Genomic DNA, 72,089 nt, shown 5'->3' with positions numbered 1-72,089 from the left:
GCATTACTAATGAGATCAGGCTGATACAAAAATCTAAATTAGCTACATTCGCACTCAATTTCTCTTCATTTGGTGATATAACAGAGCATATGACGACATGAAAATATGTTGTTTTTATTCAAACACAATGAAACAGTTCTGGCAGTTGTCATTTTACGTGATGATAAAACACCACTAATGTAATACCAAACAAAACATACGTACACGCCTTCTGTACATGCAAATTAACTCTTCAACCAGATTTTACAATGGGTAAATGTTCTAGTCAAATATATGTAATGTGGATATATGTACATTATGTACTCAATAACAAAGCAACTGGTAGATATATCAATTAGGAGAATTGACTTGCCTCCAATTCAGTACTGTTATAAATATGTATTTTTCAAAAAATATAAATAATAAGTTTTTTACTATTACTATAGTGCTTAACATCACCTGTCACCATAGTCTACCTGACTTTACTTGACTAACCGTCTATCATCGAGAATGCTCGGAGGGAGGAAAATGTTGTGTTTAGGAAATTCTTCGACCTTACCAGAAAACCAACATTGCATCGCTAACGAGTCCTGAATGGGCGAATTATATATTCAGTAAAATCAAAAATTTGGCCACGGTTAAACTAATTCTAAATATGACGACTACATGTCGCAGCTGACATGATATATGGCGGTAACTTCGTAACACACAAACTTGCAATACTAATTTTCGAGAGATGACATTTTACGGTCATCATAAGTCTTTCATTGAAAAATTGTAAATACACCAACTAGGAGAATTGGCTTGCCTCTAATTCATTACTGCTGCCATTTTAATAATGGTTGTAACAGTTCAGTTATTCGCAGATGGTATCTCTAGCAGTAAACAATAAAAACACTTCACATTAGTAAATAACATACCTCGCATAATATTTATTGAATCATACATATTCTGACATTAAACAAGAATGTGTGTGATAATAAATTAATATGTATTTTATTGAAGTATGCATATAAGTTTTTTTTAACTATTATTATAGTACTTAACACCATCTGTCACCATAGTCTGTTTGACTCTACAGTACTAATAACCCATTCATGGAGAATGCCCGGTTAGATGAACATATCAATCTGAAAAAAGACAACATTGCATCGCTAACGAGTCCTGGATGGAGGAGATATTATTAAGTCTAATTTATGTTTTGGCCATTATTAATTAAATTCTAAATATGGAGATTACATGTCGCAGTTAACTCGAGACAAGTCGGCAACTTCATAACAAACAAACTTGCAATACTAATTTTCAAGAGATACAGGATGATGCAGATTATACTGACATTTTACGGTTGTCGTCATGATTTTTATGAAGAACGTTTTATTTCTCTGTGTGATATGAAGCTGTACGTAATTGATGCTCGTTAGTATGCCTGATGCCTCTGTTGTTGCTTATCCTGTCACCATGTGACATCACTTACTTGGTTAACCAAGATTTACATTGCGGGGTTCAGTATTGAAGCAGAAAACGCTTACTCTTCCAGAACATTTAATCGCATTCTCCTTGAACTTTTACAGGGGTCCTCTTTCGTTGGTATTTTCCACTAGTTACGTCGAATTTGTGTTGGGATTAAGATCATGTTATCATGTCGGTTTTTCTCTGTTATCCCTTTGTTAATCTTTGTTTTTGTGAACTACATTAGAATATAAGGGATAGCCTCTGTTGGTGGGCTTTAGTCTTCAAGGTTTGATATAAGCTGCATGTAGTGTTTCGACTCGTTTGAATAGCGGCAAGTTGCAGAATATATCCATATAGCTAAGATTATTATTGTTTAAATCATCCTTCATAGCAAATGACAGATTTCCTTGCATTATAGGTTAGTTGTTCAGTCTTTAGCATCATAATCGGGGACTGAAATGTGGTAAGAAATAATAGCATAGCAAGTTTAAAGGCTCTGATCAAAATTACATAATCCCTGTTAACTACATTCACTTTCAGATAGGCGATAGAGGAACGAACCTAAGTGGTGGTCAGAAACAGCGCGTGAGTCTGGCACGTGCAGTCTATAGCAACAGCGACATCTATCTTTTAGATGACCCCCTGTCTGCCGTTGACGGTCATGTTGGGCAGCACCTATTCCATAATTGCATTCATACAGTCTTGAAAGATAAAACCGTTGTATTGGTCACTCACCAACTCCAGGTAAAGAAACCGTACAAGCTTATACAAAAATCCTCATCGAACTCCCGCAAAGTATACGTCACACAAAAGTGAAATAGTTTTGTTAGTTGATACAATTCCGCGTTCAAGGGTTAAAAATATTGGACCTCATACCTTATATCTCTTAAAAGAAAAGTTCCAGGAAGACTTTCATAAATTCCTCAATAAATCTAGAATGTATTTATACCAAAAGTGTCCGATGACTTTATACATGCTGCTTTGTTGGCTGTCTAACTAATGCTTTGGCATAGGTAACTACATAATGAGTTGTAACTTCTATTTTATATTGAATTTACACAAAACGAAGTTCATAAGAAAATACTAAATAAACTCTTCATGTGAATAGACGGAGAATCCATGAAAATAATTTGTAAAGTTAGGATTAGCAATACAATTCCATTGTTATTTTTCACATTATGCAGTACTTAAAGGAATGTGAAGAGATATATGTCATGGCTGGTGGCGAAATAGCCGAGCACGGATCGAGTCAGTCGTTGTTAACAAAGAACGGACACTACGCAAAATTGGTTCAACAACTTGATTCCGACATGGAAAATATGTGCGATGAAAGTAATGGAATCTTTTCTCTTTTGCTTCGTAACGTGCGACTGCTAAAGGTTTATATACGAAAGATCAGGATTTTCCTGATAACCAAAATATCTTCGGAACAAAAGTAGTTTATATTAAGAACAAGTAATGACTGACAACTAGTTATACATCATTTGATTTTAAAAATAAATGCCTAAACTATTAAATTCCATAAGTTTGTAACTAGAAATCGATTATAATATCGGTCGTGTTGAACATCAAAGACATAACATAACGCAAGGCACTTGCAAAATTGGTGTTTTCTAATTCCAGACAATATGACGTTATTAGAAGATGACATAGATCAAGGATCCACTGATATTAACACAACTAAGCAACAGAGATATTCCGTACCGTCTTCCAGCTGTAATGGTAAAGGTATATATAACGAAATCTGTGTTAATTGTCTCCTTCTTTTAAAGATATCCATTGTTATGTCTTATGATGTGTAAACGTTTAAACGTTAACTTCATAATATGGATTAAAAGAACTTATTTTAGAGGATTACGAAGGGCACTTTAAAGGTATTACGATGATGGCGTTTTAAATACGTTCTTTTTGGCCCTGTTCAGGTGTTCTTACAGACAGAGAGACCTCAAAGATTGGCGAAATCAGCATGGAAACATATATGAGCTATGTGCGTGCAGCAGGAGGCAAAATTGTCGCCGTTTTTGTGCTTCTACTGTATGTATGTTCTATTTCTTCTGTCGCATTTACTGACTGGTGGCTTGGAATTTGGATTAAGCAGGCAGTAAGTATTGCTCACTATAACTTAATATTACAGACAATTGATTTGAATGTTGTACTTCCTGTAAACGTACATATTTTGGAGGTAATATATTTTAGTGTCTTTCGTGCAGATGACATTACGTTAACATGTGGTTGCGCAAAAAGCGCTTCTTAAGTAATTGCAATACGTGAAAATGCGATAAAATTTTATTGTGCTCGCAGTATCAACACACAAATTCATTTATTTTTTGCATACGGAAACGGGGAAATAATAACGATTACCAATAAAACATTTCAGAATGCTAAAGCGCCTGAAACACTTTCTTTCATTCCCAATGGTACAAGTACAAATGTATCATCCGATGGGAATGCAACAGACCAGAAAGCAAATGTAACTTCCTTCTTGCAATTGGATGATAACTCAGACGGAACAAACTGGTATCTTACTGTGTATGTTTTTTCGACTGTTGGAATACTTGGACTAGCGACATTGAAAGGAGTAGTAGCGGGGCTGGTAAGATACATGCGTGTAGCAAACTTCCACTTCACCATAAAATTGATGTCCTTTGGTATTACGTTATCTATACACAATACGAAATTAGAAATGATCTGAAAAGGTATATGGTAGAATTTAGAAAATTGCCTTCAAAAATGGGGAAAGAACGCTTGTGTCTTCTCGTAAACTATCTGTCTGTGCAAATATTTCATGATAGGGGAAAACACACCATAAATATATTCAAACGCGTCCATGTTATTTCTGTAATCTTATCTGATGCAACGAATGATTGATATATGTAAAATTCCCTCAAATTCAGTCATTTATAAAATATGAATCGGTCAATACGAGGGAATTTATTTCACACCACATAATTTGCTTTCACTGAAATATGGTATCCGTTACGAATAATATGTGATAATATGTAATATTACAATATCAGAGATGATGGTCATATGTGACAGACTGCTTTTATCTTAAACTACACAACCATGTGAATATCATGGAAGACATAAAGTTCCCAATATTTATTACTCTGCTCTTAGGTTATGCCGAAGTTTCTTTTATGATTCCCAATTTTCCAACAATTGTTTTTGTGGCAATGAGAAATAACTTCTAGAATCTCCTTTCAATAGAAATCCATGATGCATTGGCATAAAATGAATTAAGTAATTGCAATGTAACGTCTGTTCCTTTTTCGTTTACTTTGAAGACTTTTGCAAAGTAATGAAGAAAGAGCTTTGTGTTATGCAGGTGACAATAAAAGCTAGTGTAAGTTTACATAACAATGCAGTGTGCAGAATAATGAGTACGCCAATGCGGTATTTCGACGCAAATCCATCGGGTAGACTACTGAATCGATTCTCAAGAGATGTAGAAGACGGTTGGTATCGATATTTAATATGTCCGTGTATTATATAGTTAATGTCAATGTTAATGATTGTGAGCCCCATCACGATACAAATTACTTCGTTTCTCAAACAGAGAAATGTCGCATGGAAATGAGAAATACTATTAACATTGTTGAATTAAAGTATTGCATAATCTATCATCTAAACTATATTAATCTAACCTAATTGTCCTACTTCGTCTTTCGGTTTAAGCTGAAGAATGACGTTTGGATTGGTCTTGTTGAAGTTATCTGGCAGTTATAGTTACGTTCCTTCTTTTGTTACAGCTGATACATTTATCCCCCATATGATGGACATGCTTATCCAAGGCATAATTATGGGAATTATCTCCCTTGTCACCACTGCTTACAATTATCCATTGTTCCTCATCGCAGTAGCTGCCATTGGATTTTACTTCTATATCATTAAAATCATAGGGACCGTTCCAATAAGAAATTTCAAGCGCCTTGAAAATGTCGTAAGGTCACCACTGCTTAGTCACGTGACCACATCATGCAATGGACTAAGCACCATCGTTTGTTACTCACAGGAAAACAACTTCATGAAAGGGTGAGTTGCTGAGTCGAATATTTCAGGTCATATTCAACTGCTTTGAAATCTACATCCTTACCGAGTCTCTATTGTCATTAAATGCGGAATATCTAAACTGTTAAAACATTGAGTGAATTTTATGTATTTAATGAAGAATAGCGTAAGCTTGCTAATAAGTAAAATAGCATCCTTGAAATCCACTGAAGACATAAAATAGTACATAATAATATATATATAATGTCAATACATAAAATATAATATTACTACATTGAATGGTTTGAAAAAAACTCAGATATGACGTCTGTGTGTGACATTAATTTATAATATCTCCATTGTAGCTGTAAAAAGCTGTCATATATGACATCTGTGTGTTACATTAGTTTTAAATATCTCAATTGTAGCTGTAAACAGTTATCAGACATGACATCTGTGTGTTACATTAGTTTATGATATATCCATTGTAGCTGTAAACAGAGATCAGATATGACACTGGTTTATACTATCTCCATTGTAGCTGTTAACAGTTATCAGATATGTCATTAGTTTATGATATATCCATTGTAGCTGTAAACAGAGATCAGATATGACACTGGTTTATACTATCTCCATTGTAGCTGTTAACAGTTATCAGATATGACATTAGTTTATACTATCTCCATTGTAGCTGTAAACAGTTATCAGATATGACATTAGTTTATGATATCTCCATTGTAGCTGTAAACAGTTATCAGATATGACATTAGTTTATACTATCTCCATTGTAGCTGTAAACAGTTATCAGATATGTCATTAGTTTATGATATCTCCATTGTAGCTGTAAACAGTTATCAGATATGTCATTAGTTTATACTATCTCCATTGTAGCTGTAAACAGTTATCAGATATGTCATTAGTTTATACTATCTCCATTGTAGCTGTAAACAGTTATCAGATATGACATTAGTTTATACTATCTCCATTGTAGCTGTAAACAGTTATCAGATATGTCATTAGTTTATGATATCTCCATTGTAGCTGTAAACAGCTATCAGATATGACCTCTGCGGTAATGTTCCTGATGGACTTAAGCATGAGGTGGATGAATCTTCGATTAGACATTGGGGGCAGTGTGGTGACAATTATAACAACTATCATCGTGGTGTTCACCAAAGGCTCTATATCTCCTGCATTGGCAGCGCTGTCATTGACTATGTGTACAAACGTATGTATACCTGATAATATATACAGATCTACATGATATTATTTTGGCAGTCTTCACTTTTCCGATTCTCATTCATTATGATATAATACTCATATACATAATTCTTTTAGAAAATGTTCCTTAAACACGCTTTGTTAAGTCAAGTGAGTGTTTTCTGATTGCAGGTGGCATCACTTATCCCGTTCTTCGGCCGTTCAATAAATGAAGTGGAAAGCAGGTTTACATCCATCGAACGAATTCATGAGTATGAGGTACACAAATTTGTGTATACTGATGAGAATTGTCGGATAGAATATACAAGCAATGACTGGTTTTCGTAGTTTTGTTTTCTCGTATGTTTGATATAGTCTTTAATCCCCAACCTTTACTGGAACCCCGCACCCCCCCCTCCCCCCCCCCTTTTTTTACTTTTACTTGGTTTCCTTTACCGCTGTGTGTGATGGCATGGTGCTTGCCAATTACTTTTCAGAATCTCGAGATAGAAGACGAGACTGGGATTGTTCAGGTTGATAAAAAATGGCCAAGCGAAGGAGGTATAAGGTTTTCAAATGTGGAAATGAAATACCGCGATGGTATGGCCCCTGTACTGAAGAACATCAACCTCGATATCCCTCCGAAACAAAAGGTTGGCATTGTCGGCCGAACGGGAGCTGGTAAGATACGTTTTGATTTTCAATTGTTGCAGTGTGAAAACAGTGTTTAATTGTATTTTCTTATTTAAAACGATTTTCTTATATATTCATTAACTTAATTAGTCAAAAGCTTTTTTGCTGACCTCCTAATATCTATATAACTATATTAATGAAGATTCCGTATTATCTGAAAATTGCATTGGCTAATAAAGATATTCGTAACGTGAACGTTAATTTGCTCAATCTTAATAAGAGCAGGTTTTTTTAATTGAGCTTTTCCGTGATATTAGAATTATTTGTTACTCGTACAGGGAAATCGTCGTTAGTTGCTGCCCTGTTCAGGTTGGCCGATCTATCTGACGGCAACCTGTTCATAGACGACGTCGAAATTAGAACAATACCGCGAAAACTTCTGCGTTCAAGTTTGGCGTCGATTCCACAAGATCCTGTTCTGTTCGCTGGTACCTTAAGGCAAGGATTTTATTGTACATGTGAATCTTTATCGCTGAGTGGTATACAAACGTTCACAATAACACAACATATATCTTTGTTCCTAATATGGCGTCATAGCTTACGATATGTTTCCCTCTGTTGTAAAATTAATAAAGACTTTCCTATTACAATATCCTAGCTAATTTCTGGCTCGTGTGATATATCACTGCGCTTAATTACGGAAAATGATTAAATCTTTGGCGTTATTTTACAAGTATATCATTGTCATTTTCCATATGAAATGAATATAATCATCATAAATGGGACATAACATATATCATTAAATATGAGTGTCTTATCATCGATATACGTTTTTAATTAACATATGGAATACGATAAAATATATATACCTAAGGCAGGTAATAGCGGTTAAGTGTTTTACTTTTTCTTATATAGAACAGCTATGTAGTAATATACTATATGCATTATGCAACGACATCCTACAGAGATTAATGTTTTCATTATCACTGGGACAAAATTAAACATATAGCAGAATTTTTTAAAATTTACTATGAAAGCATGTAAAAACCCATTTTGTACTTAAAGCGATATTCTATCAGCAAATTACAACATTTATGACAAACAAGCTTCAACAAATCACTTTCATAATTCGTTGTCTTCTACATCGTATGACAGATTTATTGACAATGCTAAAGTGTTTCACTTTCACAGGTACAACCTGGATCCATTTCAAAAGTATACGGACGAACAGGTCTGGGCAGCACTGGACCAGGCCAATATGAAGGAAAAAGTATATTAGTTGAAATACAGTATATAACAAAATAGATGATGCTTTAATATCTATGAACTATTAATCAATTCATATATATATTTTTTTAATGTGATAGATTGAAGAGTTATGTAATAACATTAAAGAAGAAGTATTAAACCTCTTTTATTTAACGATTGAAATGAACGATCTAGTGGATAACTGTAGATCTATCGTTGTCCTGCTCACAATCATGCTACATTGTAACATCTCACCATGTTTGCTTTGGTTTAAATTTGTTCTTATAGTGTCAATGTTGTGAGTAAAACGCATGCATGCTTATTATGGTTCTTGTAGTGTCAATGTTGTGAGTAAAACGCATGCATGCTTATTATGGTTCTTGTAGTGTCAATGTTGTGAGTAAAACGCCTGCATGCTTATTATGATTTAGATGAACCGTCTTGGTCTGACTCTTGACTTATCTATCGAGGAAAACGGAGAAAACTTCTCGGTGGGAGAACGACAACTAATATGTCTGGCACGTGCTATTTTGCGTCAAAACAAGGTAAGAAGGTGCAGAATTGAAAGAACAATATTGCAAAAATATTTAATTCTAAAAAAAAAAAAAAAATAGGAAACAAATGAAAAATCCTTCACAATATTGAAATCCTCAATCACTGCAGGTCATTTTAGCTGAAAAACACATTTATAAAGTGCTCGGTTGAGTCGTTTCCCTATGTTTTTCCTTAGTCGCATATTTCATAATGCATCTAATGATACATGTCTTCAAGGTACATATCATTACCGATAATGCTATAAAGTATGAAACACTGTATGTTGGAAAACTACAAACAATATATGGTTTCTGCATAGAAGTTTGATGAGATGATGCAGGTGTAACAAACTTGTACACTGTATTTTAGATCTGAAATACACTTTATCCGGCGAAATGAACACAAAACATAGCATACTTATCTTAGGTATCAATGTTTGTGATTAGAATTGAGGGATTAGAAACTCATTTCAATTTTACAACTGCAATTGGATTATATAGCATTTAGTCACACTAACATTTAAATATCCTGGTATCGCCTTCTTGAAAATATTACATTTTCCCTTATTTTGCTCTACAATATCGGTGCATTTCAAAGCCATTAAATCCTTCAGATTCTGGTAATGGACGAAGCCACAGCGTCCACCGATACATTCACAGATGCCTTGATCCAAGATACTGTCCGTGACAGTTTCTCCGACTGTACCGTTCTGACGATCAGCCACAGACTTAACACCGTACTGCATTGTGACGTCGTACTTGTCATGGATGCCGGACAGGTGATAGAGATTGGTAACCCACAGGCCTTGTTACAGAATCCGTCTTCACATTTCAACAGTATGATTCGTGTTCAAAACCGACCATCTATAATCAGATGATGTTTTCGGAAACAATCATATCGACACCGTTAAAGAAAAGTCCCGCATGACAATCATGACAGACTGCATTTCTAGCTGGGGATATCTCAGTCACTGGCTGATCCATAAATGCTAGAATTCATTAAAAAAAAAAAGAAAAAAAAGTTCTTTAGTTCTCATTCATTCAGCCACATAAGAACGGCCTGAAGCTATAGAGGGGCATCATGTCATTCATGAATATAAAGCGCGCCGCCCCCCCCCCCCCTTTTTTTTTAAAGATTTGAATCAGCGACTGCAGGTTGCCTTTTTCAGTCAGTCTCAAGACTTAACATGGATAAGAAAGTAGCAATGAAAACCTAGTCTATAATTTTTGTTGGATCATTTGTCTATATGAAAGACACATATGTATTCTTTTGTAGACCTTATGTTCCGATTGTACCCAAAACTGAACATCAAACATTAGATACCAAAGGAAAATGATACATACCCATACGAAACCTTTTTAAAGTTCGTTCCATTTCTCCCAAGAAATAGCGGTAAAAAATCAATTTCAGTCAAAATTCCAAGAAGCGATTTTTATCTTATCGATGAAAATTGAATCTACACATGAAGAGGATGATCTCTAGAGCTCTTCACAAGAAATAATGATAAGAGAGTGAAGGATATCCCAGACGAGTAGCAATCTTCACACAAATACACCGCTGCATACATATCATTTTCATTAAACAAATTATTTCCATCCTCATTTATGAAAATAAGATGGATATTGATATCAAATATTAATATCCCGTTGATGTATGGGAAGTTTCTTACCTTTAATTGTAATGTGGCGATTAGTCAATTAAGAAGATGGCCTGGTTATAGAATTCAACTAAGTGATAAAGTTAACTTGATATGGAGTAAATCTTAGCTGATTGGTACAATTTCATGTAATAAAACTAAAGTGATTGGTCAAATTTTGCAAAATATAAAATATATCTCTGCTGATTGGACAGATCTCGTTTACGTCACTAAGCTATGTACGAGATTTCGATAAAGTTACTGGGATAACTATTGTTATACTGTCTGCCGATCTGGGGAAGGGTTGTCATTATTGGATGTGCCGATCTATCTATTGTGAACGTTATATATGAATTCTGTAATAAAATTATTATATTCAAGTAAACACGGATGTTTTCTTTTTGAACTATGGTTGTTTATTATCCATGAGCAATTACGTGTCCAGTGATAAAGAGGATGTTTAATAGTGTGATGAGAAGTGGAATCTCTGACGACGGTTTTGGAAAATTAAGGAACTCTAGCATTGTTCTCGCGTTCTAACTGGTATGCGTTTGACTGAGGTTAGGTAAAATCTATCTAAGGTAGTTTGGCTGAACATATAAACAGTCTTTCCAATAACAAAACAGTGTCGTTGTACGAGCTTCAGTCAAATGAAAATATCTCGGTATACACATTTGTCGTGCTCTGGTCTTATTCTTGTACTTTTTCACGATTTTCCGTGTAAATCCGTTTTTGTTTATATTTTGTCCTAGTTTTATTGATACTGAGTTTGAATAATGATTGTGTTGACAGGTTGGTATTTTCATGTTGTTTCTTGAGAAAAATCTATTACCTGGTTATGAGAAGTTAGAAACTAAACGTCGGACAAAAACTAGTCTGTTACATACTGTTCCTACATCCACACCGACGTGTCCATGGTGATGATTGCTTAACCACCAATTCAATGGAATTAAATTATGTGTTTGCTCTAGCTGATTATCATAACCTTGAGCCAAATATTATAACATTGGTAGACGTCCGAGAATAACGACCAGGTGGTTACAAATGTATGTCTGTTCTACACACGTGTCGGGGCAAGTTGGTTTTTTGGATAAAAGAACATTATAACGACATTTTTATGATATAATCTTCATGGAAAAAAAAGAGTGGTGAAAAAATAAAAACTTTTAATCAAAGAGCGTGTATTATTCAAATCGACTTTCCCATTAAAACCACGTAGAAAAGTAAGCAGTTGTGTGATATTCGTTTTGCTGTGGCTTGATATGACTTTGCTGTGATCATGGTGCGGCTTTGTTGTGTCTTGATAGTGATGACTTTGCTGTGATCACGATGCGGCTTTGATGTGGCTTGGATAGTGATGACTTTGCTGTGGTTACGGTGCGGCTTTGCTGTGGCTTGGTAGTGATGACTTTGCTGTGATCACGGTGCGGCTTTGCTGTGTCTTGATAGTGATGACTTTGCTGTGATCACGATGCGGCTTTGATGTGGCTTGGATAGTGATGACTTTGCTGTGGTTACGGTGCGGCTTTGCTGTGGCTTGGTAGTGATGACTTTGCTGTGATCACGGTGCGGCTTTGCTGTGGCTTGATAAGTAATGAATTTGCTGTGATAATGCGCGGTTTTATGTGGCTTGGTAGTGATGACTTTGCTGTGATCACGGTGCGGCTTTGCTGTGGCTTGATAGTGATGACTTTGCTGTCATCACGGTGCGGTTTTATGTGGTTTGGTAGTGATGACTTTGCTGTGGTTACGGTGCGGCTTTGCTGTGGCTTGGTAGTGATGACTTTGCTGTGGTTACGGTGCGGCTTTGCTGTGTCTTGATAGTGATGACTTTGCTGTGGTTACGGTGCGGCTTTACTGTGGCTTGGTAGAGATGACTTTGCTGTGATCATGATGCGGCTTTGCTGTGGCTTGGTAGTGATGACTTTGCTGTGGTTACGGTGCGGCTTTGCTGTGGCTTAGTAGTGATGACTTTGCTGTGATCACGGTGCGGCTTTGCTGTGGCTTGATAGTGATGTCTTTGCTGTGATCACGGTGCGGCTTTGCTGTGGCTTGATAGTGATGACTTTGCTGTGATCACGGTGCGGCTTTGCTGTGATCATGGTGCGGCTTTGCTGTGGCTTGATAGTGATGACTTTGTTGTGACCACGGTGCGGCTTTGCTGTGACTTGGCAGTGATGACTTTGCTGTGATCACGGTGCGGCTTAGCTGTGATCATGGTGCGGCTTTGCTGTGGCTTGATAGTGATGACTTTGCTGTGATCACGGTGCGGCTTTGCTGTGATCATGGTGCGGCTTTGCTGTGGCTTGATAGTGATGACTTTGCTGTGATCACGGTGCGGCTTTGCTGTGGCTCGATAGTGATGACTTTGCTGTGATTACGGTGCGGCTTTGCTGTGGCTTGATAGTGATGACTTTGCTGCGATCACGGTGCGGCTTTGCTGTGGCTTGATAGTGATGACTTTGCTGTGATCACGGTGCGGCTTTGCTGTGACTTGATAGTGATGACTTTGCTGTGATCACGGTGCGACTTTGCTGTGACTTGGCAGTGATGTCTTTGCTGTGATAACGGTGCGGCTTAGCTGTGATCATGGTGCGGCTTTGCTGTGGCTTGATAGTGATGACTTTGCTGTGATCACGGTGCGGCTTTACTGTGGCTTGATAGTGATGACTTTGCTGTGATCACGGTGCGGCTTTGCTGTGGCTTGATAGTGATGACTTTGCTGTGATCACGGTGCGACTTTGGTGTGGCTTGATAGTGATGTCTTTGCTGTGATCACGGTGCGGCTTTGCTGTGGCTTGATAGTGATGACTTTGCTGTGATCACGGTGCGGCTTTGCTGTGGCTTGATAGTGATGACTTTGCTGTGATCACGGTGCGGCTTTACTGTGACTTGATAGTGATGACTTTGCTGTGATCACGGTGCGGCTTTGCTGTGTCTTGATAGTGATGACTTTGCTGTGATCATGGTGCGGCTTTGCTGTGACTTGGCAGTGATGACTTTGCTGTGATCATGGTGCGGCTTTGCTGTGGCTTGATAAAAGATGATTTTGTTGTGATCACGGTGCGGCTTTGCTGTGACTTGGCAGTGATGACTTTGCTGTGATCACGGTGCGGCTTTGCTGTGGCTTGATAGTGATGACTTTGCTGTGATCACGGTGCGCCTTTGCTGTGACTTGGCAGTGATGACTTTGCTGTGATCACGGTGCGCCTTTGCTGTGACTTGGCAGTGATGACTTTGCTGTGATCACGGTGCGGCTTTGCTGTGGCTTGATAGTGATGACTTTGCTGTGATCACGGTGCGCCTTTGCTGTGACTTGGCAGTGATGACTTTGCTGTGACTTGGCAGTGATGACTTTGCTGTGATCACGGTGCGGCTTTGCTGTGATCACGGTGCGGCTTTACTGTGGCTTGATAGTGATGACTTTGCTGTGATCACGGTGCGCCTTTGCTGTGACTTGGCAGTGATGACTTTGCTGTGATCACGGTGCGGCTTTGCTGTGGCTTGATAGTGATGACTTTGCTGTGATAACGGTGCGCCTTTGCTGTGACTTGGCAGTGATGACTTTGCTGTGATCACGGTGCGGCTTTGCTGTGGCTTGATAGTGATGACTTTGCTGTGATCATGGTGCGGCTTTGCTGTGGCTTGATAGTGATGACTTTGTTGTGATCACGGTGCGGCTTTGCTGTGACTTGATAGTGATGACTTTGCTGTGATCATGGTGCGGCTTTGCTGTGATCAATGTGCGGCCTTGATGTGGCTTGATGACTGCTGTAATAATATGCGACTTTGCCTTGACGAGATAAGATTTCACCTGATACTTTGGGTTTGATATTCATTTTGCTGTAATGGTATACAAGGCTTTGCAACATCTTGATATAATGTAACCGGGTTGCACAAGGGTCTACGAAAATAACGACTAGGACAACCGGGTCGGGTTCGTTCCTTTATTGATATTCACCAACCGCAATCCATATAATGCAAGTAGTAGCGGTACAAGTCGTATAAAGATTGAACCCTAACTATGGGTTGAGGATCATACGCCTTAACCCGATCATTTATGAAGCTGGCTCTTACAAAATTCTGGATAAATCATATGTACTGAGAGGTGAGAAACACATCTATCTCTAGCCAAAGCTATTTTCCTTCTGCCCAAAACAATTTGGACAAAGAACTTTCCCTCCAAAAATATAGCCAATAAAATAAAAGGTCAATTTAAAAGTTCATGTCAAAGGTCGGGTTAGTTATGAACATTACTCACAAATATCATGCAGAAAAGACATGGACAGTACATGTAACACTGGACAATATATATAGACGGGTAGGTAACATGACCATACCTATATATCAAACATATATACACAGGTACTCTCTACAGGTAAGTGGGTAGCAGTTTCCACCTGTATACTAACACCAGTACATGTACATATATACCACCTGACCTACATGTACAAATATATAAAATACGTCAAATAATTACAAAGAACATAATTATTTCATGTTATACAAATACGGTAAATTAACTGAAAATAAAATACATTATTAAATTAGGTGAAATAGTTCACCTGGCCACAATAAGTAAATAGAAAAAAACCAGATAACTGAAACCTGACGTCACTCTTTTAAGATACTAATTCAAACTCCTAATCATCGATCTGCGCGACCCCTTCTTGGAACACAGAAATATTTTCTTTTCACTATGTCGACCCCGCCTTAGAGCGGAGTAACAACGATTTTCGTTTTGCCGTGCAATTGAATTCTTTTTGTGATACTTAGAAATAATGATAATCATCGTTTTGTCGAAACATCGATAATCTCTGCTTTGTCTCCCTGTGAATTTACCAAGATCGTCGCTATTTTGTCTATTGGAATAAAAAAAAAACGCTTTTCTTTCAATCGGCTTCAAAATATTTTTTGGTTAACATTTGCGGTTCTCTCGGTGTGAAAAAAAATTAGTGGGGCGAAACAAAAGTAAGAATATATCACCCAAGGAAATACAGTCTTCTGCACATCTGTCCTTTAAAATCAATGCTTTGATTAAATATGGTAATTATCTTTTGTGATATAGAACATGTCATTGTACAGGCGCACTCCTCTGTTGACACTGTAATTTTCATGGTATATTCCGGATGACAATCCTTTCCGTCTTTATTATTTTACACCGTACTTTCGGTTTGTTCTTAAATGCGGTAAATAGTATTGTATCCACATCAGGTGTTGTATCATGTTCTGAAATCATGTTTACACGGTGTGGTGTAAACAAACCTGTTTATCCCAACTATTTCCTGCTTTTTGATATTCTTCCTTTAGATATTAGAATGAAGAAATTCGTGTACATAATATCAAACATCGAACTTCCGGTATCAGCACGTATCTGATTGGTCAAATTAATAAACACACGAACTCACTTGAGAAAAAATCGCCGGTTTCGGTAAGTGAAAATATATACAGTTGTCAATGTAAGGTTTTGTAGCCAATACATCGCTTTTAAATACAGGTTATATTATATATAATAAAATAACGGTTTACGATTAAGAAAACGCGTTTAAGATAGTTATCAGGCAGTAAATTGTAATGTTCACGAGGCAGTTTGCGAAATTGAAGTTATGTAAGATATTTCTTGCTGTGTCTTTTGATATGTACGTCATTTATGCATATATTTGACTAAGACTTTGAATATCTTATATTTTGTATGAAAGGAATGAATAGGAAATATATACTCGTACTTTCTTCATCATCGAGTAAAGTACCTGTACTTGACTGCCATCACAGGTGATCGACACCCTGTCTATAATAATATTTGATAATCACTATGAAACTATACTGTTGTATTAGAAGGGGGTAATGAAAAACGCCCAGCTACCATTGGAGTTCAAACTAGCGACTCATCAGTCTCAAGGCAAACACTCTACTGCTCGACTAAGGAAAATATTCTTTAGTATACTACCAAGGGACTTGGCAAAACTACCCCACACATTGTCTATAGTGACAATTTATATAATATAAATATACATGGATTGTGGCTTGGTAAGTTGTGCCAAGTGCCCAAGTCCATGTTGTATGTGGGCAATTTTATGTTTATTGATTCTTACTGACAGAACATCAGACTCATGCAGCAAAAGATTTACTGTCATGACTATTTTTAAGGCATCAAAGTACAGTTCATCAAGGTCAGTTAGTCATTTCTTTTTATTCTTAAAAATTACCTGACTTTTTAAAATTTAAGGTAGTTTTATAAAGCTATATAAATATGCTTGAAAGGGCATCATACCTCAGACTGGTTTGTTTATGAAAGCCACTCAAAATCATTATTATTTGTATCAGATTTATCAAACATATATTATTAGTACAATGTATATGTTAAACATATTCCAGTCTGAAGTTTGCGAATTAGTCATATTCTATAAATGTACATATAAATATGATGGATTTGAATTTTACAAAATAGGATGAGTGATAAAGGCTAAAGTTTATGTTCATCCGTCCTGTGTTACCAGCCTGCAAGGTAACACAATGAAGTGGGGTGTATGTGTGGGTGTGGCTGCAACTATCCTTGGAATCTATTTTTGTCACTTCCTGGTGACTGTCACATGGGGCTCTGTCCTGGCAAAGTTATGGGCAGGTAATTCAGTTGTACACATTATTTATATCTTAAACATAAAGTATTCTGCCATTCTGTTTATTACAGTTCTGAACCAAAAAAAAGGTATTTATGAAATTAACTCAACTGTTGTTGGCATCAGTGTTGTTTAAAGTGTTACAAGCTATCACTCTTTCTGTCATTTTGCTAAGGAAAGCATGTGCTTGAAATATTGAGCATGTGCAGAAAATGGCAATTTAGATAAATGTTTTAGCAGTAACAAGGTATTTGTCATAATTTAGAATAATGATACTGTTGATATATGTATATTACATGCTGTAATATTCATCATGTATAATATCCAAATGACACACACCATTAATTGTCAACAAAGTTTTGCAACAAGCTTGTATTCATAATGAAATATTAAAAGGTAATGCTTTTGGGGGCATGCATGCTACTTTCATTTGTGATATCAAGACATAACAGCAGATGCTGCATGAGGTCTTTACCTAGTAAAGTCTTTACATCACAATTAATACAATACAACTGAACCTACAATTAATCACTAGCTATCATTTAGTCCATTTATAGTCTTCTTTTCTGTTAGTTCCTTAACCCAACTGCCACTCTGTCTGTGTATGCTTGTTAGTAAATCAAAAGTTTGTCAGCACTCTAATAGCTCCAGTCGGTATAGAATTTTTATGAAATTAAAATTTCTAACACTTTCAAATGATAATACTATCTTGAACAATTTTGAGTTGAAGGGTTGACCGGTCAAGGTGAAGGTCACTCTTGCTATTTTTTAAAATCCTCAGCATTCTGGTGGCTTCATTCCTTGACAGATTTTTATCAAACCTCACACACAAGCAACCAAAATGTTTTAGACAACTTCTAGTTTCAGAGTTGTTGGGTCCAGGTCATGGTCACTGTTACTTGAGAGATATTCATCAAACTTCACACACTTATAAGGTGTAAAAGCTTGCAAGGACAATCAGGGGATATGTTTGGTATAATATTATAATCAAAGTTCATAGATGTAATGAATGTAATTAAGTTAAGTGATACAGAGCTAACAGATGAGATTGGCACTGGGATATTCCATAAAAAATTTGTGTTACAAAAATATATTTCATAAATATTGAACTACGATGTTTCATGCATATTTATCAGATAAATGAGTATATGTATGCTATCATAACATATTCATTATGTTTACACATGTAGTCTTTATTGTAATCATTAATTTTTTGTCTTTCAGCTTCTATGCTTGGTGTATGCATAGTGACTTTAACATTGACTATAGATTTTTATAGAAGAGATTTTGATGAGATGCACTTCTACACTATACGAAGCAAGATAAACCATTACATTGCCAATGCTGGCCTTGCTGTAGCTGGCCAGTACCAACAATGGAAAATGGACAAAAGCACCAAAGATATCAAAGCTGCACAAAACGAAATTCTCTTCCAAAGACTTAAAAAAAATAAGGATACAGAATATGGTATCAAATACAAATTTTCTGAGGTAAAAACAAGAGAAGATTTTGTGAAGTGTCACCCTCTGACACGAATCAGTCATTATGAGGATTACATTAATAGAATGATGTCAGGAGAGAAAAATATCTTGACTTCAGCGCAACCGATCATCTTTGCTGTCACTTCAGGAACCTCTGGTAAAAGTAGTGTTATACCAATGATCAAAGAACAAAGAATACTATTTTTCTTGCAAGGAGTAGCTGTAGCATATAATAGTATGATCAAAGCATATCCAGGTTCTAAATCAATTCAAAAGAATCTCAAACTGTTTTACACCCCCAAGATGAGAGAATCACCTTCAGGGATACCTGTTGGTCCTAATTCATCCTCCCCTGCAAACTCAAAGGCAATGTTGAGTCTTTACTCAACCCCAAGTGCTGGATATGAAATTCTCAGTGAACCAGAAGCATTATATGTTCATTTACTGTTTGCCATAAGAGATCGTAATATTGGAATCCTAGAAGCTAATTTTTCCTCTATAGTGTACAATGCACTGCGTGCCCTTGAATATCATTGGGAAAGTCTGGCTGATGACATTGAGAAAGGTTGTATTAGTGCCTCTCTTAAAATTGATGATAGGATTAGATCTGAACTAGATAAGTCATTATCACCTGACATAAGAAGAGCAGATGAGATCAGAGCATCATTCAAAGATGGCCGAATGGGTTTGGTTAAGAGGTTATGGCCAAACTGCAATGTTGTGTTAGGAACAGATACTGGGGCATTTGCCCTCCAAGGTGACATGCTGAGAGAAACTTTCTGCAAAGGGGTCCCCCTCTACTCCCCTCTTTATGCAGCCTCTGAGGGACTTTTAGGGGTGAATATCTGGCCCCTAGAGAGACCGAGTCACTACCTACTGGCCCCACAGTCAATGTTCTGTGAATTCATTCCTGTGGAGAACAGTGATGAAGATCAACCACAAACTTACTTCATGGATCAGGTAAATTTTCTTATCATTTTATACACATGTATTTAATTAGATATGAGAACAAACTCCTGTACTAGGGTTAAATTTTTTGAGGTTATTGCTATTGTTAAATGTACGTTTGAGAAATAACAAATACATTTGATAAATGTCATGGTATAATCAGATTGGATGAGTTTCAATTAGATATATGAATTATATGGAACAATTGATAGAAAAGCAAGTTTTCTTAAAACAAATTACAAAAATGCTTTTGATTGTCTAGATGATAGTCTATGAGAAAGATGTATTACAGGTGGAGAGAGGACGTGTGTATGAACTAGTCATCACTACAGCATCAGGTCTTATGAGGTACAGGTTTGGAGATGTTGTCAAAGTTGTGGACTTTTACAATCAGTGTCCGGTCATTGAGTTTATGTACAGGTGAGTGGAACAGGTAACGGCCACTATATCCAATCAGTCAGTTCTTGATCAATCATTGTGACTTCAAGGTGAATATAATGTTATACAGTCAACATACAAGTTTTATTAAAAAAGCAGGGTTATATTACTGAGTTAAGGACTCAACAAAAAATCTAATCAATGCTTATGTCAATATACAGTGGATTTAAGAATGTAATAATGTCCCATCTTTACTCTGCAGTGAGTTTTTCTTCTTCTACCAAGTTCAAGCTTGTGAGTTACATATATAGTGAGGTTCTTTACATGGAAAAATATGTAATATGATATGGATCAAAAGGATGAAAATAATCTTAAATCCATATAGCTCCAAAAAGTCTTATGGATATTTGAAAAGAATAGTCCAGCGAGTTTCAGTATCTTAAATTCTATGATATCATAAATACACTTTTTATGATGTGGTATTTGAAGTCATTAATGTTATACAGGCAGGGCCAGCTGTTGAATGTACGAGGGGAGAAAACATCTGAAGTGGCATTATTCAAAGCTTTATCAGAAGGCGTGGCTCACTGGCCTGGGGCAAAGCTGGTGGATTACTGCTGTGCTGAGAGTGTGTTGGTGGAGGAAGAGGGTAGGTGTATGTATGGTCAGAAATGTTGTCAAATAAAAGGAGGAGAGACAAAAGCACTTCAACTTATCAGTGGGGAAAATGTGATAAAGGTTTTTCTAAGTAACATACCATGTGCATTAACTTTCAGATAAGAAACCCACTGAAGAGAAAGAACTGGTGGCCCTTTGTGGCTGTTCATCACAATTAGTCGTTATTTCAAAATAATATTTCTGTATTGTAACATAACCATTAAATGTAGTGTTTTACAACATGTATGCTGTATTGATAATTTCATACAATGCTTACACCATCAGATCCGAAAGACAAGGAGAGTTATGTTCCATTCTACCATGTTTTTGTTGAACTCGAACAAGAAACTTCAAATTTTGTCTTGCTTGATGAACAGAGGAATCTTGTAAGTAAACATTTCTGCTTTATGAAAATATGGAATTAAGAACAAAATTATTTAGAGTCTTAATTTTGTCTGGAGCATAACGCTAAGATTATAACAGGTTTCAATGTAACTGCATAAGTGGGTAGATCTCAACAAAGAAAAGTGCAGTGCACTATGACTAACATTCTGTTGCATAAATTATGAGTTATTGCCATTTCTTATTTTCTATGCTTAAATTTTGTCTGAAGCATTACACTAAAACTGTGCTAGGTGTCAACATGAAACTTCATAAGTAGATAAGTCTCAACAAGGAGAATTGCAGTGCATAAGAACCATCACTCTTTTTTTTTTTTTTGCATGATTTAGGAGTTATTGCCCTTTTTTATTTTTCATACTTAAATTTTTTCCAGAGCATTGCACTAAAACTGTAGTGGTGACAACATGAAACTCCATAGGTAGATAGATCTCAACAATGAGAAGTACAGTGCACCAAAACCATAGCTCTCTTTTGCATAATTTAGGAGTCATTGCCCTTTGTTATTTTTCATACTTAAATTTTGTCCAGAGCATTTCACTAAAACCTATAAGAGGTATAACATGAAATTTCATAGGTAGATTAATCTCAAAATGAAGGAGGACAGTGCATAAGAATCGTAACTCTCTAATTTCCTTTTGTTATTTTTCATACTTCAATTTTGTCCCATTTTGGGAGAATAACCAGTCTCTGATTGGCCTTGTTAAAATAAGTCCCAAAATTTGATAAGTCATGAATATTTAGGCAAGTGACATATCATATTATCTTTAGAGTTTAATATATTTCATATTACATCGGCACAAGAGTAAGACTCCATTTATCTTATAACCTTTATTAAAACTAACTTCCTGGTATGATAAATTTTATTTTGATGTAGATTCTACACTTTTCACTACCGCTACAATCATATGATGTCATCAACATCCCAGTTAAGTGATAAAATAATCTATAAAACTATTTTATAATTTTTTGTGTTTTTGGAGAATAAATTTTGATAACTAATTACGTTATAGAGATGAATTCAGGTTTTGTGTTGGATAAAGTCATGTTGATATTTATTATATAACAGAACTGATTCTGAGTTACTAATCGACAGGTGGATGAGTCTTTATGTAAACAGTCCTATGTATACCAGTCATTCAGGAAGAAAGGTAGTATTCACCCAATGAGGATTCATATAGTCAGCCCTGGTACATTCCAGAAACTCCGCGACTTCACCATAGCAACTACCTCAGCGTCTGCCAATCAATACAAAGCTCCCCGGGTCCTGAAGAGAAAGGATGCTGTGGAAATGTTAATGAAAAATGTGGTTAAATAAAGATGTGTCTTGCCAGTAGCATAAGATATTGATAGGAGAGTAATTTAAAATATAACTGTATACAAGAATGATTTCTTCATCATGAAAAGGGCATTTCAAAATACAAGTAATTTATTGATGAATTCATATTAGCTTATTAGATTTATACCTACGTGTATATGTCCTACTTGCCAATATAGGATTGTTATACAGTGATCTCAAAGCTGAGTAAAAACAGCCTACCATTTATCTACATCAAACTTACTTTTTATATACATGTATATCAATAGGTTAAAATCATACTACATATAGTTACAAACGGAGGTGTTTTTAAAACAAATTATTGAAGCTTGTTAAAATCACAGAAAGTGAAATACTTTTTTCAGATATTTTGTCTCAAAGTCACATAAATGTACCATGTATACATATATTTTTTAATTGTTAGACATTTTGGATAAGTTGATTTGAATGTTAGTAGGTACAAATCCTGATATGGTCTCTTACATTTTTACTACTTTGATTGGTATGTTGTATGATTCTTTATTCTAAATCTTTTGAATGTTACTGGATTCACATATTTTTGTCTTTTTGTTATACTTTGGTAAAGAACAACTGTTGTGTGTCCCTCTAAGATAATATCCACAGTTGGATTCATTTATTTATAGTTTCTGGACTTCAGTAAAGTTGGGTGTTGGGTGTATCTACATGGTGACATCTGCAGCTTGAAATATTTTGACCTACTTACAGTTTTTGGACTTGTTAACTTCACATTGTGTGAAACATCTACCTCATTAGACATTATTATATAAGACAATAATGATAATTAAATTAATTACCAATAAAGGTAGCTGGATATAAAAGTAAAATACTCAATAAGGCAAACATATTTGGATCAACATTGTGATTGTATACAGATTTTTCAACTACAACGGTAACACATATATATGTATTCTGGTCATTTGTATACACCTATTAACTCATTGGAGCTATTTATAGTTTATAGAAATATTTACACATGTGTGTAAAATGGCCTTTTTCTACTTCCTGAGTGGATCACAACAGCCATTTGTTACGTACATGACTAAACTGGTGCTTTGTATACTCAGACCAGTGGAGTTGCTGCTGAAGTTCAAAGATTTGTATTCAATTACATTACGGGCTCTTTAATTTAAACATTTTTGGATGTGCTATTGTCTTTAAAGTATTAAGATATCTTTCTGTTCCACTTTACTTGTACTAAACTTTACACTGCTGTTTTTCATGGTATATCTTAAGATGTGGTACAAACAGTTTTAAGACACAGACTTCAAAGCATTTATTGTAACATCAATTTTCAGGGCATTGAAGTCATTTTGGTTAATGTTTTTAGTTCACCTGTCTGAGACCATGTGAGCCTATACCATGGCAGCCCTTGTCAGTTAGTCATTAATCTATCTGGTGGCAACTTTCCTATTTGAATAAATTCCTCTCAAGAAGCAAAAGCACTTGGTGAAAATATTAGGCCTCTAGTAAACTGAGATGAAGAGCTACTTATTTGTTCAGATGAATGTCCTTGATTCACTTTCAAGGTCACAGGTGATGAAGATGATAAAATCTTAAAACATCTTCCTCTCAATAACCACGAGGTCCTGTGTCATGATATTGAACATTTAGCTTACTTGTATGAATAGCTACCAAGTTTGTTCAAAAGAATAACTTTCACCATGTTCAAAGTCACAGAGGTCAAATTCATAACTTTTTGTTCATATGGCTTATTCTTTGGAGTTTTGATATTTGGTCAGTTGCTTTCAAAGATGAAGGGCTACAAATTTTTGATGTGAAAATGAAAGTTACCGAATACACTTGTTCAATCAAGTATAAGTCCAAGAACAGGTAAATGATACAGGCCCTTCGGACCTCTTAATAAATAAATATTTGTAAGTCCTTGATATTTTAGAAAAGAAAAAAAATATTTCCTTACTTGAGTAATACATGTCTTAAAAAATCCATGCTGTGAGCTAATACACAATTAATTAGGAATGAAATAACACAATTAACAAGGAATGAAATATTTTTCTGTTTCTTAAATTTAACAATGCATTTAAAGCATTCTTGAAATGTCAGAAATATTTTAAGATGCAATTTACAATTATTATTATTTATAATGTCTTCTAACTGTTTGCTGGTGAAATACACTGTATTAAGAATTATCTATTCGATAAATTTGCCTGTAAATCACTATTTCAGTGATCATAAATGTTTTAAGTGCTCTGACTATGTATTCATTAATCTAAATATAAAGAACCCCCAAAAATTTTCGAGGGTAGCATACAGTCACAGCCTTTTTCCATCCATTGGTCCATCCATTCATGTCTGGGTTATGACTTTGCCAAGAGTTAACCAAGGATCATGAAACTTGGCATACACATTGGTCATACTAAGGTGATGTCCAGTGTACCAAATTCAGAGCCTGCAACCCCTCAGTTATGGAGTTATTATTCTTTATAAAAATTTGGTGTCTAAATTAAAATCTGATTACAGTGAAACTAGGATAATGAAATTGGGTGTATACATTGATCATCCAAAAACATTGTGCAGTGTACTAATAACAGAGTTATTGCCCTTTTTAAAAATTTTGTGTAGGGAGCAAAACTATGCCTTCAAAAAGAAGGATGATGAATTTTGATATATACATTGGTCATTCTAAGACAATGTGTGGTATACTAAACTCAGGGCCTGCAACCCCTTTATTACAGAATTATTGCCCTTTGTTAAAACATTGTGTCCCAAATTTTTTTTGAATAAACTGATACTGTTATTTGCCTTTGTTGTGGTCAGTTTCAACAACTTCAAAGACATACTGAGAATTCTTAGGAATCTGATGATACAATGTATCAGTAATGTATAAAATCTATCTATCTATAGATGATACACATGTAAACTTTTTGTTGACCAATCAGAACAGTGCTTTTAGTTAAATACATTTTTTTAATTCAATGCAGATGAAGTCAAAATTATATGTTTAGTGCTTGCTTTACTTTTTCTGTGTTAAGCTATTCATGCAGTAAAAGAAAACAGCAGAATCTTGTATTGCACAGTCCATAAAAATAGTGCTGGCATATTGTTGAGCATTTATAGACTTAAGTAGTTTGGACCAGGATTTCCTTTTGATACTGTTACTGTGAAAGTATTCTGCTGTGATGGAAAGGCGTTTACCACAGAAATTCTGTCTATTTCAGTAAGTTTATGTGCAAATTTTTCTATATGACTATCTATCCATAAAAGCATAATGTTTTTTTATTGTTTTTTGAGAAATTCTCCGACAGATATTCTGGCCAATTAAGTAGTTCTTTTATGCATCATCAACAGTCCTTAGCAGAGAAAATATGATATTTGTTCACATTGCTAAAACAAACTTTCCCGGAGTTTATGAACATGTAGGAAATTTTCTTTGTTGCATTTCACAAAACACAATGTAAAGTGTTTTGCACTTTCAGTTATACCTGTTCTTCACAGCATTACAGTCCATGCCTTTACCTTGAACTTGTCTTTGTAACATAAAAGTACACTGATGAGTTTTTCTATGTACCATGATGATAGCTCTTTGTATTAAAGTCTTTTTCATTTATGACCCTTATATGTGCTTATCCTTTTGATGGAAACACTAATCTGAATATTTACTTAGTGAACTTAACTGGTTGCCATGCATTTTTTTTAGTATCTATGATAAACATGTATAGGGTTAAATCTGTAGTAATGCTGTTACTCTCTAAGTCCTTTCCTGTACTTTCAAGTTTAAATTTGATTAAATTATTACATTTTAAATCAATTTATAAAAGAAATTTGGAGACAAAAGCGTCATATAATTTTTATAGATTTTTTTATTCAACTTGTAATTGTGACAACATCTTTTTATTTGTTACATGGATCTGTACATAGGAACACACATAAGAATGATCAATATCAGAAAACAAAAGCAAACTGGATCAAAATGTTCAAGAGAGAAAATAACCAAATGATAGCCAGGATATGCACCAAATCACGCACAACATGAGATACAATGGACCACTGTAATACTGAGACAGACAACACTTTCTATATATATATGGCAACACTAATAGTCTATTGTCAATAATTGATAAACAAAAATGATATATCAGATGTGTTTATAAGTAAAACTAAATGCATAGGATAGTATTCAACCTTTTCTCACTTGATAGGACTGTTAATTGTTAACTGTTTATTTAAACTGACTATAGAGGCTTCCTCATTTGGGAATTTTCTTTACAAACTGATAGTTTCTAATGAATGGCATTTTTTGCACATCAAATATTCCATTAAAACTTTGAAATATCTTCTAAGAATCCATTGAATTTTCAAAATTAATTCTGCATTTTTAAATAATGAAGATAAAATGTAAATTTCTGGTACAAGAAGTTGAAAAATATGACAATGCAGTAAATAACAGTCCCCCACCAAAATTCATATGCCAAGAACATACTGCAAGTGAACCCATGCCCTAAGTAAGAAAGTTCCACTGGTGAGTAGTGTAGGAGAAAGAGCCTGGAGAATTCATTTCATTGATGCAGGTCAAAGGACATACTGTACATCAGACTACTTTTCACACCTGACATACTGTCTCACCAAGGTATTAAATTACTATAATTAGTAGTGTTGAAGATAGGGCTCAGCGAACTATTTTCTTTGATAGAGGTCAAAGGTCAAATAAGGTCAGAGTTACATATATGTGACATGTCACAAACACTCTCACCAAGGTGAATCCATATACAAGTATAAATCTCTTATGATAAGTAGTGTGGAAGACAGGGCTCTGATAAACTTTTACTTTAGAGTAGATCAAACGTCAAAATGCACATCAAACTGACCTACCAGGTACTTTCGATACATGACATCTCACCAAGGTGGACCAATATCCCAAGTATAATGATTCAACGATCAGTAGTGTAGAAGACTTGGTGGGGGACTAATTACTCTTTTTTGGACACACATATTGCAATCTAGAACATACAAACTGAAGTGCTAGTAGTTGTAAGATAAGCATTGTAAAACTTTCTTCTAGATATCAGTATGGACTCAGTAGAATTCTGATCCCAAATGAATAGTAAACTGGACTTGATGAGCAATCTTGTAAATGCCAATGGGTGATAAAAAAGAACAGTTATCTGATACCAAAGAGTGGAACAGATAAGTGGTCTTCTAAATTATGAAATTTAACTGCACCAAGCTTAAAAAGTACAGATAAACATCTTCCAGTTAACTGGTTTGTACCACCAGGGTCCAGACTGATACTAGATAGACACAAGAGAGCGACTGACTACATACTCCCTGGAGAAGTTTTCGGGAGCATAAAAAAGCAACAGTGCAATGTTGGAAGGAAGTTCTGTACATAACACTGCAGGATCCAAATTATATTACAAAGACTATAAATGAATAAAAACAGTGGAAGCTTCTTGGATAAATGCTCTATAACAGCTACATGTCCTGTGGTGATAAATGCACCATGCATAGACTACCACGTACATGAATTTTAACTTGGCAACATGGAGTGATAATTACTCTAATAGGGTACCTGTATGTCACTGATACATAAACTACATTTCAATAGGTCAAACGAGAAGAGATATCATAATGTATGTATAAATTTAAGCAATTGTTGACATTTGATGAAATATCAATTTAAAAATGCTTTACAACAATTTTTACTAAAATATTCACAATTATAACTCATGAACTACACAGCTGTTAAGCTGCGTTTTGTTCTACATACAAGTGTCTAGTCTGTCAACTTGATTCTGGACATTATTGGACCTGTATGACCGATACAATGTCTTTAGGTACCAGAGAGTGTCTTTTATGTCAGTGGTATGGTAAATACCCTTCAATTTTGATGGCAGTAATTACATCACAAGCAATACTTTTCATGAATTATCATCTGAAAAATTTCTTAAAAATGCAGATATATATCAACATAGGTAAAAATATTTTACTTTTTTGTCATTAATACAGTTTGATTGAAATTCAGATTAATTGTAATATAGTGTTACCATCAAATTGAAGGATATTTGTCATACTTTGGTATCAATGCATATAGCAATCTACAACAAGAAAGCACACTGTAAAGAACATCACATAATAAAAATATTTGATAGATATTAAGCTCAAAAGGTAATCAATTTTCTAAAGACCATTAAATAATGCTTCAAATAAAATGTCATTATTAAATGACTTGGTCAGGAAGAAATCTGAAATTTGTACACTGTACTTATCTATGTACCTTATTAAGATTTCTTTCATTGAACAACCTCCTTCATTCCTCTTGATTTGAAATCTATCAAATGTCTCATGTGTGATGAACAAGAAATATAGTATAATAAAAACAAATGCACAACAGAGAAAGGATATATTAATGAGACTTAATTGTATACAAGACATGTAAACACCAGTACATGACTGACTTTAGTCAAGAAGACCAACTGTACAATATTTTATAGGCTATGAACAACATCTTGACAGAAAAAGTCAGGAAAGTCATTTTAACCACACAGCACAATATATTGGCACTTATTGTCTAGTAAATAAAACCCATTTTAATCAAATTTTCTTTAAATGTACACCTATAACATGCATGGATATCAACTGTACACTGTTCAAATCATTCTCACAAGGAAAGGATACTTCCTCTATCATCTAAACTATGACTAATATCAAATGAGAAAGTTTATTCTTCTAGCTTTGAATAATCTAAAACACCTCCAATTCATTTTTCAATCTATACTAAAAAAGTGACATACAATTCTTAATGATTGGAGGAATGTATGTTTGTTGTTTGTCATAAAATTTCAAAGTTATATCTTAGAGAATCGGCCAATAGAGCATTGCTTTCAATTAAAATTTTGAAAAATAGCTGTTCTGGAACAATTGAATATTTTACGTCTGTCAAGAAATTATCTATTATTGAATATTTTTAAAAATAAAAAGACAAACCAAATTTGAAAAAAATAGAGAGAAAATTATGAAGGACACTCCAGAATTTTGTATTAAAAAAAAAAGTTTTTCAGTACCTTGAAAGTATTCTACATTTTCCAACCATTACTATACAATAATGTTGAAAATACATGTAAATACATAACACAAGCTAGCAGGCAATGATCATACTCCTTTCTTACCTTTCACTGGACCTCAGCTTATATCAGTAGATGGGTATTTATTAGGTAATATTTACATAAAATCTACCGTGATTCAGGCATACATTGATATGACATAGAAAACTTAAAGTATAAACATTAAAGTGACAATTCAGTTTCTATTGGATGGAGAGAAAGGATGGATTTAGTTTCGTACTTCATTAATTAATGCACTACATAAAACTTGTAAAATTTCCTAGAAAATGCTTGCCTACAAGTATTAAAAGCACTATGTCATCTTTTTTTTTTTTTGTACAAAAATTGCTTTGTTTGTATAGATGATATAATCATCAAGCTTGATAAAATTAGCCCTGTACTTCAAAGTTATAATTCATAAAGTACAGGCCTAACTATACATTTCCTCACTGTCACAGTGTGTTGTGTTTACCACGAGTGATATCACTGTACCTCTAAAAACATATTTTAAATCTAATTATAAAAAAAAAGATTTTGATATAAAGTGAGAAACCTCATGTCTGAACCAATATTGATCTTCTATATGTTTGGCACATTTTCTAGTCTCATACTCTGATACTTAAAACTGCCCCTAGGGACCTGTAGGTCGCTGCTGGCACCCAGGGACACACCGTAAATGTCCCTGCTGGCACCCAGTGGCATATTACATGTATGCTCCTGCTGCACCAGAACATATGCACTTTAAGAAATTCCAATCAGACATCTGAACGTTATTTCTTTTCTGCAACCTTCAAAAATAAAAATAAAGGTGCAAAAACATTGAATTTTCTTTGATTGGATCCAAATTTTGTATTTCAAGTTGCTTTTGGAATGTATTGGGTTTTAGCAAAAAAAGTTTCAGCTACCGGTATGATAAAAGCTATCACATTTTGTATACAATGCACTATTTATAACTGATATCTAATATGGTTTTAGTACTGTCATCAACATTAACAAAAATAAACTTTGTTAAATAGCTAAACATATCAACTGCAATTTAACTTTAAAATCTGAATGTGTAATTAACATACAAGCATACTTTGAAAATAATAATAAATTTTCAATAAATGCACTGTTGAAATAGTTCAAATCTGTGATGCTCTCCTTTAGTTTAACCGGATATATGGATGGTATGTAGGCATTTTGTACATACATGCATCAGGATATGGTATCCATGGATAAAGGACAAGATGAAGCCTTACTTATTACAAGTCTAATTTTAAGAGTATCATTATTTTTTATAGATTTTGAACACATCTATGCAACTATTGCAAAAATATTAATTTAAGTTGATGTTATTTCTGTCACTCAGAGCAATCATTAACATATCTTACGACAGACCTACTATATCCCATATCAAAATTTTTTTAACGTGAGGCACACATTTACCATTGGTCAGTTTTCTTACTCTGGACAAGGATCAAAGTAATCAACTAACTACAATTACATGTAGCATACAGAGGACTTCATTTCCAGTACAGTAAACATGTGCCAGACGCTACTATAGTAGGGACTGAGTTTGAGCAAAAACGCATTGTGTTGATTATTTTCTTTTATGTGAGGAATATATGAATGTTCTTTTGTAACATTAATTGGATGTAGACGATACATGACTTTTTTTTTTTTTAAAAAAATCACCATTTAGCCCAGATGGATATAAGATTCAAACTATTGTACAGATATGTCAACAACTTTAAAGGAAAAACATTATCTGTTAAAGAGTGAAATCACTTGGGAGTACTATCATCATTGATGACCTTTCAATTTATGGAGGTCATTTGGTTGTGACTACGGACTAACTACAACAACCTCTGAGCTCAATGAACATTTATGGTCTGCGATTGATTGGAGGATATCAAAGACTGGTTACTGGGACAAGGTCTGTATGAATGAAGGACTGGGTACTAGATTAAGGTCTTTATAAACCAATGACTGGTTACTGGGACAAGTTCTGTGAAGGAGAACTGGAACTATGCAGGATTTCAACAGGATATGGTTGATGTAATTGGCAGAGATGTGTAATAAGTGTACAATACAACTTCATGTGTTACATGGGGTTAACAACTCAGTGTTGAAGACTAAAATTTTCTCAAAAATTTTACAGTTAAAATTAAATATTGAAATCATTACAAACAAGATGTTATCCAAAAATGACTTGTCTGTACATATTGGATATGAAGAAAGTAAATGATGAGTGAATATTACCCTCAAATGAATTAAAGATAACATTTCTCCGGTAATCAGCACAATCAAATTTATGATCATATTCATTACTTGTACCTGTGAATTAGATGATAAATACAGGCCAAAATGATTGTTTAGTATGAGTATCATTTCTCCAACAAATACCTCACATCTACAGTGTCGTTTCTAATTTCTAATTAGACAACAATTACTGAATTATCATAGTCTTTTAAACATGTTAGACTGTAAATGGTTTGGTCCTATAAGTATCATCAAAAGTCTTCTTCATATAGCTTTAGTCTTTTCTATTTGAATGTTTCAAGATGTTATTAATCACCATATTTCACATAAACACTTCACAAATGTATTTGAAATTTTTGGTTAAATTAGAAACTGTCAACGCAACTCTGCCTTTGATAATTGGTCCTTAGATTGTGGTGGAAACTATGGAAAACTAGGTTGAGCAATAGACATATACCCTGGCTCCATTAATTGACTATATTTGTAATAAGAAACATTTTTTGTTAGTGTCCTAAGTAAACATATCAGTGATACAGATATTAACGCTGCAGACACACATTGAATTGTACACTGTTCTTAAACTAAACTTGAACAACATAATTCATCTGGTATATCATTATACCATACATTTTGCATTTCAATACAGAGTATTTACTAACTGCCACAGATACATCCAAAACGTGTCAAATTTTAGTTAGTAGTATGAGGTTTAAATGTGACTTGGGTATTCACAAAATGCTTATTACATTTAAGTACCATTCTGAAACATTTTACAGCTGTTATATTTTACTAGACAAAACGTAGACAAGCCCATAGCATACAATATCAAACAAATTTCTTCAAAACCATAAAATTGGACTTCTTAAGTCAAATCTGGTCACAAATATTTTTTTCATTGAATCTTCAAAAACTTTATCTAATTGAGCAAGGGTATATTGAGTATTTTTATGCATGTCGTTACGGAGATGTTTATCTAAATACAAACAAACCATTTTCAGTTTAAACCAAAATTATGAGGACTTAAAGAAGTGTTTGTTAATTGCCTCCACTTCAGCTCTTTAACTCTGATTGAACAAGCCAAAAACCTGTTTTTAAAGCAAAATACAACATTCATCATAATCCAACATTGATAAAAAATTACAATTAAAGCATTCTGAATCTTTAAGTTTGTTTTGATCTAACCCCCACTTATATGGCAATGTATAATATCTGATTGATACAATTTTCGTATATCATTTAAACTTTTACAATAAATCATTGCTAACCTTAATTTTCCTTCCATTGATTGTTTGGTGACAAAAAAAAATGTATCATCAACTTTTTCTTAACCTGAATGCATTATTGAACTTAAACTTAAGACAGCTGAATGGTGGACTGTAACCTTGATATGATATACACAAATATGCAGGTGTATCATACCTCAGAAAAAGTTCAAACACAGACTACATATACCCAATCTACAGACCATCCAATTAAAAGTATACACCAGATGCAAAACACATGTTTGTACATTTCAAATTTATGATGCCAATTCCTAAAACTACTCTTAACAACGATTAACTTTGACGTATAAAGGGTACATTTCTTAAATAAAAGTTGCTGCTATAAAACCATTAAGTTGAAATTTTTAAACTAATTTTAAAATAGTTTCCTGATGTGAAGGTAAAAACATCTTTGTTGACGTTTTATAAAAAAAAAAAAATCAAGTTGGTGATGATAATAATTTTAACCAAATATTTAAGCTGCCTCTTGTTCAAATCATCTAGTTCTTAATGTACATATATGTATGTTATAATTGTCTGTAACACTACCAGTCTAATATTACAACATAGAATTCCCAGTTAGTGTTCAAAGTTTGTTGTAATAGCATGATCTATAAAACTTTTATGATTTAGAAGCCAGTATAGTGATAATAGTTATACTAATTGACTGTTTCATAACTTTCGTTATATTATATCACCAAGTATTTCACAATTCTTGTTCTATCTTCGATAATGCCTTTTAAATAACCATCAAATAAACGTCCAAATTTGAAGCAGTTGTAAATTTAAAAAGTATAATCAGAATATAATATACAATTCGTTGACAAAAATTGATCTGAAAAAAAAATGGATTTAATACTGGTAAAAAAAAAGGTAGTTGTGTACCACATGCCGTGAGGTTATATCACATATTACAGACTAGATCACTGATCGTCATGAGCTACTACAGTATAGTTACAGATGTGACTAGTGAACAACATAATAGGATTATACATTTTATACCAGAATATATTTACTGGGTTGAATATGGTTTCAAATATCTGAAATGTAATTGTCTTAACAGAGTGTTATTCAAAAATAGACAGGGAGACAGATTTTATACAAGTGTGCAACATTTGTTTCAGAATCCAATTTGATTTCTTGTAGTATGCCTATCATATACAGAATGTATTGTATAAACAGGTAAAATAGTAAGTACATATTAGATAGACAGACTTTACACTATAAAGCTTTATACAAACACGGGTTTGTGGGCTTCCTAAAGAGAAAGTAGACTTCTGTTAATGAAACAGCAGTCTTTAAAGACTTGTTTATGTTGTTTGTACATCTGTTTAATCAACAAATACTCTTTATTTAAAATTAGACAATGGAAGATTCATTGCAATCATAAGACAGGGTACAGGCTTATGCTTCCTATATTGCAATGCAATGATAGAATTAAGTATTTAACAAGCACTATGATAATATAATGAAAAATTATGGAGTCAGACAACCAGAAATTGTTCAGTACAGGATTATACAGGTCTGATCACATTAGTCAATATCACAGGAAGAACCACTACTGCTAAATCTATCACAATTAGCAATCAGTAATCTACAACTACATTGTATACATCAACATGCACTGCCAAAAAACTAGAATACTAAAACTAAATTATAAAAAAAAACAGAAAGAAAAGATATTTTTTAGTGTCACATTTGTTGGAAATAAGAATAGAGATGTACGCACTTAAAAGCAGAATTCAGTATTTATGGACGGCCAGTATCATTCAATAGCCGGTGACCATTTATATCAACATAATGAAAAACATTCGGAGAGTCAGTTGTTAGCCAAATAAGGCCCAAGCACGTACAAATTATTTGAAGTACCTCTCACCACATTGTTAATATGGGTATTACAAATATTTCTGCTACACTTTTTCAGTCTTCCACATAGTGCAAACCAGGTATTGAAAAGATGTGTTTAAATTTTATAAATTTACAATTACATGTACGTATTTTTAATGAATTAACAATTTAAGATTCTTTCTCAGTGAGCCATAGCGATTGGTTCAATGGTTTCAAGATCTACTTCAGTTGTTGACAATGAACAAAGCATGGGATGGGATAGTTCCTACATCTGTAACAAAACTGTTGAAAGGTGTTTCTAAATTGTATTCAATTCAAATTCTCTGTATATTGGAAATCTTTGTTATACTTCAAGAAAAAGAATTTATTGTTGTTTTAAGTCTTATTAACAGTCAGGGTCATTTAAGGACCTGCCAGATTTGGGTGGTGGAGGAAAGACAGAGTTCATGGAGATAAACCATGGACCTGTGGCCAGTACCTTTTGACTGACCAAATGTAGCCTTGGAACCTGCAACCCATGATTGAAGGGCTAGTGATAGGCTGTCAATTTAACAACACAATCATATGTTGTGAAATCATGTAAGACAATTTGACTCTGATAGAAATTCTCTATAAGGCTTTCTATCTAAAGCAGCTTGAGGACATAACAACCGAAATGTATTTTTACATTTCAGTTCAGTTTCATTTTCCTCTACCACTAAGTAACATAATATCAATTTACAATGTGTTTATCACACCAGCAAAAATAATTTAAAATAGGTAATAAAACTTTGTGGTAATAATAAACAGCTCTTCAGTATATCATGAACAATGAATGTAGACCTTTCTACTACTCTTCATGCAAGTTGCTAGATTTACTACAGAATGAGTAGTATTATACCAGATGTTGTGGAGACATACACTTACAAAGTCATCTCAATCGTTGTGTTTAAAAAAGTCCTTATTTGAAACTACTTAACAAAATTCTAATAACCAATTGTAATTTAACAGATTTGATTTAGATTTATTTTATATTATAACTGTAATAGTAAGATCCAGGTTTGATTAAAATTAAAATCATTCTGTATGGTGAAGAGACACATTATTGCTGGAGTTCCATATACAAGATGATTAGTAATATCACTTGAGATCGACCCTGTTGTAGCTGGCCTGGTAACTTGTGAGATGCGCAGTGGAAGCCCCTCGTGCACCAGGCTTGGCACACTTTTTAATCAAGTCATCATAACTCTGACCAAATAAAAAACAAACCAACACCACAGTCATATTATCACACCCAAGTCCACCCATTTGACAGTCTGGTGCTAAACAGCGTGTCATCAACTCCTCACAAATCTGCAATAAAAATAAATATAGTTTGTCAAGTGTCTCATTGATTTGTTTCTTAAGTTTAAAATTAATCTTTTTTAAAAAGTAAAGATGCTTCTTTCACTGAAACCAAAATCTACACAGTTTCATTAAACACATACTTCTGAAATAATTTCATTTTAGCTCTTCAATCCTTTACACTGAGATAATCTACCTTCAACTTCATTTTTCTCACTTTTGAATGTCTTTCAGTACCTATTTTGTCATTAGATGATTGACTTCAAATTTGATGACTGACTTAAAAGTCCATATTTATTCACTATATTGTAGAATTGTGATCATTATGATATTAAGGATGTTCTCCGCGAAGTAAAATTATCTCCGGATTAAACTTTTGTTATGATTGTGATTTTTTTGAAAGGTTAAATTCTAAAAAAAGTAAATTAAACAAAAAAAATCACTATGCTGCTGCATTTTTTTTTTTTCCAAAACAGGCATCAGGACATGTGTCAGTGGAAATAAATATTTTCACATTTTCACACTTAGCACTGCTTTTGTGCTTAATATTTAATCTACTCACTGGAGCACAAATCATTGCTAGAACTTGCATCCGTAGATGATTAGAATGAATGACAATCTGGGTATGATATTACGACTGGACAATATTTCTAAGTTATAACTTTTTACTTACAATGTCTGGTTCCATGCCTTGAGCAATCCGGGCTCTAACAAAATCTACAACTTCCTGGCTAGTAAGAACATCCCAGATACCATCACAGGCTAAGACAATGAACTCGTGGTCTGGTGTGATACGGTTCTCAATCACATCGGGATATGCTAGTGAAATATAAGATCAAGCATTTTCAACAAAATGCAATCCCTACATTACTTTCTTTTTAAGATTTTCAGAGAAGGTGAGCTAAAATGTTTGGTGAAATAGACTTAACAATGCTGTTAGTTGATGTAGATTCAAAATATCTGATGAATACATTTGTAGCGAAACGATAAAATATTCTTAAAAATACAAATCATAGCAATATTGCTTTGATTTCCAGCCGATATCCAGGATATCAGATATTTATATTTGCAGTGAAACGATAAACACACATGTACTCATATACCACGTATAGTGATGTTGATCCAATTCTCACCTGTAACTATCTGTTCCTCTGGACCTTTTTTTTCATTTTTCTTAAACACAAAATCACCCAGTGCTCTAGAAAGTGCTAAATTACCTGTTAATAAAACAAATCAATTTCTGTTAAAAAACTTCAAATGATCATGAATTCAAACATCAAACAAATCTGATGAAAAGGAGAGTGGACATCATTTTACTGGTAATTAGTATGTTTGACTTCATCCAGAAATAAGCAAATTCTGTATACACATTTTGATAATATCTGCATACTATTTTTTCTATTTCCAATTGATCTGATATGTCTTATTCTCCAAATTTCAAATATATATTACTAGTAATAATGGTTGTCCAAATGTACAACCTGATCATGCAACAATTTTCATAGTTGTTTTTCATTACCAGTACACATATGGTATTTTCTCTTTATAATGTCAATTTTTTGCTGTATTGATAAACCTTAGCTTCACAACAACACTCTTTAAATATTGCTCTCTTCCTCGTTAAAGACAATTTATTTATGTATTATCTTTTTGGTCTTGCAGTCAACACTGTAATTTCTAAATATCAGTTCTAACAATTTCTAAACTTGTAGTGCAATATTCTATAGTAGAATCCACAGTTACTTCTCATTCAAGCATTACCATTCAAATTTTCAAGTTATAGATCAAACATAACTTGCTACCAATAAATTCAGTATTACATGTGCTATTTGCCAACATCTATTACTGACATGCCATTAGCTTGAATGAATAGAGGTGATAATCTCATGAATCATAGGTGTTCAAAAACTGTGATGATAATAAAAAGCGCACCATTCACTCTATTAAACTCTACCCATCCTCCAGCAGAAATGATCCTCTTGGTTTCAGATTCATTGCCTGGTTTGTGGTCATGTGACAGTTGTTCTGCTGTACCTTTTATGCTAACTACAGCACGGGAGTCTCCAACATTACCCTACAAGGATATGGATGTAGTTGGTAGACACAATTCATCAATCAGAGAGATATTTTTCCTTATTCTGTAGATCATTTCCAGTTTCACTAAGCAGCAAATTTGACATAACAGTATACCAGCTCAAATTGTCTTCAGCCGATACAAAGACATTCAATCTTATGATGAACTGAGGACTAATAAATTATGACAGTCCTAATAAGTGATGTTACCAATACAGACCATGCCTCAGAGTCTAAATTAGTAAACCTGTGCTTCATTCTTCAGTTAACAAGACGATCAGGTAAATCTCATCAAAGGATAATCTAACAGGGAGAATACATGAGATCGAAGTAGGATCTTGGCACCATCATTGTATAATCTTTATTTGTTATATAGTTTAATCTTTTCCTTTCTTTTCTCTAACTTATTCCTGTCGATAACTTTCTATTATCTCAACTGTTGTAATACTTACACAGTAGATGGTATTGCCTTTGAATATTGTTATCACAGCTGTTGTTCCTGCTAGCTCATCTTTCATGGCTTCATCTGCAGTAATATGATACAAAGTATTTTTCATCACTTACACACATATATATGTCCTATAATACATGTACTTGAAGGGTCTTCAACAGAATAATTATTAATATTTATAATCATTTAATCTGTCTATATTTCAGTTTTTATTTCTGATTTGCCTCAGTTGGTTTTTGTTTTAAATATCAGACATATTACCTCAATTTTAACATAGCTGTCATTAGATGTAGCCATTTGTTTCCAAGCAGAAATCGGACTTTCTTGAGAATGATTATTTTTCATACATTTTCCAGTGAAACAAACCTTTGATCATTTCTTCATCCAGTCCTAGAAAGCCCTGTCGAATTGCTTCAGGCACATTTCCCTGAGCTAAATTGATATAACAAGTTTAATGAAAATAGAGTGATGGTCTAAGAATAAACAGATTGCTTGATTGTAACATTCTCACTGCCTTGTTTTATGTCATATCAAGTATATATGGTGTCTATGTTCATTTTGTAGCAGCATAAGGTGGTATAATCTGGACATACAGTAGCAACATGACACTACACCCAACAATGTACCAACAACAGCCTACCAAGTAGAGATACAATGTACCAACAACAGCCTACCAAGTAGAGATACAATGTACCAACAACAGGCTACCAAGTAGAGATACAATGTACCAACGACAGCCTACCAAGTAGAGATACAATGTACCAACAACAGCCTACCAAGTAGAGATACAATGTACCAACAACAGCCTACCAGGTAGAGATACAATGTACCAACAACAGCCTACCAAGTAGAGATACAATGTACCAACAACAGGCTACCAAGTAGAGATACAATGTACCAACAACAGCCTACCAAGTAGAGATACAATGTACCAACAACAGCCTACCAAGTAGAGATACAATGTACCAACAACAGCCTACCAAGTAGAGATACAATGTACCAACAACAGCCTACCAAGTAGAGATACAATGTACCAACAACAGCCTACCAAGTAGAGATACAATGTACCAACAACAGCCTACCAAGTAGAGATACAATGTACCAACAACAGCCTACCAAGTAGAGATACAATGTACCAACAACAGCCTACCAAGTAGAGATACAATGTACCAACAACAGCCTACCAAGTAGAGATACAATGTACCAACAACAGCCTACCAAGTAGAGATACAATGTACCAACAACAGCCTACCAAGTAGAGATACAATGTACCAACAACAGCCTACCAAGTAGAGATACAATGTACCAACAACAGCCTACCAAGTAGAGATACAATGTACCAACAACAGCCTACCAAGTAGAGGCACAATGTACCAACAACAGCCTACCAAGTAGAGATACAATGTACCAACAACAGCCTACCAAGTAGAGAAACAATGTACCAACAACAGCCTACCAAGTAGAGATACAATGTACCAACAACAGCCTACCAAGTAGAGGCACAATGTACCAACAACAGCCTACCAAGTAGAGATACAATGTACCAACAACAGCCTACCAAGTAGAGAAACAATGTACCAACAACAGCCTACCAAGTAGAGATACAATGTATCAACAACAGCCTACCAAGTAGAGATACAATGTACCAACAACAGCCTACCAAGTAGAGAAACAATGTACCAACAACAGCCTACCAAGTAGAGATACAATGTACCAACAACAGCCTACCAAGTAGAGGCACAATGTACCAACAACAGCCTACCAAGTAGAGATACAATGTACCAACAACAGCCTACCAAGTAGAGATACAATGTACCAACAACAGCCTACCAAGTAGAGATACAATTACTAAATGCTGAAAATCATTTAGCAACAAACTATCTATGAATCAAACTTTGATGATTTGAATTTCTCGAGGTATCAAAGTTTTTGTCTGTTACCAAATTTTATTTCTAAATATTACTACTAACTTACCCCTTTACAATTTTAACTTTTCGATGTATTGAAGTTTTTTCATGGACCGTAAGCTATAGTAACACAGTCAATGATACCTCATGATTGGAACAAATCATTTAACCGTATTGTACAGGTATTTTCTCCCCGCGAAAAAATTTCACACATTTCTTCAATGAGGAGTGCTACCTGACAACAGGATTACCATATCCCTCTATCATTGGCTCTGTGTAACGAGGTTAATCATTGACTGGACACAGATTAAAATTTAATTGTTTACTTACAAGCTATGATATTTTAATAAAAGATAATGGGATGTTGTGTGATGTTTACCGTTGATATTGGGGTAATGGCATTTAGTTACGTCTTATTTACAGAATTTTGAAAACAATCTGTGGAAATCCTATCAGTTGTATGATTTCATTCATTCATTCCCAAAGCATCACTTTTCAATTTTAAGCACAAAAGCATGTGAAACACAGTGATATATTTGTCAATCATGCATTCTCTCATTGTACCAACTCTTCATCAGAACATCTGCAAACACTTTTGTAATTTCTATGACCGAAGAGGTGTGATGTTAATGCTGTCGTTTCTGAACAGAATACATTATGATATCAATTTTCTTCCTTTTATATTCATTAGTGCCTATAATGTTTATTTATCAGTTTTTAAAAAAAATGGGGCAAAGCCACAATTGGCCGCATTGTGGGATGAGTGCAATGTTATATGGTATTTATAAGACAGTTAAGGGCGTTTCATTTGTTGAGTATGTAGAATATTTGTTATAAGAGAGAAAGTTTGGTTGTATTTTATGAATTGGTCAGAAGAAGGGCATTTGAAGATTCAGAAATGTTCAAAAAATAGACAATGGACATTTAGGGCCCCAAGGTGATTTATATGAAAGGCAAAGGCTGCCACCTTGGATACAGACTGTTGAAAATGACTAAGTTCCAAAGCCCGGAAAATCAAGAAACGATATCCGGAATGAATCCATAATAAAAGGTGCACATCTTGAACATGTATATGTAAACATGCTACAAAGTTTCAAGCTTCTACATCAAAAACTCAAGGAGTTGATTCTACAAAACTAATATCCCTTTTCTCTGCCAAACTGCAGAAAATTACTAAGTTCCAAAGCCCGGAATCCAGAAAAATGTCCGGAATGTATCCATAACAGAAGGTGCACACCTTCAACATATATTTAAACCTCATATTAAAATTCTTAAACCTCATATAAAAATTCAAGCTTCTACATCAAAATCTCTAGGAGGAGTTGATTCTACAAAACTGGTACCCCTTTTCCCCACCTGCCCTCCCATCCGCCTGATATTCACCACACTATAACCTGGATTTGCACTATGTGCAACCCGGCCAATAATTACTGTAACACTTGAAGACCACTTTAATGCTTTGCATCGTTTAAGTTCAAATCAATTTGTAAAATACATAAACTGTGTGAAATGAAAGCACAAATGTCAGCATGCATTTCTATTTCTATCTAAAGTATGTGCTTTTGATCATGAATGGAAATGTTTTTGTTTTAAGATAAAAATGCATCGTTTTTATTTAAATTTTGGTATTTGTTGCATTTGTTCAGGTAGAAATATTGTGTCATTAACTTCATAAAAGCATGGAAACGTTGAATGAATCACAGTCTTGATTTATTAAAGTTCTTTTGGTAGTCCCTTGAACCTCGAAACATCGAAGTTTGACTGTACTTACAGTATAATCCCACACACTGATATGAAACATGCTTGTATACAAACCAGTTTTTCTATGATGATATTAATACTTACAATAAGCTGGATGTGACACAATTTTCTTATGAAGATTGATCCCTGCATATTGAGCTATTTTGGCACCTACAAAGCATAAATTGAAGCATCAAGTTCAATGTTTGATACAGAACAACTATTTTCCTTTATTTTCCCAAAATGATCTGCGGAAATGGATATAAGAGTGACATAAATGCAAAGTTTATATTTTGAAAGGAAGCTAAAGAGTTTGCTGTTGATCATTTCCAAAGTATCTTCTCAACATTTAATTTGTTTGAATGCATCAAAAAATAACATTCTATCATCCCTAATAAATATAAAGACAAAAGTAACAAGAGATCCATGAAGGATCTTTGCATCATCATTTGATCTTTATTTGTTCTTCAACAGTTCAATCTTTTCCTTTCCTTCCTCGTGTTTTTGTTCTTAACTATACAATATCTTAAGAAATTATCTTCAACTATCAAATCCAAACTGATCACCTTTCTGTCAATCTGTTTTCTGATCAGTCCCTACAAGTTAAGGTTACAACTAGGGACAAAAAGGAATCTACAGGTGAAACTTGAAAAAGATCCTCTAATTACTTATCAAAAATAATGATAACAAACTTTCACTGTCAAAATCCAAGATAATGGCCGGTTAGCCATTTTGGTTATCTGATCAATCCAACAGGAGATCCCAGAGGCATCTTGGCTCCCATCATTGTTTGATCTTTATATGCTTTTTGAAAGTTGGATCTTTTCCCTCCTCTGCTTTTGCTCTTAATAATAAGACATTTGAACATTCCTTTGCAGAAATAGCGATGTTAATCTTTACCTGCCAAATCCAAACTGGCCACTTGGAAGCCATTTTGTTTTTTTCTGATCAATCCCAAAATCAAATTTGTACAAGGAGAGACCAAAGGGAAAAAACATGAAATTTGAGAGATATCCATGTAGTACTTCTCAAGAATAGCAATAGCAATCTTTACTAGGAAAATCCAAGATGACTGCCTGTCAGCCATTTTGTTTTTCTGATCAGTCCCAAACTCTTAACAGGCACAACAAGGGATTGAAAGGAACATATACAAGAAATTTGAGAAAGATCTATAGCGTAGTTTCCAAGAAATAGTGAAAACAAACTTTTGACATCAAAATCCAAGATGGCAACTTCTGGGCAATTTTGTATTTTCTGATCAGTCCTAAAATCAAACAGGAACAACTAAAGATCAAGGAAAGCATACACATGAAATTTGAGAAAGATCTGTGCTGTAGTTCTCAAGAAATTGCGATAACAAACTTTGAAGGTCAAAATTTAAGATTTCCTTCTGTCAGCAATTCTGATAAATCCCAAAATTATATGGACACAACTAAAGACTAATAGGAACCTACAAATGAAATCTGAGAGATCTATCAAGTACTTCTCAAGAAATAGCGATAACAAACTTTCAAAGTCAAAATCCAAGATGGCCACCTTTCTGCCATTTCATTTTTTTGGTCAGTTCCAAAATTACATGGACAACAAGAAACCAAGGTGAACATACATATGCAATCTGAGAAAGATCCATCCAGTACTTCTAAAGAAATAGTGATATAAAAAAAAGCTAATTCAATTGTTGTGTTCATGTATATAATTTCCATTTAAATTTCAGAGCAGATGCTTATTTTCTTTATTTACAACCTTTTATTATTGATATCATCTATATGTGTAAATCAGAATTTACCTCCATGACCATCAAATACCCCGAAGAACTGAGCATCCTTATCACCTGGCAGTGACAAAAGGTGTGTATGGGCATCCTCCATATCTGTATACAGTCAAGGACTTTCTTCTAACTTCATGATCAAAAGCGCATGTTATTAATTTAAAAATTTATGGGGTTGCATTATCTATGTGCTCTTCCATTCTTGTTTAGCGACCAAGACAAGAAAAAATAGAGGATTGATTGTCTGAATCTTTCAAACTAGATTGGCCTGGATAATAAAAACATTTTTGGTTGGGAGGTCTATCTGCTTGCTGGGCAAGAAAAACAGGCCAAAGTCATGAATTCACAAAATGTATCTGGGTATCTTGCTGCAATTTTCTTAGGTTACAACTATTTTTTAAACCTACTGTCATCATAATAAAATCACAACATTGACTTATCTATAGATTTAAAGAGATAATCCTGGCAAATTAGGATAATGATTTTGTTTGCTCTATTCAGGTATTTGTACATAAGTATGTTCTTACAGAAGTTATGCCTCAATCTGACAAATAAAAAAAAAAAACTATGATAATTCATTTTCAGAAAACATATTGATTATAGCAATCTAGATCTTTGCCCTGATTGTGTCACAAAATGTTCAAACCTGCACAATGCAGTGGAAAGAAACATGTATACAGCCCCCAGCCCCTGGTTGTTTTCTAGTTTATTAATAGCATTGCTCCTGCTTAGATTCTACATCATTCTTCTAGTTTCATTTCCAAAATCAATGCATGATTGATGTGCTACTGTATGTTTGGGAAGTCTAATTTTAAGTCAGCCATTGGGTACTTCATTCATTGTTTGTCCTCATCAATCTAAACACAGGAGATTGGTTCTTAAATGGTACAGAACATCCAGAAATTTGCTACTTGTTTACAATATCCCATTAATTTAAAAATTACTGATGTTAGGATCTCAAATTTTCTACATGATAGAAATTAATCAGGAACATGCTAATCTTATAATATATGGCATTTTGGTATTAATTTGAAAAAACCATTAACTTACAGTAGGACAGATGATAAAATTGACCTTTCCTTGTGTTGTTTTGAAACAGGTTTTGTTTCCATCAAGATAAAAGGATACTTATTCTCCATCCCTGCATACATGAAGAACCAACTTTTAAGAACTGGTTCTGACAGCTGGAGGTTTCCTTGGTAGTAACAGGTTCAGACAAAGTCTGACCCATACTTCATCTGCCAAAATAATAAAAATCAATAAACTCAGCCAGGTACAAGTATAAGATGTATGACAGATTTTCGTTCTATCTGTGCATATCATTGATAAGTTTTCAAAATGTAAATCAACAGATATATGCAAGTTATTTATTTTGCAGTGTAAACATTTCTGGACAAATAATGAAAAATAATCACAGTAAACATTTGTTCAAAGGGGGTCAGACCATATTCGCGATTTTAGTTTTGAATTGGTCGCAAATGATCGACGGTGACCATGGCAAAAATAAGACGTGGACTCTTTGAAAGTTTTCTGGGTAGCAAAACAGAAAGAAATATTCTTTCATATGTTACACATCTGAAAAGAATATTTAACGCCTTTTCCAAGCAGGGAGCTTCTATTGACATTCCTGCATACATGTATCTGATGATTAAGATCATTTAGATTTCAGATTCATAAATGCTTGATAACATTGAAATTGAGAGGCACAATGGAACTCCAAAGCGATCACCTAATCTCCACATTTATGAGAGTCCAATGTGAATATGACAGGACTAAGTATATACAACGTCACTTAAGTAAGCACACCATAACATTAAGTATGTAAATAACAATTTACATGTTCGTTATCGGCATCAAACATGTCAGAAATCGACTGGCAGCGATACCAAATTTATTTGACGGATCGAGATGAATGCAACAATTTCACAAAATTCCAATCATCTTTCGTTGGCAATAAATGATCTTATGGAATATGAATGCGACAGTAAAACATACTTAAGAAATAAGATTCCTCTAATCTTCACGAAATTCCTCTCATAGGTTTTAGAAATATATGGTTTCCGTATCGTGACCTTACAACTGAATGACCATAACAAAGTTCATCCGCAGAAAAAAATAGTTTGTAAATAATGATACATTATAGAATCCTATGAAATATCTTTGTGATAAATTGAGTCAGAACATGTATAAAGTACGTATATGGTGATATAGCAAAATGGTATATACTGATATTTCATTTTTACTTGGCAATTGATACAACGCGCAAGGATAATTAACGGAAGTTACCGTTTCTGCGGAGTAGCAGAAAACAATCCGGAAATGACCTTCTGTGAACGCAAAGGCACGGTGTAAAGTTATGATATGCGGAAAACCGTGATGATGTGGATTGTTTGTGCTCATGTCGTAGCACATCATACTCTTCAGCCTAATGTGAATAATGGCAGAGCTATCTTGAGCAAGAGTAGTATTATAACTGATGTATTTCATTGCGGTAAACAAACGTGACAACATGTCTGGCAACAATAATAATTTAACCTCAAGTTTAAGGAACTCTCCCTTCCTTGAATATTGTATTTATTGTGTTCCTGTCTAGTTCGTGGTGTTTTGTTTGTTCTAGTTTATCCCTTTGGACAATCTCTGTATGATCGTAACCGAGTAGACTCGTTTAGTCAAACTCAATGTCTGTACACGTAATGAAGCGTCATGGTGAGCGAGACTATTTGTTGCTTTGTCCGTCATGTTCCTATCTTCTATTGACGCAGGCTATTTTTTTCTCTCCACGTGTTATCTTTAGTGCTTGCTACGGGAGCAAATAAAGTTCTTTCTGCTGTTATCGCCACCAGTCAAAAACGTCTGAATATATAACCTTAAATATCACAAGTTGGTTTTCGCGTGCGAGCGCGAAAAAAAAAAATAATAATAATAATAATGAATGCCAATAGAATCATAACCCCCACGTAAACCTTGGTCATTCCAAGTAAGTGATGCCACGTTCTCAAATGGGAATAAAGTATACAACAACGGAACTAACAAGCAAACTAACGAACATTAAACACGCCCAGCTTCATATAGCACAAAGACAAAAAAATATTCTCAACGAGATCACTGAAACTTCCTCATAATTTCCATCAACCTGCACCTCTCGAAACACTGTGTTGTGAGCTTGTCTGTTACTTGGCAACTTCTTGCACGGAAACTCAATGATAAGGATACGCCCCATTTCTCGTTTGTCTAGTTTTATTGGAATTGAGTTTGAATTATGTTGGTATTTTGTTGATTATTTATTAACTTCTTCGGTGAAAAAGAACTCTGATCTTCTCACATAGACAGTATAACTTGTGACCAATATCTTCAATCGGCCGATATTAACAGTTCAGATGAAAAGGCATTCCTGCATTGTAATGATAAAGACAATTGCCATCCTGATTAAGGAACTAATTAATATGCCTAATCAATCAGGGAAAGGAGATAGTCTTCTTTAAATAACTTTGATATAAGACCTAAGGCATTAGATATAGTTGATGAATTAGATTCTACAAGTCTTCAGTTAAGTGACCCCACATCGGAAGCCTCACATTCTCAGTCATGTTTTGAAATGTTTGGAAAGACTTATATTTTACCAGAATCACAGAAGGAGGCGTGTAGTGTTTTACTTAAAAAAAAGACTATACCTTGATTATTCTCGGGTTCGGACAATGGATATGAGCAAATTTCAACTCTCACTCCTTCGGACTTCACTGTATACTGTATTACACATTTATCACGATGGGCTTATGGGAGGACATGGCGGCATTAGTGACACTTGCGTGCAACACTTTTGATCTCTGATCGTGGAAAAGAAATTACAGGAAAGGTTACAAGGGAGGAGGTCTTGTCGTCAGTGATTTTCGCAATGAAGATGTCGTTGAATGGTTCGAATGATTATGATGTGTCATTCGGACAACGACCTAAATATCCGCTCTCTAGTCATACCATCCGCTTGACTTCAATATCTTGCCCATAAATTATAAAATTATGAGGACTTAAGCAAAACGACTGGCGAATGCAAACACTAAGGTTCTTGTACTCTCCGAACACGACTATATCCTACACAAGCCATAAACTGGTGTCGGTCAGAAGTTGAAGTATCAAAATTCACCCTTTTCACTTGGTGATTTTGTTAAATCCTATTAACAAACACACTTTCCAGCACCTACTTACGCGAACAGGATGAAAGTCGCGTATATCCGTCAGCCAAAACAAGACTCAATTTTTACAGTCGCCAAAATCGAACCGGTCAGTGGCAACGGAGGAAGTTGGTGATCAGATGACAGGCGTTCATAGAGGAGAGTTCTTCACAGAGTCTGATTCTTTAAAACGTCTTTTTAACTCTCATCCAGTATCAGATAGTGACAATTGTTCAGAGTTCAACTAAAAATTCTTCAATTGTTTGTCCATCTCGTGTTCGTCAGAGGTCTCAACGATTCTACGATAGCAATCGTATGACCATTTTATCAGATACCTTTTCATCGTTTTCCTCTGTTTACATGTTTTTACTATGACAAAATAGTCATAGTCAGTAGTTTTAATATGTCGCTGTTGATTCGATGTTCACGGGTTGCTTCCATTATCACGAATTTCGTGCTTAAAGTTGTCAATTGACGTACAAATTCGTAACACATGGTTTCAAAAGATATAGGTTGATGTTCGCGTGTTTGTGTGTGTGTTGTGTGTGTGTGTGTGTGTGTGAGAGAGAGAGAGAGAGAGAGAGAGTATTAGTAGTAGTAGTAGTAGTAGTAGTATATACACACATGCTTTTCATGTAAACCATCCACGTGTACCTTTTTTGAGTATATGATTTGTCTCCCGTCTAGAACGGTTTTGTATAAAGGACGTGTGTGTGTTATCGTAAAGTTGTATGACTCACCGACAAGCGAGATCATTTCACCATTGACCTTCACTCTTAACACTGATAACGATAATATCACATTAAATAGCGAAATAGATTGAATTATAAATGAGGTCACGACGCCTTTATCAATCCCAAACCCTAACACTTTGTCACTAAAATAGCAAAGCATTTTTTAAATCTTTCAGACCAGTGTTGCAACAATGGTCAGGTTTTCCCATTTTGTATATGCCTCGCCTAGAGAAGGACTAAGATCCTTTTTGAGAAACCTTGCATTCCAAATATGGTATGTATATGTAGTTGATACTATATTTGTCCTTAGTAAATGATGACCATAAAAGGATATGTACCTTTAACAACGGTGACGAATGGGATATTTTGAGAAGTGACAATTTCTGATAAAGTGCTGTTAGTCCAGATGTTGTACTATATAAGGTAAGATACGGGAATAAAATATTAATTGACATCTAGTAAGGACCACGAGTACATGGTACAGAAAATACCACCGCGATACAGCATACCCAATATGTGTATCAACTGTATATAAATAGTAACATGCAAACGTGTACAGTCGAGGTCAATATTGAGGACCACATAACAGACAAAACCCTCTGTCAACTCGGGTAAAGACTTGACAAACCCGGCAATCAGCTCCAGATAAATTAGTTTCTGTGGACTGTCGAAAACAATTGCAGACGACAACGAGTAAGTATGTATAAAATGTAGCAGGTATATTTGACAAATGCAAGCTTTCGGTTTTCAATAGCATGCATGTGTAGCCGTTGTAAGTAGATTCTAGTTACATTGTGGAAGTCGAACTTCCGCAAAGACAGGATTATATATAGTCATATAGATTTTGACTTTATACCTGGTGCAGGTTTCGTACCTAATAAAATTAGGATAGACTCGCTACAATACCTAATTGTGTTTTCTGATGAGTTTTGATCAAGGCTTTCGAAGCCTATTGACTTGAAATATTAAGAAGTAGGTTGTCCGTATCAACGAACAGGGCCCAAAGATCTCTTCGCAAATATTGTGGACTTATAAAATGTCTCTCGTTAAAGGTAAGAAAAAATATATCTATGTTGTTGCACCCGTGTTTAGTTTTATGTATGTATCTTTACGACTGCTATCCACCTGAAATTCAAGGAAGCATTGTTATAAATTGTTTTTGGCTGTATTGCTGATTAGTTTATGTTGCGTTACTAGGTGTAAAACCATTTGCATGATAAACGGGCTTTGCATCCCTTGTCGATCGTCGACATTTTTTTTATATGTTTAGGACCATAAATGATTTACTAGACGGTACTACGAGGGCTTATTGAGAAGTTGTGGGCATTGTATTGAAGAATTGAAGTAGGGATGTCCGTTTTCAACTCTACTATTCTTTGACTGTTTAAGACTATACGCCCGAAGACTGGTGTCATTCTGTCAGTTTATGTCGAGGAGGTAGCACTCTAAAGTAAACAAGACAAGTGCCTTTTGCTAAATAGGCAAAATCGCAGAGAGAGTTGTGATTCAATATTTGCATAAGAAAGGTCTATCAGCTAAGAATATCCATACTGAAATGTAAGCAACGCTAGTGAATGATTCCCCTTCAGATGCCACACCAAGTAGGTGGATCGGAATTTAAGCGTGGCATACAGAGCTTTGGGGATGACGCCTGTCGTGGAAGGCCTGTTACTGTTATAACGTTAGAAAAGATGCACCGGCAATAGGCTTAAAACCAGGACGAAATCACCACCATTTCATTCGCACTGTTCATATATTGCCCTGGTTTTATTGAATCTGAGTTTGAATTGTGATTATGTTGAGATGTTGGTATTTTCTTGAGGTTTTTTGGCCCACCTTTATCTTCTGTGATCTTTACCTTTTTCACAGGCTTTTGTCTTATACAGCACCATTTTCCCTGGATACCCCAGCCTTTATGTGGCCATATGTTTCGAATCATCTCGAATGAATATAACGTTAGAAAATATGCATCGGCGATAGACTTAAAAATCATAACATAATCACCACCATTTCATTCGCACATCACAGTCATTACCATCCAGATACGTGTCTATAGGGATGTGTACAACACATCAAGAAGTGGAAAGCCTAAAGTAAAGGTTGAAATGGCTTGTCATTACAGGGTGAAGATCATCAGATCAGCAGAAAAATGTTGGTGTTAGGATTGGTGGATATTCCTTTATGGGGCCAGCTCCTCATTCTGTTTGTTGCTATGATAGTAGCATACCTCACGTAAGTAGTATAAGTCGAAAGGATGTTGTGAGAAGTGGATAGACCCCCTATGTTATATAACTATTATAGATCTAGAGTGTTGGGAGAGGTGGATAGACCCCCTGTGTTATATATCTATTATAGATCTAGAGTGTTGTGAGAGGTGGATAGACCCCTATGTTATATAACTATTATAGATCTAGAGTGTTGACGGAGGAGGATAGACCCCCTGTGTTATATATCTATTATAGACCTAGGGTGTTGGGAGAGGTGGATAGACCCCTATGTTATATAACTATTATAGATCTAGAGTGTTATGAGAGGTGGATAGACCCCTATGTTATATAACTATTATAGATCTAGAGTGTTATGAGAGGTGGATAGACCCCATATGTTATATATCTATTATAGACCTAGAGTGTTGGGAAAGGTGGATAGACCCCTATGTTATATATCTATTATAGATCTAGAGTGTTGGGAGAGGTGGATAGACCCCTATATTATATAACTATTATAGACCTAGAGTGTTGTGAGAGGTGGATAGACCCCCTATGTTATATATCTGTTATAGATCTAGAGTGTTGAGAGAGGTGGATAGACTCCCTATGTTATATAACTTTCATAGATCTAGAGTGTTGTGAGAGGTGAATAGACCCCCTATGTTATATAACTTTTATAGACCTAGAGAGTTGGGAGAGGTGGATAGACCCCCTATGTTATATAACTGTTATAGATCTAGAGTGTTGGGAGAGGTGGATATACCCCCTATGTTATATACCTATTATAGATCTAGAGTGTTGGAAGAGGTGGATAGACCCCCTATGTTATATATCTATTATAGATCTAGAGTGTTGTGAGAGGTGGATAGACCCCCCCCCCCCCCTATGTTATATAACTATTATAGATCAACAGTAGATCTAGAGTGTTGTGAGAGGTGGATAGACCCCCTATGTATATATCTATTATAGATCTAGAGCGTTGGGAGTGGTGGATAGACCCCCTATGTTATATATCTATTATAGACCTAGAGTGTTGGGAGAGGTGGATAGACCCCCTATGTATATATCTATTATAGATCTAGAGTGTTGGGAGAGGTGGATAGACCCCCTATGTTATATTTCTATCATAGATCTAGAGTGTTGTGAGAGGTGGATAGACCCCCTATGTTATATAACTATTATAGATCTAGAGTGTTGGGAGAGGTGGATAGACCCCCTATGTTATATTTCTATCATAGATCTAGAGTGTTGTGAGAGGTGGATAGACCCCCTATGTTATATAACTATTATAGATCTAGAGTGTTGGGAGAGGTGGATAGACCCCCTATCTTATATACCTATTATAGATCTAGAGTGTTGGGAGAGGTGGATAGACCCCCTATGTTATATTTCTATCATAGATCTAGAGTGTTGTGAGAGGTGGATAGACCCCCTATGTTATATAACTATTATAGATCTAGAGTGTTGGGAGAGGTGGATAGACCCCCTATGTTATATACCTATTATAGATCTAGAGTGTTGGGAGAGGTGGATAGACCCCTATGTTATATAACTATTATAGATCTAGAGTGTTGAGGGAGGAGATAGACCCCCTGTGTTATATATCTATTATAGATCTAGAGTGTTGGGAGAGGTGGATAGACCCCTATGTTATATAACTATTATAGACCTAGAGTGTTGTGAGAGGTGGATAGACCCCCTATGTTATATATCTGTTATAGATCTAGAGTGTTGAGAGAGGTGGATAGACTCCCTATGTTATATAACTTTCATAGATCTAGAGTGTTGTGAGAGGTGGATAGACCCCCTATGTTATATCACTTTTATAGACCTAGAGAGTTGGGAGAGGTGGATAGACCCCCTATGTTATATAACTGTTATAGATCTAGAGTGTTGGGAGAGGTGGATATACCCCCTATGTTATATACCTATTATAGATCTAGAGTGTTGGGAGAGGTGGATAGACCCCCTATGTTATATATCTATTATAGATCTAGAGTGTTGTGAGAGGTGGATAGACCCCCCCCCCTATGTTATATAACTATTATCGATCAACAGTAGATCTAGAGTGTTGTGAGAGGTGGATAGACCCCCTATGTATATATCTATTATAGATCTAGAGCGTTGGGAGTGGTGGATAGACCCCCTATGTTATATATCTATTATAGACCTAGAGTGTTGGGAGAGGTGGATAGACCCCTATGTTATATTTCTATCATAGATCTAGAGTGTTGGGAGAGGTGGATAGACCCCCTATGTTATATAACTATTATAGATCTAGAGTGTTGGGAGAGGTAGATAGACCCCCTATGGTATATAACTATTATAGATCTAGAGTGTTGGGAGAGGTGGATAGACCCCCTATGGTATATAACTATCATAGATCTAGAGTGTTGGGAGAGGTGGATAGACCCCCTATGGTATATAACTATTATAGATCTAGAGTGTTGTGAGAGGTGTATAGACCCCTATGTTATATATCTATTATAGATCTAGAGTGTTGGGAGAGGTAGATAGACCCCCTATGGTATATATCTATTATAGATCTAGAGTGTTGGGAGAGGTGGATAGACCCCCTATGTTATATAACTATTATAGATCTAGAGTGTTGGGAGAGGTGGATAGACCCCCTATGTTATATACCTATTATAGATCTAGAGTGTTGGGAGAGGTGGATAGACCCCTATGTTATATAACTATTATAGATCTAGAGTGTTGAGGGAGGAGGATAGACCCCCTATGTTATATATCTATTATAGATCTAGAGTGTTGGGAGAGGTGGATAGACCCCCCAATGTTATATATCTATCATAGATCTAGAGTGTTGAGGGAGGAGGATAGGCCCCCTATGTTATATAACTAGTATTCATCTATTGTGTTTTGAGAGGTGGATAGACCACTATGTTATATAACTATTTTAAATCTAGAGTGTTGGGAGTGGTGGATAGACTCCCTATGTTATATAACTATTTTAGATCTAGAGTGTTGGGAGTGGTGGATAGACTCCCTATGTTATATAACTAGTATTTATCTATTGTGTTTTGAGAGGTGGATAGACCACTATGTTATATATCTATTAAAGACTAGAGTGTTGTGAGAGGTGGATAGACCCCTATGTTATATAACTATTATAGATCTAGAGTGTTGGGAGTGGTGGATAGACTCCCTATGTTATATAACTAGTATTTATCTATTGTGTTTTGAGAGGTGGATAGACCACTATGTTATATATCTATTAAAGACTAGAGTGTTGTGAGAGGTGGATAGACCCCTATGTTATATAACTATTATAGATCTAGAGTGTTGGGAGTGGTGGATAGACCCCCTATGTTATATAACTATTACATATTTAGAGTGTTGGGAACCGTGGATATACCCAAATGTTATATATCTATTATAGACCTAGAGCGTTGAGAGAGGTGGATAGACCCCAATGTTATATATCTATCCTAGATCTAGAGTGTTGAGGGAGGAGGATATACCCCCTGTGTTATATATCTATTATAGATCTAGAGTGTTGGGAGAGGTGGATAGACCCCCTATGTTATATAACTATTATAGATCTAGAGTGTTGGGAGAGGTGGATAGACCCTTTATGTTATATGCCTTGTACAGACTATGTAGCTATATGAAATCATGTTTGTACAAATAATAAGTTGATATGACACGATATCATGATTGTGCATATGTAAGGTATATTTAACACGCTATATTTGTACAGATGGTATGTATGTTTGACACGATGTCAATTATCTATTGTTCAGTATGTTGATTTACGTTAGGAAAGTGTTTACATATTAATATGATATTTTATCGTACCCTTTCATGTCCGGTCTGTAGATGAAGAGGCTATGTTTTTTTTTCAAATATCAATTGTGTCATATCCATTACATATATAGTAATGACACGCATGCTTTGGTTACCGTTTATGCGATAAAATTATTTGTAGGTACATGTCCTGGGATTACAATATCTTCAAAAAGATGGGCCTGGATGGTCCAAAACCTTCCTATATCTTGGGAAATTTGGGGCTATTTATGAAAGAGGTTTGTATCTATCTACAAATGTAAGAGAAAAATTGTCCTGTTTTATAATTTAACATTTACAAAAAATAAAACAGTTTATTTTTAACCCGAACATTACTTGTCTATGAGAATATATAAGATACGTCTAAGACTATCTAATACTAGTGGAATAGTGCAAATGTAAAATAGTCCGTTTCTTACGTGCATTGGACTATAAAACCAATTGTTTTGACTTAGTGTAATCCCTATTCAGCTGTAAAATTAATCGACATTTCTTTTCGGCTTCACGTAACAATTTTGAGTGACTTTATTACAGGGAGCGGTCAAGGCTGAGGTTGACCTTTGCAGAAAGTATGGCAAAATGTTTGGGTAAGTGAAATAAACAGTACAACTTGTGCATCCCCGAATATCAAAGAGCAATTTGAAAAAGAAATTAAATACGGTTATCAACAAAATAGTCCTGTAAAACTTTATTTTTTTAAAATAAAATCTTTATTAACCTCTCCTTTTATGAATAGTAATGATTATATTTTTCTCCTCCACCAGGACTTTTGAAGGGAAATTTCCTACCCTGTATATTGCTGACCCGAAATTGATAAAAGACGTTTTAGTCAAAGATTTCAACAGTTTTGTCAATAGGAGGGTTTGTACAATCAATTTGCGTTGGCATAATTAGTAATGTGTTTAAAGTTGCAATATCTGGTGCAGTAATAAGAACAGATAAATAAAGAATAGGCGAAGGTCATTGTGAGCAACTATTTATGGAATACAAAGAAAGAGGCGGCCATTTTCAATTCCTGTACGAGTTGTTAGTAAGTAGTATAAAAAGTATTATTCATGGAATCTCTGAAATAAAAAAAATCGATTTGACTTAATCGTCCCTTTAAAATCTCATGATTAGATACCGAAAGCTTGATGGCATAGGAACTATACATAACTCACTATACTGACTGCAACATCAGTTAACTGCACCTATTTTTTATTATATAGTAAATATATTCTGCTATTAATGATACAATACGTATTGTTACTTGATAAGACAACTGAACAATATAACATGTTCGTGTAATATTGTTTTCTTAGGATTTTGGTCAGCTGGATGACCCGAAGATGAATGAATCTCTTTTGGCACTCAAAGATGACCATTGGCGATTTGTCAGAAACATTATTACACCAACATTCAGCGGAAAAAAATTAAGAGAGGTATGTATAAGGAATATAGGTTTGTATGTGATAAACGCCTTCCACCTTATATTTTTTTGTCTTTGGAGAGGTCACATATTGTGCGGATTCATGAGAATCACTGATCGTGTGTTACCCAATTACACACAGCTAATTAGATACCATTAGTGAGGACGAGTTGTCACCGTTTACATCAAAAATATTTTAGAAGTTTTTAAACAAGCAACAGGATTCCCTTATCCAGATACATTTCTTAATCACAAAATAAATGGAAAGCACGGACCTAGGAATATCTTTACAGATAACACTTCGTTCCAATCCTCAGACACGTGACCTATTAAACAGAATTTAATAAGCAATATACTGTATAGTATGTTTGAGGACACATTGAATTTGTACGATATCTGAATGTAATAATGAAAAGGCAAAACAATGTGGGCACATGCAGAAACGAGAACACCAAATACATATCTGCAGAATACCACTGCATCTGATTTAAAGGCAGGCGATCAATGAATAACTTTCTGTTGGACCAGAGAGGTCTTATGGTTCTTCCTTTGGGGCTGTTAGAAAGGCAACATTTGATTTGCAACTTTAATTGCAAAATTTTGAAATTTTATTTTCTGCCCGCTTGTTTTCTGTACAAATCCTTTTGTTAGACACAAACCTAACCTAACCCTAACCGCGTCTCATAATACACTTCATTTACAAGGATGATATTCTTTGATTAAATTTTCAAAATATCTGGTAAGAAAAACATGTAGATTTCATCTTAAGAGCATCGTAAGGAATTCTGAAATAATTTCAAATATTTTTTATATCAAAACACCATCCATAACCACTTGAATGAATTTGCTAGAAATGGTTTGTAGATGTTATGTAAAGAAAAAAGACAAACTACATAATCAGTACAGATAAACCCCTCCAAGAAGATGTATATCTCTATTGGCTGTTGCAATAAGGAGCAGAATGGATAAACACAGACCATCTCTCAGATTGAGTGCCATTGACAGGTGTCAGCTGAGTTCACACTTTGGACTATTCGCCGAACATTGACGTCATAACGTGGTCATTTGCACTCTGCCCAATGAAGTGAAAAGGCGTTTACGAAAGCTCTAAAATAGTTTTTAATACCTGTTTGTACTCAAGACAAGGATCTTCTTAAACATATTTACAAAACTCAATCCGAATAGTAAGATAGATTTATTTATTCCTTTACAATGAATTGTTTTCAATTTGACACTACAGTATTTATGTTCTATTTTCAATGTCTTTGTCAAATGTTTCAGATGTCACCACTTATAAGGCAAGCGCAAGACTTATTGTTGAAAAATTTAGAAACGATGGCAAATAATAATGAAGACACCAACCTGAAAGAGTAAGTTACCTCATTATGACAATGATTGAAATTGCTTGCCAAAATGTAACTGTAGTGTAATGTGAATCTCATCTTACTTTGGTTTTGATGAGACCGTACGCTGATATCAATACTTTCGAGTAACATCCTTGCATATGCTTACATGCAGACACTAATTTAATTATCACATTTTGGCTTGATATGGATGGACATTTGATTCAAACCTATAATTTCATAGCTTATTGTATCTAAGTAAATTTTCAATTTAGACGTCTAACTAATTTGATCTCATCATGCATGTATATGTTAAATCTTACATATGTGAAAATACTTTGATAGGCATCAAGGTGGTAGTGATGTAAGTACATTGTATACTCGACTTTTGCAGAACCTTTGGTGCCTTTACAATGGATGTCATTGCCAGAACATCATTTGGGTTGGAAATAAATTCTCAAAAAGACTCAAATGATCCATTTATAAAGCATGCCAAATCCTTCTCAAATTCTAAAATCATGGGATTGCTGATGGCAATATACAGTAAGTTAAAGAATTGATGTTTGATGTTGTTAATCGTACCTTACATTCAATATTGTGTCAGTCATCAGATGATCTTTATAAATCAAAATAATATGGAAATCTATTTGTCATGAAACTTGATTTTTCTCAATATGATTTCATTAGCATTATCTATCGGTAGTTAATTTTGCATTAATGATACTTTGTTTATCAGACCTCACCGTTTATCAAAATTAATGACGTTTTGTAAAGCGAATCATACTGTAAAGATACTTTTTGTGTCATTTAACAGGTTGATTTTATAAAACGATAATATATCGTTTGTTAATCTCAATTTCAGAAACTTCATTTTGAGCTCCTTCGGAGTATTTAATACACTGAAATAAGTAATAGAATATAAACAAACAATATCAAAAGACATATTGACATATCTTGTTAATACCTGTAACTGCTAAGACGATTTTAGTGATGCTTTGGTGAACGTCGGGATGCCGTATACACAGGTATAGCCACAAATAATATTTGCCTGTGGTTGAGTTGAATAACTCGATTGCAATATTGATGTACTGGTATTATGTATAAGAAGCACTTCTCATCTCAAGAACCAATTCACATCGTTTACAGACATTAGCATATGTTATCCATTTTGAAAGAAACACAAATGATAGGAAAGATATGTTTTACTCGTGCTGTGGTATATTTTTGGGAACTTAAGAACATTTTTCGAGATTGCGTATGATAGACACTAATGGAGAACTTTCAGTCTGTCTGTTGCAATCTGCATTTCATGTTTTAATTCATTCCAATAACAGTACAGTTTAAAATATGTATTATTCAAATTCCTTAACATTTATTACTTTTAGGGGTTAGTACATTTTGTTTATAGACATTTATTTCGACCAATTATTCCCAGTTAGACCCTAAGTCTCATTGACAAGTCATTGAATATCTTGGCTTTATTGTATAAAATTCTTAATTTGATTGAAAGGATAATAACCATAATACCTGGGTAATACGGTGTGTCGGTGTTTCTCTACGTGGTAGATGTTTGTTACGTAAATACATATTGTTGTTTTAATAGTGTTTTTGCCGTTCCTAACCCATTTTCGGGGCCTCCGGACCGTCCTCCACTTAATCGGACTCAATCTGACTAAAAACGCATCAAATTTCTTTGTGTCTGTAACTGAAGCAGCGCTGAAAGAAAGACGACAAAATCCAGGGGTATGTCAAAGTAATAGAAACAATTAAAATCCTTGAACTCGGCTATTCTTATACGTTGTTAATATAGTCTGGAACTAAAAGCAAAATGATGTATGTAGTTTATATGACAAATGATTGAAAGTTTGTGAAAGTTGTATGGCATTTACCTAGAAAACCTGTGGGGTCTGTGCAGCTAACATTGGAAATAATACTGACACATCTTATTTTTTGCAGAGCCATGCAGATTTTTTAGAACTCATGGCACATGCACAGGCTGCTAATGAAGAAGTTACTAAAACTGAAGACAAGACTACCAGCAAATTTTCATCTAGGAATGGTCAGTATTCTAGTAATACAACCGATTATCCACGAATGTAATGCAGATATAAACGTGGTCATCCATGTCATCATACTTCATACAACAAATACTATACTCTGTTTCCGATTGTGTTACAACACCCCTCCATTGTGATGACCTCCATAATGCACTCATGTCCTGCAGAAAACCATTTGCTAAACACATATTTTTTTCCACCGCTACTAAGGTTTACCTTTAAACTGCAACTGTAAATGAACAATTTTATATGAATTCTACCATCAATTTTATATGTATCTGGCTTGTTTTATGATTGGAATGGAGTTCTGATTATCCATTAAATGACAAAGAATTCTTTTCTGTTCTACGATAAAATGTTTTGCGGACAAAACGTTTTTGGAATCTGTATTACACCATAGTTTATATGTGCTATTTCAGCTCTTACTGACGGGGAGATAAGGTCTCAAGCACTTGTGTTTTTCCTTGCGGGGTATGATACGTCGTCTCTTACCATGACTTTCGTCTTTTATCACTTGGCCATCCATCCAGACATCTGTGACAGGGTTATACAGGAAGTCGATGATAATCTGGGAAAGGTAATAAAGTGGATAATTTTAGTCGATTATTTACAAATGTGTCTCTGTATCCTAAATCTTTTTTCTTTTGTTTGTTGTTTTAATAGTGTAATTTAGTTTGTGGAGATATCTATTTCATTAACGTTGCTTTTGGCTTTCATTATTTGTTTCAGGAACCCCCCAATTATGATAATATCAAAACGTTAACATATACTGAAATGGTAATCGAGGAGACACTGAGAATATTTCCACCTGGATTCAGGTAAGAATAGCATTGTAAGTTAGTCAAGACAAAAACTTTATCGATTATCAATGCGTAGAGATACGGATGACTGGTGAAATAATCGCCGCGGTTATTACTTTTGCCTATAGAATGTTGTTTGACTTATGGAAGAAAAGTGTACAATTTTGTATTCTGAGGTGAGTTTATATCTTGGTGAAAATCAAATGTTTTCTTCGCTGACGAAAATAGTTCGTGTATACAGTAATCTTTAAAACTAAACCAAGATTATTGATCATATACATCCATATTTTTTTTAGGATTTCTTGTCCTTGAATGTGATGGAAATTTATTGGAAATTAATTGTACCAATGTACAAGGTAGATATATGTGTGTATCAATGATGAATATATCGTATGTCTACATATTTACGGTAATCTGCCATCGACTATATGAATATGTTTAGGAAAACAAACCTTCATTATTATCATTTAACAGTGAAAACAAAAATGCACATTCCATCTGGTATAATATTTAATGATGTCGAAATAATCCGAAAAGTATATGGATAATATCCGTTAGCAGGGTATTCTGTCTATATATGTTATAACTGCCATTTGAGTTAGCCATATATAATCGATTTCATAACCAATTTCTACCTCAAAAAATTCCGATGGCCCTAGCTACTTCTGGTAAACTGGTATTTGATCAATAAAATTAGCGTATTATACCGTTATAGCTGTAATGTCACGCCAGGAACTTTGTTTCAGTTTGTTCTATATCGTCATCTTTAAAAAATCTGTATGTATAGCGAGGAAATCAGAAAGTTTTCAAATGTTAATTCAACGAGTGATTAAAATGTCGGTGTCACTGTGAATACATACTTTTATCAACAATTTGAATGCCCATAAAATTTGATAAAACAGATTGAAACGTAATATAACCCTTCATACGTAATTTTGCTTTTAGAATTGAGCGTGTAGCCAATCAAGATGTTGTCATTGGCAACGTGAAGATCCCTAACGACATGATTGTGAATATACCAATAGGAGCAATTCAAATGGACCCTGAATACTGGACTGACCCGGAGAAGTTTGATCCAGAAAGGTGTGACATCTGACCTCATATGTACCGCAAACACCACCACTATGATTATCTAGCTTCATGTTTCATATTCATGTTTTGTTCTTTAGTTTAATTACACGTGAATTTATTGCTGAGAACCCCTGTGGTTTACCTGGACAAGCAATAATAATCTATTTAGTTATTGCGTTTGCATAACATAGATGTTATAAATAATAATGTCTCATAATTTGTTCCACAAGATCATGTTTTCCTTTCTTTTTTTTTATTTGTATTAAACACCCATGCCATTTATATTCTGAGTCTTCTGTTTCGAATTTGAATTTCGTTTGTAAATTCATTTTTCAAAACCTGTAGAATTTGCCCTTAAAAAAAAGAAAAAAAAATGTTGTTTATGAATTTCCGTTGTAGTAATCTGTATTATACTTTCATACATGATGATTTGTAGTTATGGTGTATAAGATTATTCAGATTAGTGATGGTGATGATATCTAAAAAAAAGATTGAACAATTCCTTCAGATCACTAGTGATACCAGTTATATTGATAATCACAAGTTTGCGAATAGCTAGCAACCTGCCTGACTTTGACATAAACACTTAAGATATGTGACGAGGAACATGTATGTATTGTGAAATTGATTAACCGTAACCTTATTTTATATTTTGACATTTCTTTCGATCATTTTGAATTCTCCTCGGTCGCCGCCTAAAGTTGAAACTTAGGCCAAGACAAGACAGATGTATGATGTAGTTTAATTGATTATTTGGCTCTACTGTATATATCTTGTTGTATCTAATTCGTATTAAATGGTGCTATTCACAAGTGCCTTTTGTACAATCTTCCACCGTATTTATGGAATTTGCGATGAGCCATCGGATGACTGTATAATTTTGATGTCAGTTGATCAGAAAGTGTTCCCACCTAAGTGTACCATTACTCTTTCTTCTTGTTAGGTTCACAGCGGAAGCCAAAGCTGCCAGGGACCCTTACACATATCTCCCCTTTGGAGCAGGGCCCCGTAACTGTATTGGTATGAGACTTGCTTTAATGGAACAGAAAATGTGCATTGCTGCAGTCCTGCAGGCTTTCAGACCAATCCGGTCTGCAAAAACTGATGTAAGTTATACTGAAATCGATTCGTTGTAAACGAGTGAAAAGATGAAGATTTTATATGCGTTTTGGAAATAGATGACGTCATATTTGCACTTTTGAGGAACTAAAATAACTATAGGCATACATATCTTTAAGTTTATGAAACATTAACAGTTAATCTTAATGAGATCATGGTGTTAGCATTTGTGACTTGTTGTCATATATTGGTAATTATGCCATGTAACGTCAGCGATAAGCGAACATTGTCTATGTTTATGTTTTATTGGACAACATACTAAACACGAACACCAATGATAAGGTCTCTTGCTAATAGCCGTGTGTACATCTGACGCCGTTAAAATTGTAAAAATAGATAAAACCAGAAGAAGCAGTGTACATTTATTGGATTTGTAACATTTCCCCCTCATACATGTAAGTGAATTTTATCGTTACTGTTACACACACATCAATGTTGTCTATGCTTTAGTTCCTGCATCAACAGGTGGAAAGCGAGTTAGTAGTGTTCAGACAGAAAAATGTTAAGCTTTTCTTGTATTACAAACATATCTGTACTTTGCTTCATACTGGAAAATAAATGCTCTTTGTCCAAAACACCAACCTTTGTCTCGAAAGACTTGGTTTTCAAGAAGATCATTTATATAAGTACACGTGTATTTTTCTATATAAATTTCTTGGTGGTTTCAATTTTGCTTCTGATTACAGTGCCCACCAAAGCTCAGTAAATTCGGAAACATGCCAGTTGAGGAAGGCTTGTGGATCAAGTTTGAAAAAAGGAGCTGAACTTACCTTCACCTGCTGTCTTAAACATGAGACACAACTTAGTCTCCAGTATGGTGCATATAAATTGTGTGACAAATATTTTTAAAATTGTATTTTATTCGGATGCGTGTGTAATGAAACAACAGTTTTTAACATATGACGAAATTCCTTATGAATTCAATGAGGTGTACATTTGATAGGTCATTTTTATCACCCACTATGACGAAGATAAACAACAGACACCATATTGTTGTTTATATAAGCTTTGTATGTATTCGACTGAATAGTCTTTTGGCGGGAGCATCAGACCCCAGATGTGTTTATTTCAAAGTAGCACGCAGAAACATTTTGTCGTGGATAAATGGTATTTAGCTTTCTGGTTTTACTTTTTTACGGCATGACCACGTCCATTGAAAATGGTCGCTGATTCCATGACGGATGATCGTCCGAAAGACATGTTAGAAAGTGGTCATACTTTGACTTAAACGCATCACATAATGACATATTAACGGAGTTGTGCTGATTTACGATGTTGTATCGATATTGTCGCCAGAACACGGATGTATGTCGGTGAGACAATACCAGGCAACTGGATGAGTCGCAGAGACGGAAAACCTGTAACTAACCAACCATACAAACAGCATGATCTTAACTATAAGGGTGTTGTAGTGACTAACCAACTTAATTAAAGCTCTCACCTTATTGTTAGCTTACCAAAGGATTATATTACTGTACTCATCAGTTAGTGTCTGATTTATTGGTTTGTGATTTTGAGACGCGTCTTCTTAGTTTTGCTTTGCTTATCAAATTATTGACACAATTACATATTCTACACATACACACAATCATGATAATGTCTCTTTCATATTTTTTTTAATTCTTTATATTTTGCTTTGTTAGTTATATGCAGTCTTATTCTATGAAGCAACCAACTGCATGGTGATTATCTACATGTAAAAAACTCTCAGTTTAATGTTAGACCTTAACATCTTGTAAATTGTTATATATAACAAATGATGGCCTTTGATGATATCAGTTTGCTTGTGTGTTAGTACGTGCAAAGGTTGTGTGTACAAGATATACCATGGACTCCTGGACCTTGTACCGTTATGTTATTCACAGGATTAGATTCTGATTTTTGATATGTCCTCCTTTAGTTGAAGAGGTAAATATTAATCACTCTGTCGGTGCATTCGAAACTTGTGTTCAAGACGTCACATCAAAAGGCAGCAAATGTTAATTGTGAATCAAAATATTTTGATTTCCTGTCCATATAAAAAATGTGAACTTGTCACACTCTTTCAGTTGTTTGAAATATGGTGCCTTTATAGATAATGCAGGGGGACTTTCAAAATTGTCTTGATTGTAAGTTGTTGGTTGACTCTGTAACATTGAATATTGCTACAATAGTTGCTTTTTAAATTGTTGTTATCATGTAAGTTCCGGTCGTCGGAGAGTTAATATTATCATGTAGAAATTAATCTACATTTGTATTTTCAGAAATACTTAGTAAATCGTGACATTCAATTGGAAATTACATGACATTATTCCAACCAATCATGAAGTGTAAAAGAGGTATTCTGTTTGGAAATTCAAAAAGGTTGAAAATAGAAACCGTTTTGAACCAGCAAAACATGCAAATGATCAGCAAGCTGAATTTTTCACATGTCGGATAGTGAACATCCGACCGACCTATCGATTGGTCAAAATCATCCTGACCTACAAAGTAAACCGTCAAGCATTGATATGAGATCACAGTTATAGGTGAACATATTCGACTGAACTGAACATATACATTAACTATTAAATAGTACTGCTAAAGCAATGTTCTAGAAAGCAGATTTTGACCGTAAATTTGATATCCTGTTCATATAGTTTCCTGTTTAAAGTGCATGACATATAGTCTATAAGCTACGAACTGATACGACACGGCATGAAGGTATACTAAAATATGGAACGAAGGAAAATAGTACTAAGGCGGGTAATCCGGTCCATGTAAAGAGGCATCATCCTGGACATTCTACATCCTACATTTGAGAGATTCTGACCAATTTATCTTCCTGAATACAACGTCTTCATTGCTGAGTTGGTCTTGCATTCAATCTTACATAAAATTGACAAATACTAACGTGTAGATATATGTATCTAGTTTGAGAAAACACACACACATGCTATTTTTAAGACACTTTGAAAAAAAATCAATGTTATCTTTCGAGTTTAGTGCTTTCTTATAGCTTCCTTAACAATAATGTAAAGTTCATTTTGGCGTTAATGAAAAGTGGCTGCATTAGTGCCGCGGACTTGCATCGTTCTATAAAAATTGACATTTTTTGACAAGTGTAAAAACAACTACGATATCTTTTTTCCTCGTGACACCCATTCCACAAATGTAGTTGAACAAAATTGAAATTTTTGAATTTCTTCAGTTTATTTCAATAATATACATAAACCCCTTTATAAATTATCTTTCTTTTTTTCAGAGGCAATAAGTAAGTAACTGCATTCCTTTAAAGGAAAGTCAAAATTACAGTTAAGAAATCGAGATCAATATCTTTATTAAATATGGACAATGAAATTGCATAACAAGTATTGCAAATAGAACAAAATCTACATTACAAAATTGAATCAGTGATACTCAAAAATGGTTCATACGCACCTTATTCACAAATTCACAGACAAGACCATTAAAAAGACTGCCTATTTAAAAAAAAATCGGCTCTCTGGAACGGAATTTTATGAAATAAACTTTAACTTTTCAATGATTTTTGTCTCTCATCAGAAAGTGGATACAGTCTGTTTTTTTTTCACAAAAATATTTGAATTCGTATTTGTAATTATGGTCACATAACAAGTTTTTATTTAAATAAGAGGGGTTCGACAAGGGGGTTCTTTGTCTCCGTATCTATTGAATTTATCTATGAAATAACGACGCAGTTCCTTAGAACTTAACCCTGACTTAAAAGAGCTTCATGATTCGACATTCTGTCTTGAAGATGACGAACAATACAAGAAACTTTCTTTAAATAATGGAAAAAAGTCATATAGTTTGGCTAGTGATAAAGAGGTGAAGAGAATCTTTTCGAAAACTATTAAATGAGTTGTCACGTAGAATTCTTAGTCATCATAAGGAAGTCAGAGTCACCTATACACTGACACTCCTAATATTTACACATTTTTAGAGTGCTGTTCTGGGCACTTCTGAAATGCTTAAGAACATACAAAATATATACATTTTACAAATGTTTATGGCTCGGGAAAATTTACAAGATTGAAAGAAGTGTAATGGTAAACCCGTACGAGAACAGAGGCCTTAGTCACTCGCATTACATTGATAAAGAAAATACTAGAGCTCATCGACAGCCGCTAAAAAAAGAAAAGATTAATATCAAGGCAATGCCAAGCATTTTGGTCTGTCAGAGTTATTTCCCTTCGATTCTCACTGTGCAATCGAGAAGGCTGACAACGAGGAAGATAATTGAAATAACGTAGGCTTGGATTTTCATTACAATAAACATGTCTCCTTTTTTTATTCGCATGTATGCTGAAAACAAGAGCAAACAAGTATTTCGCGTAATCATGTCATATTTATCCGCGTTTTAGTCTGAAAGAACGATGTGTTTTTGTTTACTTCCGGTTATTACTAAACAAGGTTGACCATGGCCGGCCGACCAAAGACACAGCGCTTCAAAAAACCCCAGAAGCATAAAATGGTCGGATATAAGTTCGCAACACTTGTGGGAGGCCTCTTTGGAACGCTCGCATTATTTTTGTATCCAACTGTTATTCAACCAATGATCGACCCTACGAAGTGGCGTAAGTTTTTTTTACCAAGCTGTCAATGCAAGAACTCAAATACAACTATAATATGCATACACGTGTGTGTGTAATGTAAATAGATACATGCATATTTGGATACATTGAAAGCTGTCGATATACAGAAGTTACGTAAACCACGTGGGCTCGGGTTGGAGATTTTCAATAATGAAGGACATCAGTTAAGTATTAACTGGTTATTTTACCACAACACTATAATATTCTTTTTATACATATACGCCTCAGTAGGCTAACTCAGTGAATATGTCTATCATTCCAACAATTTTGTTTTCATTAATTTAACTGGCACCCATACTGGTTAGTTCAACTCCTTAAAACGATATTATTTGTATGATAAACATATTCACTGAGTTAGCCCCCTTTGATCGATAGTCCAATTTTCGTAAGATTTCAGATGGGTGCCAGTAGTTCCGTACCATTACCAGTCCATACAAGTCATTTGTACCACAGTTTCCTACCAAGATCTTTAGTCGGTACATACCATTGTTTTTCTATGTCGTATTTATTTTCGTAAAATTTCATATATGTAAGCGTAACTGAATAAGATAGGTGTAGTTTCCAGAACGTTTGTTGATTTTATCATAGGGGTACATTGTATATAACTAAAGACATATATGTATATCTCAGATTTTAGTTATAGATTGCGTTGATTCTCTCACAGAGTATATTGCGGTAGAGATTGTATTTGGCGAAAATAATCATAACTACTCACTTCTCATTGTTGTTCTTTTAAATGGTCTACATGCTTTTGATAAAAAAAACTTCTTGTTGATGAAATGTAGGAAATATCGTTATGTCTTCCAGACATTTTCATTAGTGTTCTTTAAAGATTTGACATTAAATACTTTAAAGGGATATTCTGCACAAGTAAAGAGTTCATGGGATAATTTTGAAGAAAACTATACAAAATTATCAACTCGTGTTCTTATGGAAATCATACACCTCAATTTACCATTTAAACAAACAAATGATAATTGTTTTGCAGAAATTTGTTATATATCCAGCAAGATTGATTTACATAATGTTTATGCTGCCCTGATTACATCATTACAGATTTGCGTTGTTATAAGTCGAACAGAAAAAAATATTTGTGCAAGTTATAAAATCATCAGAAAATAAGCTAAATGAAGTATGGTAGTAAAATTGTAATCCCAGCAGAATTTTTGTGAAGAATCTTATTTTGTGTATTGAATGTGAACTGTTTGATCGGTTTTAGGGTGTTTCCTTATGTTTTTGAGCTCAAAATATATTTTGCATTTAATGTTGGTTCAGGAGTCATTGTCTGCGAGTTTTTTTTTAATTACAAAACTAAAAATAAGCTGAGCATACAGTAGAGCATACAGTTTTCGAGAGAAGTCATAGCAGAGTTTCCTCCCTTGAATGGTTAGTACAGAGAAGAGATTTAAAAACAGAAGATGCAGGGATGGAGTTCCCACATCAGTTACATCAATATCGCTCCAACATTGTTTTGTTTTCGATGAGATTGGCCTGTCATAGTGTTAGTAGAGATGTTTATAAAATGTTTTTGTGTCTTCACAAGTTCATATGTCAGGTATAAGTTGATTGATTGAATTACTGTGACTGTTTAACTTTCTTCTTTCCTAGAAAAAATGGGAATTCCCTTGTTTAGGCTGTTTTGTTTTCAATTCTTTGCAATAGGTCCATTCAAATCTATGTAGGAATTTATTGTGAGATAATGACATTGATTTGTAATGATAAATCTACTATGTAACACAATAACTGTCAATCTAAGTTTTATGTTGGTGTCAGCTTTTTTACCACATTCATAATGGGTCTAACACGACAGTCAGACAGTAAATCACATGATTTATGTGTTATATCCTGCATGTACAAGTCTTCTATTGTATATCATTTAACGTGAATAAAGATTGAAAGCAAACTGAACGTTGTCCATCGGCGATGAGTTTGGTCCAAATCAGCACAGGGGCAGAATGATTTTAGTGAACAGCATACACACTTGTGTATTTACCCAGTGCTTTGTATAAAATCTTTGATCCAGTGAAGGGAGGTTACAAATTCACTTCATTATTTGTCATGTAACTACTCCAACATTTGTTTTGGTAAAGATATATGGTGATACATATCGACTTGGCTTCGGAATACTTTTTAACTGACCATCAGTTTTGGTACATAACAACCAAACGCTTGGTATGAAAAGAGTAGTACAGACCAATTGTGATATGGAACGACTGGTATTCTTTCAGAGAATGTAAGATACTGAATACTCACAATCAAGGAACTGAGCCCATGTGACGTAAATGTCAAATAGCTGTTTTCATTATTTCATTATCTAGTCAAAAACTAAAATCTGTTCTTTCTATTCATTTTTGTCAGACAAAATGAAACTAAAGCATGTAAACATCTACTCCAATAGTGTTAAATGTTTACCCAGTACGACAAGAAATTTATGAAAGGAGCCATCAGCACACTAACATCAGATGATAAATGTTATAACAGCCCAGTAAACATCAAGACATTTCTGCTTGAATCAAGTTCATATAGGTATAGACGCTGTTTGTAAGGCAACAAGGGCTAACTTTCAGGATTTTGAGTAATGTATGATATCAGTTAATAATTACACCAATACAAATCCAGTATTGATACACACTCTGAAACCTTATGGAAGTTTGTATCAATGTTTGCATTTCTAACTCACCTGGCCCAAAGGGAGGGTAATTAAGGGTCAGATTTGGACTGTATTGGGAGGGTGATTAAGGGCCAGATCTGGTCTGTATATGGATGGTAAGTAAGGGTCAGATCTGGACTGTATTGGGAGGGTGATTAAGGGTCAGATTTGGACTGTATTGGGAAAGTGATTAAGGGCCAGATCTGGTCTGTATATGGATGGTAAGTAAGGGTCAGATCTGGACTGTATTGGGAGGGTGATAAAGGGTCAGATCTGGTCTGTATATGGATGGTAAGTAAGGGTCAGATCTGGACTGTATTGGGAGGTTGATTAAGGGCCAGATCTGGTCTGTATATCGATGGTGATTAAGGGTCAGATCTAGACTATAAATAGAGGGTGATTAAGGGCCAGATCTGGTCTGTATATGGATGGTGATTAAGGGCCAGGTTTGTACTATATATGGAAGGTGATTAGGTACCTGATCTTGACTAAATAGGGTGGTTACTGGTAGTTCTTTCAACTGAAATTAATGAATAGCAGCTTACGTAAAGTTACTTTTTTTTAAAAAAAATTATAACTGATTCAGCACCAGAGTATTGTCCTTATTAATTAATTCCATGGAAAAATTTGCAATACTTTGGAATCTTGCACTCTTTCACCTTTATTTGGCCATCGTTATTGAAAAACATTAACAAAAATGAGCATTTTCTTTGAGATGACATCAGAAGGCTGGCTTGGCTGCAGGTCACCTCCTTGTGATCTCTGCTTACATTGGAATTCAGCAGGACATTTTGTTATTATAATGTTGAGAACAAAGGACTAGATTAAATAAGTGTTAAGATGTTGCATTATCTGGATATATAAAAAGGTTTGTGTTATGCTTTGCAGAATACTAAAATTTATGAAAATATTTTACTACCTCTTGTGGCTGATAGACAGATGTCTGCTCCACAACAGATGTACATGTAGGCCTTACTGCCTTAGGTTTGATATACAAATGTAGCAGCCATGGAAATATTATTACTGAAACAATAATCCAACATGTTTTGACACAATATGTACTTGTTTATAGATGAGGTTGAATTGAATGACTATGCAATGCTTTTAGATTGCTTAGAACTGTAGTAGTGATCTGACAGTCACAATAAAAATAAGTAAATTTAAAACATTGCATTTATGATTTTTCAGAAGAAATACAGAAAGAAGCTAGAGCAGGATATGACCAAGAAAAGATACAACCTGGAGGTAAGTGTGTTGTGTGATTTATTATCTAAATATCAGTATAGTTTGCATGTATGTTCTTGGTGTTTATGTAACTATTGTATGATATAATTTAAAGGTCAGTATTGTATGATACATTTAAGCATGGTGGTCAGTATGGTATGATGGTCTTGATGTGAATAACACTTTGAGATATATTGTACCAATACTGTCTGTCACACTGGCTAGGTAACACTGTATCGCTCATAATGTGCTCTGTCACGAAGAATATCACAAAACAGAAATCATTGGCCAAAACATCAAGCAAACCTAATTACCTAGACAGTATGACATAATGTTTAAATGAAGATACCATACATCTGATAACATGCGTCAACCTTTGCTGCTCATGTTTCAGCAGTTGTGTTATAATTAGATGGCCTTCAAGTGTTGGTTTTCTCAGTAATTTTTATGGATATCAACAATTTTTAACATAAGTCACTTTTATTTCAATAGAAACAAGTTTGTGCATCTTTATAAACAGTTTGCTGGATAAACAGATGTATATATGAAATTTGACTCAGTGTTTTAGGAGACCACATGGTATCAGAATGTTTTTCTATCATCTTAACCAGAAATGTTTCTGAAAGTACGGTTATTGATGTTGAGGTTATTGAAGTTCGGATATTTATTGACAGAAATATCTGATTTGGTTACAGACATGAGAGTATGGACTAACCCGATGAAAACACCAAGCAAGAAGGAATAAGAGAAGACGACGATGA

The 72,089-nt window shown here is 34.6% G+C and overlaps 5 protein-coding genes across 6 annotated transcripts in view; 4 read left to right on the top strand and 1 right to left on the bottom strand.

The window, feature by feature from the left end:
* Positions 1-9,913, top strand: part of LOC132545476 (ATP-binding cassette sub-family C member 5-like) — a 10,909-nt gene extending 996 nt beyond the window's left edge. The window contains exons 4-17 of the mRNA XM_060209158.1: positions 1,972-2,175; positions 2,616-2,763; positions 3,055-3,159; positions 3,354-3,532; positions 3,809-4,024; positions 4,760-4,889; positions 5,184-5,466; positions 6,463-6,649; positions 6,814-6,900; positions 7,119-7,302; positions 7,593-7,752; positions 8,446-8,524; positions 8,934-9,047; positions 9,650-9,913. Coding sequence (XP_060065141.1) covers positions 1,972-2,175; positions 2,616-2,763; positions 3,055-3,159; positions 3,354-3,532; positions 3,809-4,024; positions 4,760-4,889; positions 5,184-5,466; positions 6,463-6,649; positions 6,814-6,900; positions 7,119-7,302; positions 7,593-7,752; positions 8,446-8,524; positions 8,934-9,047; positions 9,650-9,913 — 2,340 coding nt within the window. The remainder of the gene's footprint in view (positions 1-1,971; positions 2,176-2,615; positions 2,764-3,054; positions 3,160-3,353; positions 3,533-3,808; positions 4,025-4,759; positions 4,890-5,183; positions 5,467-6,462; positions 6,650-6,813; positions 6,901-7,118; positions 7,303-7,592; positions 7,753-8,445; positions 8,525-8,933; positions 9,048-9,649) is intronic.
* Positions 9,914-17,135: 7,222 nt separating this feature from the next.
* On the top strand, positions 17,136-24,521 carry LOC132545588 (GH3 domain-containing protein-like). The gene is made up of 6 exons (XM_060209279.1): positions 17,136-17,294; positions 18,514-19,730; positions 20,011-20,138; positions 20,603-20,745; positions 21,039-21,139; positions 22,249-24,521. Exons 1-6 carry the CDS (start codon positions 17,186-17,188, stop codon positions 22,468-22,470), a joined length of 1,920 nt encoding a protein of 639 aa, XP_060065262.1. The 5' UTR covers positions 17,136-17,185; the 3' UTR covers positions 22,471-24,521.
* Positions 24,522-35,947: 11,426 nt separating this feature from the next.
* LOC132545638 (probable protein phosphatase 2C T23F11.1) lies at positions 35,948-45,396 on the bottom strand. The gene is made up of 9 exons (XM_060209336.1): positions 45,294-45,396; positions 44,184-44,267; positions 42,503-42,568; positions 39,117-39,182; positions 38,752-38,825; positions 38,159-38,300; positions 37,360-37,443; positions 36,900-37,045; positions 35,948-36,235 (listed from the first exon to the last, which is right to left on the bottom strand). The coding sequence occupies exons 1-9, from the start codon at positions 45,394-45,396 to the stop codon at positions 36,023-36,025; spliced, it is 978 nt and encodes a 325-aa protein (XP_060065319.1). The 3' UTR covers positions 35,948-36,022.
* A 4,283-nt stretch (positions 45,397-49,679) lies between these two features.
* On the top strand, positions 49,680-64,559 carry LOC132545607 (cytochrome P450 3A21-like). 2 transcript variants are annotated; one of them, XM_060209303.1, is made up of 15 exons: positions 49,680-49,758; positions 51,188-51,297; positions 55,225-55,321; positions 55,617-55,669; positions 55,847-55,943; positions 56,384-56,503; positions 57,772-57,860; positions 58,228-58,376; positions 59,437-59,576; positions 59,790-59,892; positions 60,310-60,467; positions 60,620-60,708; positions 61,636-61,773; positions 62,705-62,867; positions 63,567-64,559. In XM_060209303.1, exons 2-15 carry the CDS (start codon positions 51,215-51,217, stop codon positions 63,642-63,644), a joined length of 1,557 nt encoding a protein of 518 aa, XP_060065286.1. In that variant the 5' UTR covers positions 49,680-49,758; positions 51,188-51,214; the 3' UTR covers positions 63,645-64,559. The 2 variants fall into 2 exon arrangements, with proteins under 2 accessions (XP_060065286.1, XP_060065287.1); XM_060209304.1 differs by lacking the exon at positions 49,680-49,758 and having other exon boundaries at positions 51,145-51,297.
* A 2,713-nt stretch (positions 64,560-67,272) lies between these two features.
* The window catches only part of LOC132545580 (small integral membrane protein 20-like), a 5,261-nt gene continuing 444 nt past the window's right edge, over positions 67,273-72,089 (top strand). The window contains exons 1-3 of the mRNA XM_060209271.1: positions 67,273-67,436; positions 71,293-71,349; positions 72,024-72,089. The exon at positions 72,024-72,089 is cut by the window's right edge and continues 444 nt beyond it. Coding sequence (XP_060065254.1) covers positions 67,280-67,436; positions 71,293-71,349; positions 72,024-72,073 — 264 coding nt within the window. The 5' untranslated portion in view covers positions 67,273-67,279 and the 3' untranslated portion in view covers positions 72,074-72,089. The remainder of the gene's footprint in view (positions 67,437-71,292; positions 71,350-72,023) is intronic.

This window comes from Ylistrum balloti, unplaced genomic scaffold, assembly GCF_031769215.1.
Source record: "Ylistrum balloti isolate Yb309-2 unplaced genomic scaffold, AGI_CSIRO_Ybal_v1 Utg369850, whole genome shotgun sequence".
In the NCBI taxonomy this organism is placed as follows: domain Eukaryota; kingdom Metazoa; phylum Mollusca; class Bivalvia; order Pectinida; family Pectinidae; genus Ylistrum; species Ylistrum balloti.
Note: the sequence above shows the minus strand (reverse complement) of the source record. Positions and strands in the feature narration are given on the sequence as shown.

Bases quoted from the DNA above. Each gene is read 5' to 3' on its own strand.
- LOC132545588 (XM_060209279.1), top strand. From the start codon at position 17,186: ATGAAGTGGGGTGTATGTGTGGGTGTGGCTGCAACTATCCTTGGAATC. The intron at 20,139-20,602 runs GTGAGTGGAACA...AATGTTATACAG, and splicing joins GTCATTGAGTTTATGTACAG to GCAGGGCCAGCTGTTGAATG. The intron at 21,140-22,248 runs GTAAGTAAACAT...ACTAATCGACAG, and splicing joins TTGATGAACAGAGGAATCTT to GTGGATGAGTCTTTATGTAA.
- LOC132545638 (XM_060209336.1), bottom strand. From the start codon at position 45,396: ATGGGTCAGACTTTGTCTGAACCTGTTACTACCAAGGAAACCTCCAGC. The intron at 42,569-44,183 runs GTAAATTCTGAT...TATGCTTTGTAG, and splicing joins GGTATTTGATGGTCATGGAG to GTGCCAAAATAGCTCAATAT. The intron at 37,046-37,359 runs GTGAGAATTGGA...ATATTTCACTAG, and splicing joins AGAGGAACAGATAGTTACAG to CATATCCCGATGTGATTGAG.
- LOC132545607 (XM_060209303.1), top strand. From the start codon at position 51,215: ATGTTGGTGTTAGGATTGGTGGATATTCCTTTATGGGGCCAGCTCCTC. The intron at 51,298-55,224 runs GTAAGTAGTATA...AATTATTTGTAG, and splicing joins ATGATAGTAGCATACCTCAC to GTACATGTCCTGGGATTACA. The intron at 57,861-58,227 runs GTAAGTTACCTC...CGACTTTTGCAG, and splicing joins GAAGACACCAACCTGAAAGA to AACCTTTGGTGCCTTTACAA.